General features: G+C 37.6%; 1 protein-coding gene across 1 annotated transcript; it reads left to right on the top strand.

The window, feature by feature from the left end:
- The first annotated feature begins 21317 nt into the window (after positions 1–21317).
- LOC107828480 (putative pectate lyase 18) lies at positions 21318–24193 on the top strand. Its single transcript, XM_016655802.2, has 4 exons — positions 21318–21842; positions 22144–22884; positions 23370–23508; positions 23599–24193. The coding sequence occupies exons 1-4, from the start codon at positions 21724–21726 to the stop codon at positions 23821–23823; spliced, it is 1224 nt and encodes a 407-aa protein (XP_016511288.1). The 5' UTR covers positions 21318–21723; the 3' UTR covers positions 23824–24193.
- Positions 24194–72089: the final 47896 nt, after the last annotated feature.

The raw sequence follows: 72089 nt of genomic DNA on the forward strand, positions 1-72089 counted from the left end.
TATCCCAATTCTCATTCAATTGTAGCATAATGGGATTTTCGACATAATTGCGTTTTTTGCAGAAGATTTATAGAAGTTTTAGTTGTTTTTTATTTGTGAAAACAGAAAATAAAGCATCTACAATTAGAATACACATAATTTACAATTTATCTATAAAATATCTGCAAACTGGGTACATTGAATTTTAATATCTCAATTCCTATTCAATTGTAGCATAATTGGGATTTTTGACATAATTACGTTTTTTTAGAAGATTTGTAGAAGTTTTAGTCGTTTTTTATTTGTAAAAACAGAAAATAAAGCATCTACAATCATAATACAAATAATCTACAATTTATCTACAAAATATCTACAAGCTGGGTACATATTTGAACTCGACATGCTTCCCCCGAAATGTATGTTTCACATTTTAGATACATATTTTTGTCCAAAACAGTACTAAATCATCCACCTTTTTCTTACTAACACGCATCTATAATATTGTTACGTTAGACGTAAGTGTTGACAGCCTAGAACAACTTGTATATTTTTAATTCTTTCAGTTGAGTTCCAAGTAATTAAATATTTTAAATAGATGAGATCGAATCTATTAAAACCAGACAATTAATTAAGGAATTGCCAATATTAGCGCGCCTAAATAAGGACGTCTACAACTACAATGATTCCTTATTTAATGAAATATCTGGAAGAATATTTACTTCTCCAATTTTAGCGCGCCTAAATAAGGAAGCCTACAGCTACAATGATTCCTTATTTAGTGAATTGTCTATTTTTTGTAGAAAAACTATTAACATGGCGGGTAATTTTCATTCTATGAACATATTTGATAATATAATTTCCTATATGGTATATGAACGAAAATTTCCCTTCTATAAATCAATCTCATACCATGCCCATAAAGTTTTAGTTAATCCTTTGCTGAAATCGCGGATTCGCTTGCGTAGCGTGATAGTTGACTAATAATTTTCAAGAATTAATTTTTTGAAATGTAGTAATTTCTCAAAAGTACTACAAATAATTGATTGCCATGATTTCGGATTCGCTTGCGAGGCGCAATTATGATAAGTTAATTAATTTTGTCATTCGATCACGCATTCGCTTGCGTACGTGGTTATGACAATGTAATTTATCCAAATCATTCTTTTAAATAATTCTAATAATCAAATAAAAGTGGACATAGACAAACATGAAATTAAATAAAACACAATTTATCCAAAAATTAATTCAAGCCAATTTTAGTTAATAAAAGCGACTGTGCTAGAACCACGAGACTCGCGGAATGCCTTACACCTTCTTCCCGGTCAACAGAATTTCTTATCCGAACTTTATTTTTGCAGACCAATTATAATAGAGGCAAACCTTCCTTTGACTAGGGATTCAAATAAAAGATGGCTTGGAACACCCAAAAATCAATTCCAAGTGGCGACTCTGAACAATAAACTAATCCCTACTCAAATTTATTACTTTAATTGGAAAAACTATTTAACCCGCAATCCATAACACTTATATCTTTGCGGGGTAGAAAAGGGGTGTGACATATATTACTATTAACTACATCGTTATAAGTGGTATATCCATATTATTCAATAATTTGAACATTAAGTTTTTAGTCATACATTGATTGAGTAGATGAATTTATATACGATATATATTCGACGTATATTAAATTTAATAGTTTGCTTTGACGTATATTTAGTAAATACGTGATGAATAATATTGTTATATGAGCATATTAAAAAATATACAACTTATTTTTGGAGTATATTAAAATTATCGGCCAACATTTCTCTTCAATACGAGTACAAATGATTTTGTTTGTTACAAAACATATATATATAGAGAGAGAGGTGCAGAAGATATTTTCAAAAACTACATCTTGGTAAACAGTAATAATACATAAGATTATAATTTAACTACATCAAATATACATAGTAAAATTTATACAATCGAAGCAAAATTCTTGAACAAAATCTTCAAAGGAATTGAAAAATAACATGGTCGTTTTGGTGCTCGCATGCATCCTTCTATTTGTTGGAACTTTTGAGAATCAAGACTTCTTTTTCTTTTAGTTTTCTTCTCTCTCTAGTTTCGATCTATATCTATTTTTTTGTTTTGTGCGAGGCCTGTTACCGAAAGGCAGCCATGGTTTTCTTGTTTCTTTTGTCTCTTGCGAAGTTGCTGAAATTTAGAATAGGAAATAAAAGGAAAGAGAGTGTGAAAAGATAAATATGGATCCCATGATTTGTGCATTCTATTACTCATTAATTCTGTGCATAATTTTTGCAATATGCTAATATTGTAAAAAAATATGCTATTTATGAAATAAACAAGAAATGGCATCATTTTCTTAAATAGGTTTTTAAAGATGCCTAGCCTTGTATTTTTCTTTACTCTTAATATGGTATGGTGTTGTCCGATTTGGACTAAGGTCCGCACAATTTTTCTCAAAAGGTCTCACACCGTTTAAAGATCCTTATATCTTATATGTATTTATTTTCAGCTACCAATATAGGACTCTGTTCACAAATCCAACAATTGATTAACCGTGCTTTATAATGGATTTCCTTTTTTTGATGTGTGTGTGTTTTGGGGGGGGGGGGGGTGACTTGGTTTTAGCAATATCAAAATGGAGTTATTCTCGATCTCACTTTTAGCTTTGTGTATAAATTAGTGAAAACCAAATTATACGGGCACTTTTGCAGGAGATAGTGATATGGTACCAACACTAAGCAAAAATACAAAAGCTACCAATATACAGTAATCATATGGTGATGGTGCTTAGTCCATCTTAACACAAAGCTCTTTTACAGCGCAACAACTTTGACTATTGAGCTCACAGTTCATTTAGCAGCACTAATTAATCATAGTAAAATTGAGGTTAATATTAGGAGGCAGCTGGAGAAAAGATCAAGAATGATTCACATTAGAACTAAACCATATGACACATAATGATTATTATGTATGCTTGTTTCTTTTTTAATTTCCTCCAAGTGGAGAAAAGATTGTGAAATCTTGTCATTTTATCACTGTTGTCTACCCTTAATTACTCCAGAAAAGTAACTCAAAGTACAATGAGATGATGCATCCAAGAGCTACTAGGCCCGATTCTCTTACTTATACTATATATTTCAAAGGTTTGCTGGAAAATAAGAATCTGATTACGTGAAATATTTAAGATATAAAAAGAATAGTTTAGACAAATATCCTTCTGATTAAGTTTATTAATTATCTTTCTTAAAGAATATATAAAAAATTTAAATGATAAATATTATATCTAATTAGCTTGATATATAATTTCCGTCATCTCAAATTTGCTACCTTGATCAATATAGTAATAGAAACTAGCAATGCTCCCACCATAGGTAAAGCTTTTGTATGGCTATCTAATTATCCAAAATGGATATAGTGGCACTGAAATTATAAATTAGGTCTCCCTGGAGAGTAAACGTTCAAAATAATAAGAATTGTTGGTAAAAAATTATTTACATAATTAGATAATTTGAAAAGTAATTGCAAACAATTCAATTAAGTAATCAATCATTGTTGACCTGCAATAATGATAATTAACTTGTTATAATATATTAAATTATAATAGTAATACTGAAAATAATTACAGTATAAGTGCATATAATTTAAATTCGTATTTATATATATATATATATATATATATATATATATATATATATATATATATATCTACTCTGCCGTAACAGAACTTTATCCCAAAAAAAAAAAAGGAAGTAATAATTTTTAACTTGATTTTGCGGATCCTTCAGACTAATATCTAAAACATGCAGTAGCTGTCAAAATATGCTAGAAACAATCTTTTTGGTTTCTTTTACTCTCTCTTTCGTTATTTAATTTACTAGTTTCTCTCCACGTACGTCTGCACGTGTATACCAAATAATGTAATACTCGTGTGATTTGTGAATACTATATTATTAAAATTAAAATAAAACTTTGATATTGTTTTGACTGAATATTTATTTTTACATGTAAATATATATAGATAGATAATCTATGAATATCATAACAATAAAAGTATTAGAAGAATTATAGATCAAAATGACAAAAGCAAGACTATAAATCAAATTTTGGATATATGTAGTTATGGTAGCACAAGTTACTTTAATTTAAGAAAATACTAAAATTTGATATCTATATTGACACCCAACAATAATAATTTATCATTGACTATCTTCACTTCTTTGGATTTTTTTCATTACCTTACTTGGTATTAGTGCAATTTTTTATTTTCTACCTTTATAGTATATTTCCGTTTATTTTACTTTATTTTTCTCTATGTGAAACTCCCTAAAATTACCAAAGATTGAACACTTAAAAGTTGAGGATTATACAAAATATGAATTACCAAAGATTGGACACTTTATATATATATATATATATATATATATATATATATATATATATATATATATATATAATCTATATCTATATCTATATTATTATAAAAGCATGAATAAAATGTTGGATTACAAAAATAACCTTTTAATATTAAGCATAATAACTCATAATAAAAGGATATAATCGGAATTCTAGACATTAGCCTTGTAATCCTATTACTTTTAGGATATACTTCTTAAAAAATTTCTATTAATAATTTAATTTTTTTAAAAATATAATATATTTCCAAATCTATTTAAAAATAGGAGAGCTCATATATGATTATAAAAGAACGAATATAATACTGATAAATCAAAATATCTAAAATATTAAACAGAGAACTCATAAGGAAATGACATAGATGTAATAACTTATTTTTTGGACTACAATAACTTCTCTGTTAATTTTTTTAATATATAAAATTTTAAAATTAATACAATCTTGTCTATTGAACTCTTATTAAAAATATGTAGGAAGGTTTAATAAAATCAATTTTATAAGAATCCTCCATATTGATAATACATTACCACTCGATAATATTCAATACCAAAAAAAAAAAATTAATGCTAAACGAACTGCATAAAGTATTGAAATTGAGAAAATATTCCCACGATAATATATTATATTATATTATATCTGAACTGCTTTCCTACTCAAATAATATTTTTTTTATTATTAATTTTTTGTTTAGTATAGAAAAATATACCCAATTATTAAAGAACAACTAAATTTTTTTTAAGATTATAAATGTGTGAGAAAAAAAAAAGAAAAACGTTGGTAAGAGCCAATACCATTAATAATTTTGCAAACATAAATATCGAAAAGTGGAATGTTATCGATCTTTTTACTCTTTAAAAATAAAATTTATGGTAGATAAAATTATAATCACGGTTAAATATTCAGAAAATAAGATGAACTAATATTAAGAATCTAAATCAACAGAAAATAAATTATATTTTATGTTAAAACCAAATAATCAAATCTTTCCATTAATAATTTAGCAAGAGAATCCAATTAAATTATTTTTTAAATTCATCTTATGAGTAAAATTATTTTTCAATTAAAAAAATCTAGGGTACATAAATTTTTTCCATAAATAGAGTGTTAGAGATTTTAAAAAAATAGATCACAAAGTAAAAAAGATTAGTATAATATTAAGAAGGTCGTACAAGTGTTTAAAAAAGAACAATCAAAGCTAAATCCTGAACAAGAATAAGCTTTCAAGACTAATTATAAAAAATCGACTCTGGTATAGCGGGATTATCCTTTTTATATGCCTCCGGCGGAATCGAAAAATATTTCTATGTCATGCATTACTTGCAAATATCTAATCAAGGGGCATGATATTGTTAGCAATAAGAACAAGTGGTTTACCAACAATGATTTTATTATGAGGTCGTACAACCCATTTTAAATTTGATATACTTCTTCAAATGACTGAAATAACCATCATAAATATATCAAATCAGAACAATAGTGCTAAATTTATAAGGAAAGCAAAAGTGATATTATGGGATGAATCGCTTTTGGCTAAGCATCAAACGATCGAAACAATCACCTAGAGTTTTAGAGATATGTTGGATATCGATGAACCGTTTGGTGGAAAAGTAATAGTTTGGGAGGTGATTTCTGTCAAGTATGATTAGTAGTTCCAAAATTAACCAAAGCAGAAACTGTAAAAGCTAGATTTCCAAAATTATACTTATGACCTCAAATGAAAAATATTCAAATGACAAGAAATACTATAAAAGTAAGAACAAATCCAACTTCAGTGACTTCTTGCTACGTGTCGGAAACGAATAAGAGCATCGAGTAAAAGATGATTTGGTTCTTCTAGAATACTTGGTTATCAACCCCAATGGTAATAGTAGTGCATTTAATAAGGAAAATATATATTTTCATCATTAGATTAAAACATAATTTATGCAAATTACATGGTAAAAATTAAAGAGCTATCTTAGCTAGCAAAAATTGAATATATTGATCAACTAAATAAAATGTTGATTGATAAGTTTTATGGTAAAAATAAAATATTTTTCAGTTTTGACTCAACTGAAGATGATACCAACAATAACTATTAAGAAGAATACTTAAATACTTTCATACCAAATGGCCTTCTACCGTACAAGTTTGTTGTCAAGTTCATTATTTTTTACCTATGTTAGTGTCGCCATATATATATATATATATATATATATATATATATATATATATATATATATATATATATATATATATATATATATATATATATATATATATAATAGACTAAGTTAAAATTGATCTTCTATTACATATAGGTTAATTTTGAAGAAAAATATGTATGTCATGCTACTGAAAACTTAGATTCGTTGAATAGCTTATGTAATAGTACACATATAGTATATAGAAGTTTTGACAATAACGTCATACATGCAGAACTTATGATACTGTTCAATATGCTTCTAAGTATGTGTTTCCCCGAATTCAACTTTTGTCTTCCGAAACTAAAGAATATCCTTTTAAGTTTGTGTGAAAATAATTTTAAGTATGTTTATATTTTGTAATTATAATAAATAAAGCACAAGGACAAACATCCTAAATATTGAATTGTATTTACCACAATATATTTTCTTACAAATAACTATATGTTGCACTTTCAAGAGAGATATCAATATCGACAACAATAGTTCTGGTATAGCATAGTAACCAAAGCATTAGAAGGAAACATATACAAAAAGACATTGTCTATATAGAAGTATTCGATAAGATACCATCACATTAGATACCTTTAAACTACAATACATAATTATCTACGTAATATGACTAAAATTGATTATTTATGTAAGTTATTATGATATCCTTTAATTTTGAATTCACGTATTATGCTAATGTAATAATATTTTTCAGCATTTAGATGATTGTTGTAATATTATATATAAAATTTCTCTCATTAATTAAATTTATTATTCTTTCATATAAATAAATTTTTAAACCATCATATGTCATTATTAACGTGCAACACACGTTTATAGATACTAGTTATTATAAAAGCACGAATAATTTATGTTAAATGTTGAACGATTAAAATATCCTCTAAACATGTATGTATTAATTATAAAAAGGAGTCTTTATCCTAAGTCCTAAATTTTTCTATCGCATAAAAATTAGAGAGAAAAAAAAAGTACACTTTTCGCACAAGTTTTCTTCGTTCTATTGTTTCTTGCATATCTTCTATCTCCATTCTTTACTTTGCTTAACACCATCTTTTTAAGGGAAAATACTTTTCCTCGTTAGTACAAAAAACTAATAGCTAAACATATAATTAGATGTCACTCCTTCATTTACCTTTAAAAAATAGAAATCAAGTTTCAGTTCTATATATGTGAAAGTAAGCATGAAAAAAGAATGAAATCGGAGAGATTAGAAAGATTATTATCTTCTTGAAATAGTGTCAACCTCTTGGATTCTTCAAGCAAGGTTGAAGATAAAAAATAAAGTTTTAAAATGAATCTACCACCCAATAAAATCACAGATTAAATATGGCATTGTTGGGTTGCTTAGGAATGCACTTGAAGATGCTAATGTATATGCATATTACGGTTGTGATGATTGTTCAGGATTGAAGATAAGTTAATTGCAGTTAGAAAAAAATAAGTTTGTGAATTGAATGATTTTGACTGTTCATGAAAGAGTATGAAGGTTGGCTGGGGAGTGATTTTTTTTTTGATAAGTAGGATATTTATATTATTGAAAGGGATATTTTAGTAATTTAATATTTGACTAAACGGTTTTCCATTTTTAATATAGTATATTTAAAGGGATATTTAAATTATTGAAAGGGATTATGGGTCCGTAAACAGAAACAAGATAAGAGGGAAAAGGCTAATGAAATCTTGGCTTTTAGTTCGGAAATATATAACCTGAAAAGGCTACTCAAATAGAGAAAAGAAAAATACTAACCTACTCAAATATAGCTATAATCTCAAGTAGACCAAGCTTCTCCACTTGCACATTAATTAATTTAAAGCTAACTGTGTCAAGCACATGCGCTACTTAAGACTTTGAAAGGCTCCCATGATTCCACCAAATAGATTTCCAGCCAATGAATGATGACTTCTTGGAATTATGTTTTAAAAATCATGAAACATTAGGACTACAACTCAATTACCTATACTAAAAGCTTATTTGCACCTCTGCGGCGAGTTCAGCCACCACCTCCGGGTCTGAGCTCTGCTCGAGCGTAATCAGCCAGCTTCATGAGTATTTTATATCTAATTAATCGATGTATGATATAAGTTTGCGCATACGCTTCTTTCACTGAACTATAATTGCATATTTTTACTATTTTAATTTATTTAACTAAGCAAAGATAATTTAGTGTAAACACCGATGGTAAATTCATTTTTATAATTGGACTATCCTCATTTCCATAAGTATAGACAACGTATATCTTTGTATTTCAGTTGTTTGATATCTACTTTTCAAACACTCTGTTAAAATTAGCTAAAAAGAAAAAGAAGAAGATAGAGGGTGATATATTTTATAACTATTTGTTCTTTTCGCTCTGTTTCTTTGTTTCTTTTTGTTAGATGCATGCGCATATATATATATATATATATATATATATATATATTGTTTGATTCAAAAGATAGGAACATTTTTGAACAAATCAATTAAAGAAAATGACGGGGTAAATTTTAGTTAAACATAATAAATTCCATTGAAAAAATTGTACATGAGATGAAATAGAGGTAATCAATCTTATTGAAACGCTTCATTGTGGCTCCCATTAATCAATGAGGGAGGTTATTTTACATGTTTTTTCTGGAGATTGCTTCGTTCTTCTTTTCATTATGAAGATTACAGGAGAGAGAACTAAGGAGAGAGGAAGAAGTGAAGAAAAAACCCTCCTTAACCGAAGTTTTTTCCCTACTATATATAGTCATGGGACCTTTGCTATTTACTTGGTCCGACGCACACTATGTCTGCCTTGGTCGTCCTCTGAACATTGTTTCTTCTGACTCGACGGGTATCGAGAGTGCCGGATGGGGAATAGACCATGTCGTCTCTCCCTTCTTCTTCCATGAGTCCGTGACAAAGCAACATCTTTTTCAGTGTACATAATTCTGTTCTCTAACAGATAATAATTAGTTGGTGTGCCGAATTTGGCGGAATTAACAGCGGAAGAAGTCAATTAATTACATCAGATGACTTGGTGGGAAGATAAATCCTGACTTTCTTCCAATAAATTGGAGGAAATCAGGGAAATCTGATTTTTCGTTGAAATTGTGAGAATTAGACAAAAAAAACTCAGACTGAACGAGTAGTATCTGAATTTACACTTATTTTTATTCTGTAGAAAAAAAGAAAAAAAGAAAGAAGAGAAACCATATGTATCAGATTATCCCACATTGATTGAGAGAACTGGCTTCTGTTTTCTCATATGTTTGACAATTCTCGCCTTTTTAGAATTTTTAAGGGTTAAGTTAGACGTAAATTTAAATTTTTATGATATTATCAGGGTAAATGGCGGAGGCAAGATCTCTACGAAGGTTTTGAACCCCCTTGACCACTAAATTACACTTTTAAGTTGTGTCAGGGGGATTCAAAACTTAATATATAAAGGTAAACAATAGATTTTGCCTTATATATAGTATATTTTTTCAGCAAGAGGGGTAGGGTGAATCCTTTCCGCCCTAAATCCGACCCTCATGAGAGTTTGACTATTCCTATTATTGTCACAAATGTCGGGCCTCGTCCGTTGACTATTCCTATTATTGTGTTATCAAATGTCGGGCCTCGTCCGTCATGTTATGTTATCAATTCTCCTTAGATTGTTGGACATGGAGTGAGAGAACGAGTGGTTATCTCCTCGTATGATTTTGAACAATACTCTTGTTATATAGACATGGGCAGATCCAAGATTTTGAAAAATTAGATGCACTATTACGAATAGTTGGATCTAGGAGGAAATTAGATGCAATATTAAATATTCTCTCTATTTCAATTTATGTGAACCTATTTCTTTTTTGATACATTCCAAAAAGAATGACCCCTTTCTAAATTTGATAACAATTTAGTTTAAACTTACAATTCTACCCTTAATGAGAAGCTTTTATAACCACACAAATACTCTGGGCCCCTTTATGACTTATTTAGGACCACAAATTATAAAAGTCTTCATTTTTTCTTAAACTCCGCGCTCAGTCAAACAAGTTCACATAAATTGGAACGGATGGAGTATTTGGTTTAATAATAAAATATTAATATTAAATCCAATTCAGTTATCCAATTTTCAGTTTTCTGTTTTTATAACAGAAAATTAACTACCCTTCAATTTTCCCTCTTTATTGTTGAGTAAATATCCATTTATGTTATGACATTTATTCTTTGGCCGTTTTGCAAAAACAACCATTCTGAAGAGTTGCACCTCTTCAGATTTCAGCCCAACTTTGGCTATAAATACAAGTCCATTCTCTCAGATTTTCCATACGATTTTCTGAGTTTCTCCTCCTTCTTCTGCATACTTTTAACATCAAACAAAGCAACAATAAGTGTGATTTGCTACCAAACTTTGTGTTCGCTGAAACACTGGTATTTGAAGTACCACTACACCAGTGTGTAATTCGCTCTATCATGGGAGGAAATAATCCATAACCTTGGGTACTAGGAGGGAATTAAATTCGTAAAGGAAACAGTGTGAATTCAGTGGGCTCGAATTGGTTTTTTTATTTCATTTACATTTCTGGTTTTGTTATCTTATTTTCTCGAGAATTGTTTTACAAAAATAGATGACTAACATAAACATCCTTGGGAGTTTTCTAGCTTCGCCACTTGCTGGATCTAAGATATAAATTTGGGTTCGATCTTACTATTCTTACCATTGAATCCATTAAGTTTTTGAAATTATAGGTTTAAAATAAACTTATATATATATATATATATATATATATATATATATATATATATATATATATATATATATAATAATTTTTATATACACATTTAATTTAATTATTTAAAATTTTACGATGACAAATGGAGAATAGAGATTTCAATGTAACATATTTGAAAATTTTGAAAACAATAAATCAAATAAAGAAGGAAATGAAAAAGGTACTTAATTAAAACGCAAAAAGGGATACCAAACTTACTCATCCCTATGAATGGACCAAATTCTTAAAAACAATAATAACAATATATCGAGTGGAATCCTACAAGTACGATTTGGGGAAGGTAAAGTGTACCTAGGACTAACCCTATCTTGTGAAGGTAAAGAGGTTGTTTCTGATAGGCCCCCGGCTCAAGAAAAACATAAATGCAACAATCATAAAAAATAAATACAGTCGTGGCGAAACCATGAATAAAAAAGTAGTAACAACAATAACAAAAATAAGATAACCAACTCAAAAAGTAGCAGGTATAATAAAAATTAAGAATAAAGAAATACGAGAGTAATACTAATACTACTGATATGGAGAAACAAAACGTGCAATTACCTACTAAGCTACTATCTCCTCGACCTCTACACTTTCATATCAAGGATTCCTCAGTAACCTAAAGATGTGTCATGTCCTACCTAATCGCCTCTCCCTAATACTACTTTAACCTACCTCTCCCTCTTCTTAGATCCGCCATTGCCAACCTCTTACACCTTCTCACGTAGGGCTGGGCATATACCGGGTAAAACCGATAATCCGAACCGTTAATTATTTATTGAATTATCGGTATTGAGTTATTGGGTTAACGGTTCGATAACGGTTTAGAATTTTTTCCTTATTGGGTTATAGGTTCGGCTTTTGGTTTTCTAATTTTATTAATGGGTTAACCGATAACCCAATAAGAACTAATAAAATTATTGCTTTACCCTTAAGTATATACATATGCTAGGGCTTCACTTCATTCTTTCCTATTCTTTTTCAGTCGCATCCTTCACTCTTCAATTACTTCATCTTCAGTCTTCACTCTTCAACTACTTCATCTTTATTATTCACTCTTCAACTACTTCATCTTCATTATTCACTCTTCAACTACTTCATCTTCATTCTTCATAGACCTTACTAGTTACTTCTAGTGTAAGTCTTTAGAATTATATATTAGGCTTTTCTAGTTCAGGCTGCAGATTTCTCTATTCCCAATTCAATAGGCTTCCTTTATTGATTCAAAAAGCTTCTTTCCTGCGACAATATTTGGACACTAAGGTTAGTTTCCATAGGGCGACCTCTCCCATGACTTTCCGGACCAACTAACCCGGATCTGCCTTCGCAAGTCTCTCTGCATTTTGGGAGCAGAGCATGCAGCAAAATCGAGCAATGGATCTTAGAAGAATTCCACTTTGAAGCACGACTCTTTCTATTTTTGTGCTAGCATTTGAGTTGTCTCCCTTCCTCTTTCAATCGAAACACTCGACGCAGATAGCTCCGGTGGCCTCCGCTTCTGCCTCTAGCAGGCGGCGACAACCCCCCCTCCACACCCTATTCTTAGGTTAACTACACTTTCAGAGCCTTAACGATTGCTCCATTTAAAGAGCGAACTTTTTATCCTATGTAATGTTTGGATTTCAACAGGTTATGTTCAGCACTGATGGCATCGCATTTGCTGAAACCTTTTATTTAGGTTTGTTCTGAATTCTTTTTGTTTTTATTATTTAAATCTTGTATCATTAGAACATGATATGACAAGGAAATACTTACTTCAGAAGTAGCAAGGAAGGCAATTAAACAATTTGTCGAATATATTTAAAAGAAATGAAAATCTTGTTTGATGAGGTGCGGGAAAAAAAACTTAAAGAGGCACATTTATCACCTTGATCAAGGAAATAATTCCTTCAGAAGCTATAAGGAAGGGAAAAAAAGGTTATTGTGAGACAATAATATCCAGCTTGGGTTGCAAGTTGTTATATTGAGTTATCTTATCGGATAAATCGATAATCTAATCGATAATGATCGATAATAGATTAACTGATACTCGATAATCGATATCTTATTGGTTCAGTTATCGGTTTATCAAATTTATAAACCGATAACTAGGGGTGGGCATTCGGTCGGTTCGGTTCGGTTTGAATAAATTCGGTTCAGTTATTCGGTTTTCGGTTTTGTAAATACGATAACCGAAACCGAACTGAAATAAGTTCAGTTCAGTTCGGTTTTTTAAATTTCAGTTCGGTTAATTTTGGGTCGGTTTTCGGTTTGAACATTATCATATTGGGTTGGGCTTATTCTGCTTAATAATTGGACTAATTTGTTGGTTGTTTCCAAAATTTTGGACTTTTTGAATGTGTTAAGTCATAAATATGTTCTTTTCAGTGTAAGCCTGGATTTTTGAACTGTGGATGAGATGACCGAAAAAGGAGCAATTCATCAATTAAACATAACCAAAGGATGCTGCTAATTACACGGTTTACACCTCTACTTGGTCCATACAAGATCCCACAATCATACAAATAAATATAAACTAGGGAGTAGGGATTAGTAGTTACAACCAAAAGAGCACTACATTACAGAACCAAAAAACCAAAATAGCTATGCTGCTTTGCTGCCACTGGTTACAAGTTACAGCCATGGCCCATGAGAGAACAAAAAACTTAGAATCTATGCTACTTTGCTGCCATTGTTTAGTACAAGCATATTACATAACCAAAAGAGTAATCCAAAAGTTAGAAAGTTTTCATGCTGCTGCACAGCTGAAGTCTCAAAACCAGAGAAATAATTACATTAAGTAGCATGAAACAAGTGAAGTCTATTTACTATAGCATCACTTCCATCTAGGCGCCATGATCAAACCTTTGCAACAAAAGACATAATTATAGGTCAAAAACACAATTGATTTATAATAAAGTATATCAATGTTATATCTTCAAATATACAGAAGGCTATCAACTTACCAGTTACCACACATGGTACATGTTGCAACTATATGTCAATAATAGTTGAATCTTTTGCACTATCAGCCAGATCTAAGGAAAATATAGAAGAAAACTTTGTCATGCATCATCAGTGTTAAGTAAACTATTTGTAATATAATAAAGGAAAGACACAAAATAATTACCAAGTTCTAGTTGTTCTAGATACTCCAAGTCTTCCTCAACTTTAATAGGAATAGGTTCACTTCTAAGCCAATCTTGAAGACAAATAAGAGATTGCACCAGTTTAGGCGTCAACGAACTCCTGAACGAGTCAAGAATGCGACCTCCCGTGCTGAATGCACATTCAGATGCAACACTTGAAATAGGAATGACTAATACATCACGAGCCATCTCCGCAAGAATGGGAAATCTAGGCTCATTCATTTTCCACCACTTTAAGATTTTAAAGTCATCTGTTTCAGGCTCAAGATCTTCAGCAAGATATCTTTCTAATTCTGATTTAGTACCTAAACCTCCGGTCACTTCCTTATGTTTCTCAAATTCTAATTTTGTTCTCATTGTTCCTCTTTTTAAAAAGCTACCATAACCACTGACAGTAGTTGTTGTGTTTCCAGATGAAGCAGATGATGTTCCTATTGAATTTTTTTTAACATAATAATCAAACAAAGAATCCATATAATTTTTCACCTCTAAAATCAATTTTTCCCTTTGTTTTCTCCAAACATCCTCACAATTGCAAAAGGAACATATTCAAGCTTGTTACAGGGATCCAAAATTGATGCAATAAAGATCATCTTGTTCATTTTTTCAGGTTCACCCCAATACTTGACAAATTTTTCTTTCATTTTTTTGCCATTTCTTTCAAACTAGTATCTTCATGTTCCATCCACTCTTTCAATATAAGATCAAGCTCACAAATTTCAACAAAATGCACATTGGAAGTGACATAAATAGAACCAGAAACCCTCAAAGTAAGCAAATAAAAAGCTTCAAGAAATTTTACCATTGTTCTCACATTATCCCAGTCAACACTTGTGAGATCACCTGCACTAGTTCCATCTTCACAAACATAGGTACGAAGATGATGCAACAATCCAATATCAAAGAAACTATATTTGTCAAAGGCAAGCTCAAATTGTTGTGTTGTGTCTAACATCATGTATGTAGAGTTCCATCGAGTTGAAACGTCTAAGCATAATGATCTCTTAGAAGTTAACTTTTGAGATTCACAACATTCTTTAAACTTTCTAATCCTAGCGGGAGATTGTCTAATGTATCTCACAGCTTGTCTAACTCTCTTGATAGAAACACCAATTTCTTTCAACCCATCTTGTACAATGAGATTAAGTATGTGAGCCATACATCTAACATGCAGGTGTTTACCATTCATTATATTAGTTCCCCAGGTAGTCAATTGTTTAGACACTTCTCTTACTGTGACATCATTGGAACTAGCATTATCTACAGTTATAGTAAATACATTTTCCAACCCCCAATCAAGCAAACAATTAGTAATTACCGATGCCATATCATCACCCTTATGACTAGAGATAGGACAAAAGTTTATTATCCTTTTATGCAATTTCCAATCTCTGTCAATAAAGTGAGCAGTAAGACACATATGGTTTATTCTTTGTATAGAAGTCCAAGTATCTGTTGTAAGACAGATTTTAGGACGTGCTTCATTGAAGGAATTCTTCAAACTATGTCTTTGTTCACAATAAAGTTCATAACAATCTCTTGTCAATGTTCTACGAGAAGGAATTTGAAATTGAGGCATTGTGACTCCCATAAACTTCTTAAATCCTTCCTTTTCAACAAAACTAAATGGCAGTTCATCCAAAATTATCATTTGAGCTAAAGCTTTCCTACTAAGTGCTTGATCAAATTTCCAAGTGGTAAGCACCCCTTCATTTGCCCCATTTGAAGCTAGTAGAAAACTGATTTGTGTTTGACTATTATCCATGATACGGGGCATTTTGGGACACTTAATGAGATGATTGTTCATTGATGTAGTACCATTACCTTTCGTAGCAGCAGCATAAGTTTTTTGACAGTAGTTACATTTTGCTCTTTTAGCTCCACTAGGATCATCATATTTCTCAAAATGTTTCCAAGCATCAGATCTAGGTTGCATCACTTTCCTTTTCTTTGGAGCTTCATCAGGACTGTCTGGACTGAGACCTTCAGTATTAGGTATGCTATCATTCGAACCCCCACCTTCGCAGGTTTCGCTTACCCTACTTCTATTTTCTTCCATCTACAAAAAAGAATACCAACATAACAATAAAATACTGAGCAGTGATACAAACATAATACATAACAATAAAATACTGAACAATACGATGGTGATGAAATTGATGCAATGTTGCATCAAACACAAGTACACAACTCTCAGTGAGTATGACCCATGTAATGTAATGAGTATGACCTTGCTTAAAAAAAAATTACTGACCAGTGAGCTTTTCTTGTTTTAATAACAAGTTAGAACCTCTCAACTCAACAACACTAAAATCAACAAATATTACAAGAAAATGGACATCACATTCAAGAGTCAAGACTCAAGACTTCTTTCTATGTTGCATGCATCTTTAAGTCTTTAAATACTAACTTTTCATAGGAAAAAAATAAAAAATAAACTGAAACAAGAGAAAGAAGAGAAGATCGGCGAGGGTCGAGGAGTAGAGAACACAAAAAAAGAAGAAATGAGCGAAATATAACAAAAATTAACCTTACCTTCCACAAGAAATTTGACGACAATGATAGATCCCTAGCGTATTTGGGAAAACCACCACTCCACCAGTTTATCAATGGAACCCCTAGCGTATTTGGGGAATTGGGGGGGAGGAACTGCCGAACTGAGAAGTGAGAAGTGAAGTGAGAAGAGAAGGGAGAAATAAAAGCCCTAGCTGCCTAACTGCCTAAGAAAGTAAGAATGGGAAAAGAAAAGGAGATGATCAGCTGATGCCTGATGGGCAATTGGGTATTTGGGTTTGGGATGGGCTGATTTTAATGGAACATAAACTTGGGCCTTAGCCTATATAAGTATGGAAGAGCTGAATTCAGTTGGGACTTGGGCTGATTTCAATGGAACTTAAAATTGGGCTTAGGCCTATATAGCCTATAAAGAAATCCATGTAGTATTAGTTCGGTTTTTCGGTTAACCGAAAAATATAAATCAATAACCGACAACCGAACCGAAAAACTGAATTTTAAAAATTTTAATTTGAAACCGACCGAAAAAACCGAATAACCGAAACCGAAATTTAAAAAAAATTGGTTCGGTCGGTTTTTTCGGTTCAAACTGATATATGCCCACCCCTACCGATAACCGATATTCTAAACCGATAATATTAATAACCGAACCGAACCGACCGATGTCCACCCCTATTCTCACGGGGACATCTATGCATTCCCTATTCATATGCCCGAACCACCTCAACCTCGTTTCTCGCATCATATCTACCACAGAGGCCACTCCACCCTCATTTAAAAAGGTGCACTCATTAATCATCCTATCAATATGATAGTTTGAGCTTGAGTGCATATATGTATATATACTTAAATATTTTAAGACTATGATATTAATTCACATGTTCTAGTGAGAGGAGGGCATGTATTCACGTAAATCCGAAACTCCAAATACGCCACTGCATATGGACCACCCGCATGTGTAAATTTGTGGTATCTGACCAAGATAAGTGCCACATCACGAAATTCAAAGAAGAGGAAGTTACGAAGTACTAATCAACAACGTCACTATACCCATCACCCACCCAACAAGGCAACTTATAGACCTAAAACGAACTAACATGGCTATGCCATTCACTTAAACCCTACCAAACAGAATAAAAATGACACTCACGTTATTGTTGTCCCGAAGGTTTGCCCTATAGTAGTATCCACATTTTCACTCATACAATCCGTTCGATGATTCTGTATCCTCATTTATATCCTTAATCTAAGGCTACAATTCGTCCCAACCGGCGCGAAGAAGAATCAGAATTCGGGTACTTTTTGAGGAAGCAAAAAATGAAACCATGTGAGGATGTGACGATCACTTTGTTTCTTTTCCATTTGGGAAGTTTAAAGCACAAATGCAAGGCCTTTCATTTGAGGGCCAGAGGCATGTGTCGAGTTTGTCATGTGGACGAGTGGCGGTCTACGATTTGGCGTGTCAGCGCGGGTGGATTTTCCTTAGAACGTGTTGTCATCATCTCTTCTAATATTGGTTTGTGGAGTCACGGCGAGGTTTGCGGCCAATAAATATTGTAATATTGAGGAAATTGAGGAAGAGTTTTGATTTGTTAGGCATTTTTAAATTGAGGTAGTTATCACCGATAAGTTGTGGTGAAGTGATAAGTACTTTATTCTTAACAAGAGATATGCAGTTCGAGCTTTAGGTATGAAGTTATCTTTATTAGAGATTGATTTACCTTAACGTGGAATTTTCTAGCACAAAATAAAATTTAATCATGCCTCAATGCAGATACCGGACAAAATACTAAAAGAAGAAGTTGGGGTATAGCTAACCAGAGTTGGGACCCCATTTGGACCATCAAACTTTGAATTATAGAGATCAAAAGCATGTGCTAGCTAGTGTCATGTATGATCATCTAAGGTGTCTTTTTCTTAGCGATTAATGAAGCGAGAATGGATAAGACTTTTAAGTGATTTTATTAGCATTATGGTAACTAACAGCTAACTCGCACTTTGTGGTGATGAGACGTAAAAGTCTCTTTTCTTACTAATGAGGTGGGAATTTAATTCCTAAAAGTTTGAACTAGTTTAAATAAATGGAAATGAATAGGATACATTGTGAATTTTTAAAATTCAAACAAGCCAATGAAGTTTTAATACCCACAGTAGTTTATCAAGTAGGTAGATTTTATTTAAGACTTACAAACCTAACTCAAAATCACCATAACTGTGTTATGAAAGAGAGATAAAAAAGTTGATTTTTTTTCAAGGTTAATTTCTTTAAAATTAATTTGGAGAATTTCGTTTTCTTGGGTCCCCCTTAGAATTTTACAGTGGTGAATGATCTAATACTACCCCTTAAATTATGGAATCATATGCAAACGAAATTTTGGTCTCGTAAGAAATGGAAATCAATTAGTAAATTTAGAACTTCAAAAAATTGGAAGGATATCTTGAATTTTAATTAAATGACTTGATATAACATTCTTTCCCTTCTATTTTATTCCCAGTACTTGGATCCCCTCCCTCCCCCTTCCCTTACTAAAACAATTTTTTAAAAACAAAAGGAGGAACAACTCTACTTTTGCGATTTTGTACTATAATTATAAGATACTAATAAGTAATTAAATAAGAAAAAACCATTCTTGACAGTTTCTTTTAGTTGGAAGTTACAGTGACCTCACTACAAAAATAATAGAGCAACAAATTAAAAGAAAGAAAACAAGCAGACATAAAAGAGAAAAGAGAATAATGCATAGATTGCTTGTTACTAAAGGGTAAAATCAAGACAAATGATAAAGGTCCCATGCAATCTGGTAACTTTATATGCGTGATGCCAATGATTTCTCATAAACAAATATGGTAAAGTCTTCCTTTGGTAGAATCACTATAATATTCGCATATGTGCGTGGACACATAGCATGCCATTCACTAATCATTTCTCCTTTTTCGATATTAAAGGACGCAACCACCTATATAAATGTTTAAATAACAGAAAATAACATCTCAAATTTTAAACTTTGAACGAATTAAAGAGAACAATAAAAGAAAATTGATATGGCAGTTTTCCCACCCAAAATTAAATGGAAACACAATTTTTGCAGCTAAAGCCCCGAGTGACATAATTACGGTCGGTGACATTTGCTATACACCGCTGGTCAATTTCTCTATCATTACTGCTTAGAAACGTCGTGTGCAAAGTAAACAAGAAGCCAAAAAAATGTGCACACAAATTTATAATGGGCGGATTTATAGATAAATATATAAGGCCTGTAAACTTAAGGTCATTTCGTCAAATTAGGTAATTTATATACATATTTTTTAGAATTAGTCTAGTATTCTTTGTCGGCAGTGCACTTAGTTGAATGTGAAGTTATTAACTTAGAGGACCAGGGATAGAATTCACTTAATACTTCTTTTTTTTTTCTTTATTTAGTGGTGCACCCATATTATAAAAATCTTAAACCCTTCTCTACAGACAATAGCTTATTTTCTCTTAGTGTTACACCCCAGAATTGCATCTTTTGCATGTACATATGTAGTTACAAATGGAAATTATTTTCCAATTTCTATCCAAAAAAGAGAGTAATTTCTAGGTAATATAAATTAGATTTAGCTTTTTCTTTCTATTCTTCAGGATTTTACGATCCAATAATAAGCAAAATTTCAGTTCGCATGGATCGGCCTGTTAGAATATCATAATGGAGAACGGGAACGAGTATCTATGTATGCATGCAGCCCTTAATTATTATTCGTACACATTATTCAATGGCATAGAAATCGCAAATGAATTTGATTATAATATATAACTTGCATGCGGGAAAGGAGATATGGGCTCTATATGGCGAACTAGTTTCCTTAATGTGTAATTGTGTATAGATAAATTTCATTTCAAAAATATTAAAGAATATATGAATGTCTAGATTTTCTTTTTTTTTTCTTTCTAAAAGAAGTACACATTGACCATGGCAGTCAAAGCGAAAATTTGCCCTTTAGCTCTTTAGCCCATAAGGGCAAATCGAATCACTTTGGTAATGAAAGGGGTAGAAACGAGACATTCTTTTAATGGATGACAAAGTTGTTCCATTTTGCATAATTTAGAGGTGTATCACACCTGGGTGCGAAGCCACATATCTTAAATGATGGTTTAACTGAAAATTACACTGCATATATAGGTAAAATATTAGGTTTTAGAGGTATAGAACATATATTGAATACTCTTTGCGGGAGAATTTTTTCACTTATTTCAAGTTTGAACACCCTTAAAAAAATTCCTAATTTCGGCACTGATCACACCTTCTCGATTACGGTCCTTTTGGAACCCTACGTAAATACATAATACTCAGCTTTTTTGGATCCTTTGCCTATTGTTTATTTGACAGACTAGACTATCCATCATTATGCTGAGTAAAAAGACAATAAGAGAGAAAAAGACAATAAGAGAGAGAAGAAGAAGAAGATATTGTACTGTTTACATGTCAGGTAGGAATGCTTGCTTAACGGACAAAAACTACCATAGTCCAATCTAGCCTCTATAGGTAAGAGAGGAATCTCCGTAAAACATGTAATCACAAAGATAAAAGTGACCCTACCTCTAACCTCTTTTGTTTAATCAACGCTAATTTCTCCAGCTTTTCTCTCTTTATAAACTCCTTCATTTCCCTCTCTTTTCTTCCCAAGCCCAAATAACTTTATATTTCCTCTGTTCTCTAGATAACCCTCACTGAGTTCGTCTAGAGACAAAGCTAATTACAGACAAACAACAGACAAATATGGGCTCTATTTCTCTTTCTTTCCTCTTCCTCTTGTCTTCACTTCTCCTTCTCCCGTCCCTCATTGCCTCCTCCTCTTCCCTATCTGATCCTCAAGCTGTTGTAGATGAAGTACATAGGTACGTACATTTTGCTTCCTTCACATTAATTTCATTTATTTTAACCCACATTGGCCAAGGGTATGTCGGAAACAACCTCTTTATCTTAGGTTTGTGTACATACTACCCTTCCAAACCCCACTTATGAGATTACACTAGGTTTGCAATTACATTTTAGTCCCACATTATGTATGTCTAGACAAGACTAACGTTATTTTAGCTAGCACATGTTATTATATGTATACATAGCTCGAACACAAAATAATGACTCATATAGTACGTTAACAAGATTTAACAAAATTTTTTTGTTTGGAAAATGCAGGAGCGTAAATGCTTCAAGAAGGAACTTAGGCTATCTATCTTGTGGTACCGGAAATCCTATTGATGATTGCTGGCGTTGTGATCCGAACTGGGAGAAGAACCGCCAACGGTTAGCTGATTGCGCCATTGGCTTTGGCAAAAACGCCGTTGGCGGTAGAGACGGTAAAATTTACGTGGTCACCGACTCAGGTGACGACGATCCTGTCAACCCAAAGCCGGGGACTCTCCGTCATGCTGTAGTCCAAACTGAACCGTTGTGGATAATTTTTGCTAGGGATATGGTTATCCAATTAAAAGAAGAACTTATTATGAACTCATTCAAAACAATTGATGGAAGAGGTGCGAGTGTACATATTGCGGGCGGTCCATGTATAACAATACAGTACGTGACGAATATTATTATACATGGAATTCACATACATGATTGTAAGCAAGGAGGGAATGCTATGGTGCGGAGCTCCCCATCGCATTACGGGTGGAGAACTATTTCTGATGGTGATGGAGTGTCGATATTTGGTGGGAGCCATGTTTGGGTGGACCATTGCTCTTTGTCTAACTGCAAAGACGGCTTGATTGACGCCATTATGGGGTCCACAGCTATTACAATTTCTAATAATTTCATGACTCACCATGATAAAGTTATGCTCTTGGGACACAGTGATTCTTATGTTCAAGACAAGAATATGCAAGTTACCATTGCTTTCAATCACTTTGGGGAAGGCCTTGTCCAAAGAATGCCAAGGTAAAAAATTTTAAAAAGTAAATGATCACTATACACAATATTTCTTTTAACGATTTAAGTTCCATATATCGAAAGTGTAAAAGAAACGGAGGCTTAGCATAACTGATATATTTGCTGTCATATGATTAAGGGGTCACGGTGGGAACAACCTCTTATAAAAATGCATGCTAAGACTAAATAGACCTCGTGCATAGCAAAAACCTATTGCACCGAATTGTCTTTTATATCGAAAGTGTAAAAAAAATTTATACTAACAATGGATTTTAACTTGTAGTCATTTTATTTATCTGCAACTACTTTATGGCATATGATTTTATAAATAACTTTTTAGCTGTTTTTAAGTGGTGCGCGTGTTAAGCAAAGGACACACCAAAATTTGGTTGTGTATTCCAAATGACGAAAAAACAGTAGTTAGATTTAGAGTGGGGTATGTTTGTACAGTGTATGTAGAATTTAAAGAATTGTTGGCTTTTTGGAATATGCAGATGTAGACATGGTTATTTCCATGTGGTGAACAATGACTACACCCATTGGGAAATGTATGCAATTGGTGGAAGTGCTAGTCCCACCATCAATAGTCAAGGCAACAGATTTCTTGCCCCTGATATTAGGTTTAGCAAAGAGGTCAGTATTACTTGTTTTAATAAATTTCTCCAACTTAGGTTTTACACTTTTTTGCTTTAGAAAATATTTACTGGAATAATATATATGTAGGTAACAAAACATGAGGATGCACCAGAGAGTGAATGGAAGAATTGGAATTGGAGAACAGAAGGGGATTTAATGTTAAATGGTGCATATTTCACACAATCAGGAGCTGGAGCCAAATCATCAAGTTATGCTAAGGCTTCAAGTTTAAGTGCAAGACCTTCTTCTTTGGTCAGCAATTTAGTATCTGGTTCTGGCGCTCTCAATTGCCGAAAGGGTTCTCGTTGCTGATTAAGGGAAATTATTTAACTTGGTCTTATTTTTCTAAGGTTTGGTTTTAGAAAAAAAAAATTAAAAATGATATGATTTGAAGAAAAACCATGTAATGAAGGAGGAAAATTAAAGAAAGGGACAGAAAGTGTAGTAAGTCCTAATATATGACTAGGGACGTTGCACTTTTATTGTCTTCTTGCCTCCCTTCATTTTTTTTTACCTTTTTTTTGTTTTTATTTTTACCCTTTTTGACTTGATTGTCAAATACAACCTCGGTCTGCCATTCTCAGCAGTTGGGACTTCATGCGGTTCTGTTGGTTTTAGATTTTAGAGAAAGGCAAGTTCAGAAGTGTTGATATATACATCAATATATGTATTTATTTTTGAATATTGTGTGTCTCTCCCTGCCTCTCACACAATCTATTAGAAATTGCAGAAGACAATACACATTAATAGTGAGCAATGAAAGTAAAAGTAAAGATGAAACACGATTTAAATATTTGTTTATATAATAACCACCCATAATTGCTCATAATAAGTGTTTTGAAAAAATGGAAGAAGTTCAACTACCAATGTTTAAATCCATCAAAGTTGTAATTGAAGAGGCACACTAAAAAGCGACATGTGTATCATTTTAACTCCACAAATTAGGAAACCGATAACTAACTTATGAATTATGCCAAGCAATGTTGCAGACTAGACTATCATATCTGTACCTACTTAATTCTTGTAACTGTTCACTTTTCACTTGTACAGTATTTTAAAAATAAATTTTTATTTTTACTTGTCACTTTTAGTATATAAAGAGAAGATAATTTATTTTTTCCTATTATACCTATAGCATTAATTACTTATTTCCAATCATTTTTGTAAATTTATTAAAAATATGTATCAATTAATATGAGTATCATGATAAATTATGCCTTAATTTATTATTTCTTAAGGGGCATGTGAAATTCATAACGGACGAACAAAAGTAAAGAGTACAATTTTAATCTTCCAATGCTGACATCCAACCAATAGAATAAGACCTAACCTCATAGTCTTTAATTTTGAGCTTCAGTACTGAAACAATTGATGAATTTAGATTTTATCCCAAATGCAATTCCTAATTAGTTTCGTTTCATCAATTCTATTTAATCCTTGTGCCAACCGTCCGGCATCGGTTTTACTTTTGTTGTTGTTTTGGCTTATTTCTTCTGCATTAAGTGGTTGAGTTTTAAATAGAAGTTCGGCTATAAAGCAAAAACGGAAAAATGCACACGCATTGAATCATCTAGTAAAACCAAATATATGAGCACTTATGTGTGGCAACCATTTTTCTTTTGAAAACTAGGCGGACGTTTGAGCTAAGATTTTTACTAAGGGATATTCAAATAAAAGAATTTAAATATATTGTAAAATTAAGCGGAGTCAATGTATAGTAAATATACATAAAATAAAATAAAAAATTCTAACAATATAGTGTAATTTTCCAGAAGATGGGTGTCAATCGATTGGATGTGGTACCGCCACTGTGTTTGGACATAAGAATTGTAAAATTCATTAAAAAAGTAAAATAAAATAAAATATTCAAGTGAAAATTATATTTGCAAAATTAGAGTTGTGTTAATTTGAAGCTATTTTAATTTTTGTGAGTGATTTAAAGTGAAAATTTTGAAAAACTAACTTTTTGGAGTTTTTTTAAATTCCGAAATATTTTGAAATTCAACTTTAAGTGAAATTTGAAATTTTCATGGCCAACAAATATTACGTAGCAAGGAGAATTTTTTTTTACAAAAGTGAAATTTCCAAACGGGTCCTAAGTAATCAACTATTCAAACTTTTTCCAAGACTCGGTTCTGTAGTCTTTTAGAAAATAGTTCAGTAGTAAATAAATTGCCAGGAAATCAGAAAACCCCAAAAGAAGAATAAGAATGAATGAGTGACAAGGAAAAGTTGGGGAATACTTTGACCAGATTCAAAATTAAATTTGACCTGTTTCCAAATTTTATGGAGACAAGAGAAACAGAAAATGTCTGAAGCATAGGTTCAGTATCAGATACGACAATCATATTATGGATAGTAGCTAGTCTTCCAAAATAAAGCTCATTGTCACATGCTTTGGCACGCCTCTTCATACCAATATAGTAGTTTAAAACAGTGAGTGCCTCTCCTAATGACACCATAGCAAAATTCTTCATATAGAAATGGCCAAATTCTTTATTGTTTCAAGAAAAAAAGGGAATTCATTTTCCTTTTGGACTAGCTAGTAGTAACAGTTTGTGTAATACTAAAGAAATAAAGTAACAATCAATATTACTAGGGTTTAGTACACAAACAAAAAGTCAAAAAGAAAAAGGTAAGATAAATAAAAAAAAGAAAAGGAAAAAGAGAAGTGAAAATGGGGTATTCAATTTTCCCACCATGCACCTTAGAGAAGAAACTTTACTTCGAACAAGAAGGTTGATAAATAATATGGTGGAAAATAAAGTTTGAACCACTTGCTTTCTGGCAAAACAGTAAATCAAAGTCTACCATCCGTTTTAATTACAATTTGTTTTGCTTTTCGTGTTTTTCTTTTGCCATCCGTAATTAATGCAACAAATTAAGGTCAACATTATGTACTATGGATTTGGTTTACTTGCTTTCGAAATGTGAAAAAAATAATGGAACCTAATATGATTCAACCATGTGGAAGACAAGAAAGCAAGAAAAATATTCACCTAACTGGAAAACAACTAAGGATTAGATAAACTATTGACGATCATGAAGATATTGCCCGCTAAAAAGCAGAGAGCGTATTGAGTGAGGGGTAATTTAGTGTACTAAGGTGAGGGGTAGTTAAGTAATTTCACGTTTCTCCTCCACTAACAAATACCAGAAGTGGTTATACTAGTTAATACTGTATATTCCTATAGTTAAGCAACACATTAATGAGAATTCCTCCTTCTCTCTACTTTCTCTCTCTATAATCTTCCCTAATTGCATAGTTCATCGATTGCATGCATAATAATATGAGTTCGAGTGAATAGATCTCAGATTCTATCATGGTATCAGAGCGATCGATAGGGATTTAGAACCAAAATTCTACCATTTCAGTAGTAAGCCATTGTCGAGATTGGGCGGCCATGGGAGAAGAAGAAGTTCCTCGAATTGACCACAATCATCCTTTGTACTTGAGGGAATCAGACACACCTCGTGTGGCATTGATCGACATAAAACTCACAGGTCCAGAAAATTATGGTCTACGGAGTCGAGCTATGCGAATGGACACTATCGGTGAAAAATAAATTAGGGTTCATAGAGGGAACCTGCGTAAAAGGTTCATTCAAAGGCGAATTAGCAAATCAGTGGGAAAGATGCAATGCTATGGTGCTGTCATGGATAGGAAAGACAGTGGCGGTGGAGTTGCAACCTAGCATCATTTATGCCTCAAATGCAGCAAAAGTTTAGAGTGAGTTTAAGGAACGATTTGATAAATCAAATTTGACTCAAACATATCGATTGTGGAAGATGATAGGATCGTTGACTCAAGGCACAGATTCAGTCACTGCTTACTACTCCAAGATGAAGATTTTATGTGATGAAATGGACTTGTTAGTGGCAGGGCCAATATGTGATTGTGAGGAAACGAGACCTTTCATCGAACAATTCAGAAATTTGAGACTCTTATAGTTTCTTGTTGGCTTAAATGAAAGATATGGCCATGTGAGGAGCCACGTGTTACTCAAGACACTAGTGTTGACGGTTAATCAAGAATATGCCTTGGTCATACTAGAAGAAAGCCAACGTACTCTTGGAACAAGGGAATTTGACCATGCTAGCTGGAAAAAATCAGACATTCACTCAGAGATTCAAAGCAAAGAAACCAGGGTTGATTTGTGAGTTTTGTGGCCACAAAGGCCATTTAAAGGAAAATTGTTATAAGATCATAGGGTATCCCCCGGATTTCAAAAGTAAGAATAAAGTGCAGGTACAACAATAACAAACCCAGCGCAATTTCACAAGTGGGGTCTAGGCAGGGTAGTGTGTACGCAGACCTTACCCCTACCTTGTGAAGGTAAAAAAACACAGGTACAAAGTGTTAAACCCTATGGTAATGATGTTGCTACTGAGGTAGGAAATTCATCAAACACTCAGCTCACACATGGGAATTTCTTCACAGAAGATTAATACAAACAATAGTTAAGTCTTCTGAACAAACAAGGCACAAGTGACTGTCACTCGCTTATGGCAGGTATAACTGCATTGTTATCAAGTGCCTTTGATTGTGAATGGATATTAGACTCAATTGCTTCACATCACATTACTTTTCATAAGGAGATCATGCATGCCATTAAGTATTGTAGCTTACAGAATAATAGTGGAGTGCAAGTACCAACAGGGAATAAATACAAAATAGTCCATACAGGAATTGTCTCTATACTAGACAATTAAGTTTTAAAGGATGTTTTACATGTTCTTGACTTTAAGTTCAACTTATTGTCTGTTTCAAAACTGACCAAGGAACTAAGCTGCTGTGCAATGTTCTTCCGTGACTTCTGTGTGCTGTAGGGTCTTTACAATAGGAAGGTGATGGGGATTGGTAAGGAATCATGTGGACTACCTTCTACAGAGAGTTCAACACATGCATCAACAATGGTTACCAGTAGTTCAAATAATTTGGCTCTTTGGCACATGAGACTAGGACACCCTGTAATAAAGGCAATGCAGCATATCCACCAATTGAGAAACTCAGTGGACAGTAGAGTACAATATAGATGTGAAGTATGCCCCTTGGCTAAGCAAAGCAGGCTGAAGTTTTCATCTAGTAGTCATAAAGTTGTTAGCATTATTCGGCTTATTCATGTATATGCATGGGGATTTCATAGAATACCTACATATGACACGAAACACTACTTATTACAGTGGTGGATGATTACAGTAGGTTCACTTAGGTATACTTATTGCAATCAAAGAGTGAAATAATAGTTGTATTGAAGAACTTCTTTTCAATGGTTAAAAATCAATTTGGTGTGATTGTTAAAACATTAAAGTCTGATACTGGTGTCACACCTCCTTTTTCGCCCGCGCCGCCCGCAAAGGGGTGCGGAAGGGAGTTTTTTCCAATTAAAGGATAATCGAAACAGGATTTATTTATTTATTCAGAGTCGCCACTTGGGAGATTTAGGGTGTCCCAAGTCGCCAATTTTAATCCCGAATCGAGGAAAAGAATGACTCTGTATTACAGTCCGCGAACCAGAAATCCGGATAAGGAATTCTGTTAACCCGGGAGAAGGTGTTAGGCATTCCCGAGTTCCGTGGTTCTAGCACGGTCGCTCAACTGTTATATTCGGCTTGATTATCTGATATAATACATATTATAAACTTATGTGCAAATTTTATCCTTTATCCGCTTTTATTATTTTTATTTATCGTTATTATTTTACGGAGAATTGCAACATTGTGAAAACGTATTTCAACCACGTCGCAATCAATGCACCCGTGGTTATCGACACATTTCGATTCCGTTGAGATTTGGATTTGGGTTACATAAATGCACACCCATATTTAAGAAAATAATTTGTTAAAGACACGCCTAGAGCGACTAGCGTATTGTTGTTTTGGGAAAGACCGTAAAATTTCACTAGACGGCCAACTTCGATGTTCTAAATAATTAATGCATACATTTGTGAGGGCCCCGCAATCTACATATTTTACTAGGCGAGGCTCGTCTCATTTATTTTATATGGACAAGTCTTAAAGCGACTACATTTTCTATTAAAATTAGTCTCTAAAATAAAGAAAGAAAATCCTAATTAATTACGAGCTTTTATTTATTTATTTATTTAAGAAAGCATGGCATACTAATTGCTAGATTAATACAAATGTTGATGAAAAGGAATTTTACTCAAAAATTCGAAATTATAAAAAAAATAAAAATTCGACAACTAATATTCAAAAGAATCAAATATAGCTAGATTAAAACTCGCATTGTTATAAAAAAAACTATTGAGATTAATTATTCACAACCATTTGAAACTAGATTTAACCATAATTACTAATGCTTATTAGAAAGTTTATTAAACTTAAACGTTCTTCTAATCTTGTTTGAACTCAAATCGTGCCTTAATGCCTAATTCACGAAATTCAGTTTAAATTCATACCTTAGTTAAATTTAGCTACTTGTTCACGATTAACCTACTGTTGATAATCTTAAAACCTTCATAACTAGTGAATTAACCCGTTTTGCCAAACTGATTCATTAAAGACTAACTTATGTTATTTTCTCTTATTCCAATTATTATTCAGTAACACATGAAATAACCTAAATACAATCAATAAAAGGAACAAAGAAAAACGACATTAAAACTTCAAAATTCAATTCTTCATATGTATTCATGCTTCCACATTATTAGCTTGCAATAACTAGTGTTACAGTCGTGTACCTGATATTGGAAGCAAAAGAAAAGGGAGATCAGCAGAAATTCAGTAGCATACAACAACACAACACCCAACAACTAGTAACCAGCAACGATAAACCAGTGACAGATTTTGAAATCAAGATAAAAATCCAGAAACACCGACAACAATCAACGGACAGAAGCCAATGGAATCTTTTCAGATTTAAAAGACTAATTAATTGTTCAACCCTTAATTTCTGAATCTGTATATCAGAATATTTAAATTGTATACTACTCTTTTAATTTCCAGAATGTTTTTATTTGTATTTTTTGAAGTTTTTATATTTTCGGAATTTTTCTCTCTCTTCAATATTTAGCTCTCTCTTTTTATCTCTCTCTCCCTCCTTTTTTCTAAAATCTGATCAAGTCCCCCTATTTATTACCATCTTTCAGCATTTTTAAAAAATTAAAACCCACTATCTTTCACTCATCCCCTTTTAATCCCACTACCTAATGTTTTGTCCTCCACTACAATAAACAAAAACCTCATTATATCTTGTCCCTCATGCTTATATTAAACAATTGCATTATTCCCCACCATTATATCTTGTCCCTCCATTATTGATTATTTTAATATTTTTTTAATCTTAATTGACAGAGCACTCAAAATAAATAATTGTTCAAAATTTTAATTCCAAAAATACCCCTCTGACCTTACTGAAATTACCATTTTGACCCTGAAAACATTGTAATTTACCAATCTACCCCGTCAGCTATAACAAGTTCAACTAATCAATTCTAACCAAAATATAGCAGCTATAACCAATTCCTAATCAGATTTTATGAACAAACTCAAACTATATGATGAACAACAAGAAACAACTGGAATTATTTTGATTGAACAATCTTTTTAAACAACAAATCTATTTTCAGATTCACCAATAATAACAAACAAATATATTCAAAGCATGAGCTCAAATTCAAATCAAACTTAAACAAAAATAAATAAACAGATTCAAATCACTAAACTCAAATAATCAATTGATCTTCAAATTAAATCCAACAAAATACAACAAAGATACATGATTCAAACTAAATCAAAAAATTAAAACCAAAACATAAACTCACATTAAATCACTGAATTAAAAATGAATTTCAAACAAAATGAACACGAATTAAATCTATATTAAACAACAAACAACTGATTCAAGCGATTTAAACTAACACTCTTCTATATTAAAATTAAATCCTTTTAAATTAATAAAACAAACTGAAAAATAATTAATTGAATTTTCAACTTAAATCTAACAACATTATAATTAAACTAATCAATTTCTACCTAAAAATAAACAAGAAAAATGAATGAAACAAACTGAAGAAAGATAAAAAAAATGATGAACATGAAATTAATATCAAACATATTTGATTTCAAATCCGAAAATATCAAACAAATTACGGACGGGAACGAAACTTAAACCAACTAACCGGATCGGAACGATGATGAACTCGAACGAAAACAAATCTGCCCGGAAACAAATATCGCACCAAAACCCTTGGACACCAAAGACGACCACGAACGGACAAACGAAGAACTTGAAGAAGGAAGTGGCGGACAGCAGCAGCAATGGAGGAGGAGAAGACGCAGCAGCAGTGGTGGCGGAGCTGGAAGGAACAGCTGCGTCGGGCAGAAATGGTGGCAGAGCTGGACTTCGGGCAGCAGCACCATGGATGTCGAGCTCAAGCTCGATGAAGAAGATGAAGCAGGCAGCGGCAACACGGACGCAGAGGAGGAAGCAAAAACAACAGCCATGGGGTTCGTTTGGACGTGAACTGAGTGGTCGTTTGGTTGGTTATGGCAACGTGGGGTTCGACGGAGGGTTGGCTGCGTTTTTATTGAAGAAAGAAGATGAAGCAGCTGTGCAGCAGTGAAGGATGAAGAAGACATAGCAGCAGTATGAAGAAGAAGACGACGCAGCAGCAACACGAAGCTAGAAGACGACGCAGAAGGAGGTGGTCGTTTGGAGCTCGTTCGACGGAGAGGGGGGTGGTTTGTTGGTTGAGGATGAAAGGAGAGGGCAGCCAACGAGCTTCGAGCTCGACATGGAGAAGACGAGCCTCGTGGTGGTGTGTGTGTGTGAGTGTGGTGAAGGGGAAGGACTGGAAGAGAAAGGGCAGCCATAGGAGGGGAGTTTGGAAGCTTGAAGAAGAAGAAGGTAAGAGAGGGGCGGGTGGGATTTTTCAACAGTGAAATTTTTTTAGGGTTTTGTTTTTGAAATGAAAGATAGGGAAATAGGGGTGTTAGGTTATGGACTGGGTCGACCCGGTTTGGAATGGACCGGGTCGTAGAGGAAGGTTGGGTATATTTGGGTCTGTGGTTCAAAACTGAAGAAGAGGCCTAATTCCGGTTTTCTTTTATATTCTTGCTCTCTTTTCTTTTACTTCCTAATTAATAAAACTAAAATTTTAAATTAACTTATAAACTAAATTAACTTATAAAAAATACTAATTAAGTCCAAATAACTATTATCGCACATTTAAATAGCAATTAATGTTAAAATCGCACAATTTAGACGTTAAATGCTAAAAATGCAACGTACATTATTTTTTATGATTTTCTCATTTATTGTAAAACAAACTTAAATAAATACTAAATGAAAATGCGACATATTTTATATTTTTATTAATTTAAACAAATAAACATGCATAGACAAAATACAAATAATTATACAAAAAATACCACAAAAATACAAACATTGCACACAAAGGAAAATTGTTTTATTTTGAATTTTTGGGAGTGATTCTCATATAGGGGGAAAATTACGTGCTCATAGCTGCCCCTCTTTGTCCGAAAACACGAAGGGTTTTCGTGCAAAGATAAAGTGAGCGGATACGAGCGATTTTTGCCCGTTCGAGTACTCCGTGTGAAGCATTTTTTTTTTAAAAAGATTTAACCAAACCTTTGCTTCAAAGGTTTCCTACATATCCCTGGCTAGAAGGGAATCAGGTTAATGTAGTTCGGGAAGTTTTGGTAGCTGAGACTACCATGAGACTGCAATGTTACTGGTGTTGTATGCTACTTTTACTGCTTGCTAACCTCCTTATTACACCATGCTTTACAGAAAAATCAAGAAGTTAGGCTAGACTACGGATTACAAGATCTCTTCATTTGTTCTTGATGCCTTGCTTTCTTGTCGGCTTGCGTCGATTCCGGTGCTTCTTTCTTCCGAGAACTGACGGGGATGACACCGGCCTCTTGCTTTCCTGAATCACCAGTTTGCATTATTTTGTTCGGTCCGCTGGTGATATGGCTTCCTTCATTAAGCTTTGTTATGCTGGGCATAATTTAATGTTCACAGGCTGCTTCTTTCAAGACGCGTCTTTTCTTCCTTTTGACTCATGCGCTTGAATTTGTGCTGGGACCTCTTGTTGCAACCTTATGCTTTCCGGTGCTGGGGATTCCCGTTGTAACCTTCTGCCTTCCGGTGGGTTACTGATTTCAAGATCTGCAGTATAAGACTGAAAAGTATTCCTCTCGTTATACAGGTGGGCGCCTAAGACATGAAATGAAAACAGAAATGTATGCCCGTATTATACTGGTGGGCGACCTAGGACATTAAATGAAAAACATAAATGTATTCCCGTATTATACTGGTGGGCGCCTAGGACATGAAATGAAAAATACAAATGTATACCCGCATTATACTGGTGGGCGACCTAGAAATGAAAAACTGAAATGTATACCCGCATTATACTGGTGGGTGACCTAGGACATAAAATGAAAAACAGAAATGTATATCCGCATTATACTGGTGGGCGACCTAGAAACGAAAAACTGAAATGTATACCCGCATTATATTGGTGGGCGACCTAGAAATGAAAAACTGAAATGTATACCTGCATTATACTGGTGGGCGACCTAGGACATAAAATGAAAAGCAGAAATGTATTCCCGCATTATACTGGTGAGCGCCTAATGATAAAGACATGAAATGTATTCCCTTGTTATACATGTGGGCGCCTAATGATAAAGACATGAAATGTATTCCCTTGTCATACAAGTGGGCGCCTAATGGTAAAGAATAACTTGAATTTGTTTCCTCGATTCTCCGAGAAAATTTTCACTTGTGGCAGAAAATTTTCTGCCCCAGTTCTGGGGATATTTCTTATGGCGTGTCTTTCGGCCATCATCAACACTTTATTTTCCTGTTCAAATCAAAGAAAATTTAGTTAGTTTTTTTTTACAATATGGCGAGTGGTCATGTCACTCCTGATGGGGATGATTGGTCCCTTCCCCTTATTCCTGTTTGGCGTTCCCAAAACTTGTTGGTGATAATGTTATTTGCTGGGGATAACATTCTATTGGGGATGATTTTTCCATTTATCTCTTCCCCGTTCTGTATCTCAAAACTTGCTGGGGGTTATTTTGCTGAAGATGGATTTTCCTTTCTTTCTTTACCACTCTGTGTTGTCCGACCACCTCGGAACTTGTTTCGATATTCGGTCGGAGTCCTGCTGGGGATCCTCTTGAAACTTTGCCAACAATTTCCTCAACATGTTTTTTTTTTCGGTTCTTCCCCGTACTTTCCTTGCCATGTTAGATCAATATTATTCGGCCTGGCAACCAACGTCTTTTGTCTTATTGCCTTGTCTCTGGCCTGCCTTCTTCACATTTTACGTTGTACCATTTTGGCAACTGGTAGTAAGCTCTGAAAGACCTTTCTCAAAAATAAATTTCTGGAAAAAGTCTTTTAAACAAAGAAATGAAAAGATAGAAAAAGAGAAAATCTTTCTGAACAAATGATGGGGGAAAGAAAAGAAATGAACTTATCTGGGTGGTATAACCGATTCAAACGATCATGTTGTGCATTCCGGATTAATCAACCCAGTCTATTTGTGTCGATCAATCTTTCTGATGTCTTCACTTGCTGGGGATAAATAGGTGCCCACCTCTTTGCAAAATGCGGATCCTTTCCGCCAATCTATCTTGTCGCCTCATAGTGCCCTTCGCGGGGTTTTTTACTAACAAGACTCTCTCATTTCTCTCAGCTCCCATCGCCTTATGATGCCTGTGAAGGTTTTCACCGATAAGACTCTCTCATTTTGTTTCTCTCAGCTTATGTCGCCTTATGGTGCCTACGAAGGTTTTCACCGATAAGACTCTCTCATTTTGCTTTTCTCAGCTGAGGATTGGAGTGTTGCCGGTAAGATCCTCTCTGCTGGGAATTCTTATGGCTATCAATTCTTTCAGCTCATGATCCTCATTCAGTCGGGGACCGACGTGTTATGCTCGACTTTCATTTGCCTGTCTTGGCACCCCTCAGATACTGATCAGGAGGTCTTTTTTGGACATCAATATGGGTTTTAGAAGAAAAGGATATAAAATTCAAAATAACTTTGATGGGTAAAATATTACAACCCTTGAAATCAAACTTTTTTTTTTCAAAATTTAAAAACATAACTTCTGCCCCAGTTTTCTTGCTTGGGGAATTTATTTATTTTTTTGATTTTTTTGTTACATTATGACCGAGCCGTGAGGCGCCTACGTATCCTCTTTGAGGAATCAGGTCGAACGTAGTTCACTCGATTCCTTTGTTTTTCTTGCGACCTTCCCTTTTTGTTTTTGTTATTATTTTCCTTCTTTTTTTTTTCATTTTTCGTTTTCATTAACGATTCCAAGAGAGGGGTATGAAAGAATAAGTAAGGCACAAAGGGGTAAAGCAAAGGTTAAAAGTGTTTGGATGGAAGAAAGAATTGCCTCCGTCATTTCATTATCCGATAAGCACCAAGTACAAACAAACAAATAAACAACAAAAGAAATTACACGTAATATCTCTCGACTGCATCAGAATTGATAGCCATGTCGATGCATCTTCCTTCGACATCTGTCAGACATAAAGCGCCGTTGGATAATACTCTGGTCACAATATACGGCCCTTGCCAATTCGGGGCGAACTTGCCTTTTGCCTCAATCTGATGTGGGAGGATCCGTTTCAATACTTGCTGCCCTACTTCAAATTTTCTGGGGCGCACCTTCTTATTGTATGCTTTTGCCATTCTCTTCTGATATAACTGGCCATGGCATACTGCTGCCAATCTTTTTTCATCAATTAAGCTCAATTGCTCTAGTCGGGATTTGACCCATTCATCATCATCAATCCCGGCCTCAACGACAATTCGAAGGGATGGAATTTCAACTTCTGCTGGTATTACTGCCTCAGTTCCGTATACCAACAAATAAGGAGTTGCACCTATTGAAGTACGAACAGTAGTGCGGTATCCCAACAATGCAAATGGTAGCTTTTCATGCCATTGTCTGGATCCTTCAACCATTTTCCTCAATATCTTCTTTATGTTTTTGTTGGCTACCTCAACCGCTCCATTCGCCTTGGGCCGATACGGGGTGGAATTACGGTGTGTAATCTTAAACTGTTCGCATACTTCTCTCATCAAGTTGCTGTTAAGATTAGCACCATTGTCCGTGATTATCACTTTCGGGATCCCAAATCTACAGATGATATGGGAATGGACAAAATCCATCACTGCCTTCTTGGTTACTGACTTGAAAGTTTTGGCTTCAACCCACTTAGTGAAATAATCGATGGTTACCAGAATGAACCTGTGACCGTTCGAAGCTGCCGGCTCAATAGGCCCAATGACATCCATGCCCCATGACACAAATGGCCATGGTGCTAACATTGTGTGCAATTCCATTGGTGGAGAATGAATCAGATCTCCGTGTATCTGACACTGATGGCATTTTCGTACAAAACTGATACAATCATGCTCCATAGTGAGCCAATAATATCCCGCTCGCAGAATCTTCTTTGCCAATACATATCCGCTCATATGGGCCCCACAGACTCCAGCATGTACCTTTGTCATCACTGTCGTGGCTTGACCTGCATCAATACATCTCAACAATCCCAGATCTGGGGTTCTTTTGTACAACATTCCTCCACTGAGGAAAAATCCATTTGCCAGTCGTCGAATGGCTCTCTTTTGATCTACGGTTGCCTGCTCCGGATATATCCCCATCTTGAGGTATTCCTTGACATCATAAAACCATGGCTCGCCATCCATTTCTTCCTCTATCATGTTGCAATAAGCATGTTGATCACGAACCTGAATATGCAACGGGTCAACATTGATCTTGTCTGGATGGTGCAACATCGATGCTAAAGTGGCCAAAGCATCAGCAACCTCATTGTGAATTCTCGGGATGTGTCTGAACTCCACTGATCGAAATCGCTTGCTCAGATCGTGCAAACATTGTCGATATGGTATGAGCTTCAAATCCCATGTTTCCCATTCACCCTGGATCTGATGTACCAGAAGGTCCGAGTCTCCCAAGACCAAGACGTCCTGCACATCCATGTCTGCAGCCAATCGTAGGCCCAAAATGCATGCCTCATATTCAACCATGTTGTTGGTACAATAGAAACGTAGCTGAATTGTAACAGGATAGTGATGTCCTGTTTCAGAAATAAGTACCGCTCCTATTCCAACTCCTTTCGCATTCGCAGCCCCATCGAAGAAAAGCTTCCACCCCGGTTCCTCAGTCAGTTCTAACTCCTCTATATGCATCACTTCTTCATCTGGAAAATACGTCCTCAAAGGCTCGTATTCTTCATCAATAGGATTCTCAGCCAAGTGATCGGCCAATGCTTGGGCTTTCATGGCCGTCCTCGTCACATAGACAATGTCGAACTCTGTGAGTAATATCTGCCATTTTGCCAATCTTCCTGTGGGCATAGGCTTCTGGAAAATATACTTCAAAGGATCCAGGCGTGAAATAAGGTAAGTAGTATGTGACGACAGATAATGCTTAAACTTCTGTGCTACCCAAGTTAGAGCACAACATGTCTTCTCAAGTTGAGTGTACTTATTCTCATAGACTGTAAACTTCTTGCTGAGATAATAGATGGCTTGCTCTTTTCTTCCTGTGATGTCGTGTTGCCCCAACACGCAGCCAAACGAATGCTCCAGGACCATTAGATAAAGGATTAATGGCCTCCCCGACTCAGGTGGAACCAACACAGGTGGATTTGATAAATATCTTTTGATTTGGTCGAAAGCTTCCTAACATTCTGTCGTCCATTCTATTGCAGCATCTTTCTTCAGTAGCCGAAAAATGGGTTCACAAGTCGTTGTGAGCTGAGCGATGAACCTGCTGATATAGTTCAACCTTCCCAACAGACTCATTACTTCTGTTTTGTTCCTCGGTGGCGGCAATTCCTGGATGGATTTGATCTTTGACGGGTCCAACTCAATGCCTCGCCGACTAACGATGAATCACAACAGCTTTCCAGATGGTACACCAAATGCACATTTGGCTGGGTTGAGCTTAATGTCGTACCTTCGAAGTCTTTGGAAAAACTTCCTACGGTCTGCTACGTGGTCTTCCTGACGCTTGGATTTGATGATCACATCATCTACGTACACTTCAATCTCTTTGTGCATCATATCATGGAACACAGTAGTCATTGCTCTCATGTACGTTGCCCCAGCGTTCTTCAAACCGAATGGCATTACCCGATAGCAATAAGTCCCCCATGGCATAATGAAAGCCGTTTTCTCTGCATCTTCTTCATCCATCAGAATCTGATGATACCCGGCGTAGCAATCCACAAAGGATCCGATTTCTCGTCCGGCGCAATTGTCGATCAAGATATGGATATTGGGTAATGGAAAATTATCTTTTGGGCTTGCCCTGTTTAGATTGCGGTAGTCGACGCATACCCTGATCTTCCCATCTTTCTTTGGTACTGGCACCACATTAGCCAACCAATCAGGATATCGAGTCACCCGAATAACCTTTGCTTGCAGCTGCTTGGTTACTTCTTCTTTAATCTTCACACTCATATCTGTCTTGAACTTTCTCAATTTCTGCTTGATGGGAGGGCATGCCGGGTCAGTGGGCAATTTGTGAACAACTAGCTTGGTGCTTAAACCCGGCATGTCATCATACGACCATGCAAAAATATCTTTAAACTCAATGAGTGCTTTGATTAGTTCTTCCCTGATGCCAGGCTCAATGTGGATGCTGATTTTGGTTTCCCTGACATCGTGACATCCCCTAAATTGACAGCTTAAGTGTCATTCAAATTGGGCTTAGGTTTCTCTTCGAACTGGCTTAATTCTCTGTTTATCTCTTCAAAGGCATCCTCCTCCTCGTATTCTAATTCATCATCATAATCGATCTCTTGTGCAATTAATTCAGAATCAGATTGATTATTTAGACTGGGTTGAAGATCCGTTGTGCATGCCATATCGTTAGTACCAGTGCAAAGAGAACTGTTCAGAAAGAAAAGAGAAGAAACAGAATTAAAACAAAACAAGAAAAGGAAACTTTCACTTTTTATTAAAATGCGGGATAACAGAGTTTCACACTTTTACTGAATAAAATCAAAACTGGATTACAACTCTGGAATAATCCAGGAAACAAGAAAGAAAATCCAAAGCCTACTACCAAGACTCCCTCCGGGTAGGAAGAGGAGTAGCTGTCCAATTGTTGATCTTGGCCCTAGGCCCCACAAATTGTATATCCACCCTACTGGAACCTTCTCCAGCTTCTACCATGTTGACACCGGCGAACAACCTTTCAAAGCCCTCATCTAAATCTCTATCTGGCCCAATAATTGGTCCAAGAACTTTCAGGACCGACAACTTTCTGGTACCTGCTCTGACAAAGGATCTGGACAGGCACGGGATTGACTTGGGAAGAACCCACACTTTCTTCTTCATCTTGCGGGCATGTCTGACATCTGCTGATGTGGGCTTGAATTCCAGCCCAAAGGTCTCTAAATTCTTGGGCAAAGAGACAGGTTGAATAATACCTTAAAGCTCAGCCCCCAGACCTTTTCCTGGCACGAACCCATTACTCAGCATCTCTGAAACTACCATGACGGTGGCAGAAGCTATTCTGGGGTGTGGAATGCTTTTACCCTCGGGGATCTTGTTTGCTGACACTGCATCAAAAATCTGGTAAACCCAAGGACCTTTGTCATCGTTGGTTTCTATGAATGGAACAATGGCACCTCCCATGGTGCGCGCAATGTCTTCCCCATGCAGCACGACATCTTGTCTGTCCCATTCAAACTTGACCATTTGATGCAATATGGATGGTACTGCTTTGGCCGCGTGGATCCACGGTCGTCCCAACAAAAGGTTATAGGATACCGCGATATCCAATACCTGGAACTCCATAGTAAACTCGACTGGGCCGATGGTCACCTCGAGTATAATATCCCCCACGGTATCTGTTCCACTTCCGTCAAATCCTCAGACGCAAACACTGTTCTTGTGGATTCTATCATGGTCAATCTTCAACTGGTTCAATGTGGATAATGGACAAATATTGGCACTTGAACCGTTATCCACCAACGCTCGAGTAACCATCGAATCTTCACATTTGACAGTCAAGTAAAGAGCTTTATTATGTTCCGTGCCCTCCACTGGCAAGTCGTCATCAGAGAATGTTACCCTGTTTACCTCAAAAATTTTGTTGGCAATTGTTTCAAGGTGGTTCACTGAAATTTCATTGGGCACATGAGCCTCATTTAGTATCTTCATCAGGGCCCGGCGATGCTCGTCCGAATGGATCAATAGTGATAACAACGAGATCTGAGCCGGTGTTTTCTTCAATTGTTCGACAATGGAGTAATCCTGTACTTTCATCTTTTTTAGGAATTCCTCCTCCTCTTCTTTTGACACGAGTTTCTTTGTTACTGCTGGATTGGACCTTCTCAACTCCACGGGAGCAAAACACCGTCCCGATCGAGTTAGTCCCTACGCCTCACAACTATCCTCCTCCACTTGCTTTCCTTTGTACATTACCATTGCCTTTTCATACTTCCAAGGCACGGCCTTGCTATCAATCACTGGTAATTGGACTACTGGCTTTATGATGACCAGTTCCCTGCAGACCCCCTTCACAACAACCGCGGGTGCAGATGATGCTCCCGCTATTACCAATTTGGCTGGTTCTGGTTTCCTTGTAGTGGCAGATGGATTCTTCCGTAATATCACCACTGGCTTGACATCTTCCCCCTTCAACTGTACCCCTGCTTCCTCATCGGTCGATTTTTCTTTCAGAGTGGGACGGATCATCATTACTGTCTGTGAGGGTTTCTTTGGCTCCCCTCCTTCGTGCACAAGCTCGATCATGTGGGCTTCGGGGTGCTTTGGCAATGGGTTTTGGTTAATGTTGGGTGCCTCCGGTGCCTGTACCTCGATCTTCTTGGTATCAATAAGATCTTGTATCGCATGTTTCAGCCTCCAACATTTCTCGGTATCATGTCCGGGAGCTCCTGAACAATATTCACATCTTACCGAGTGATCCATATTTTGGGGTAAGGGATTTGGCAATCTAGGCTCAACAGGATTTAATAAACCCAACTACCTCAATTTGTGCAACAAGGCAGTATAAGTGTCTCCCAACTCAGTAAAGGTTCTTTGCCTCTGCAGTCTTTTATTTCTGGAAGCCGGATTTCCCCTGAAACCCATCCCTGGAGGGTTCCTGTAGGCTCTTGGCGGTGGATAGACATTTTGTGGTGGTGGGTAGGTATTATGTGGAGGTGGGTATGTATTGTGGGGAGCTGGCGCGCGCCATTGTGGGCGAACCGGAGGTTGGGTGTATGTCTGGGCTTGATAGACGGTGAAATGTTGTTCTTGTGGTGGGTAGTAGGGTTGTGGAGGGTAATTTGGAATGTGTGGGTAGTTTAGATGATGGGGTCTAGGTTGGTAATGAGGGGAAGGACCTCTAGATCTGGACCAATTGCTGGCCTCTATTGTCGTGACCTCCTCTCTCCTTTTCTTTTCGAGCGCACCTCCCGTGCCGCTCTGAATGGCCTGAGTTGTTGCCTTAATTGCCGAGTAACTCAGGATCTTATTGGACTTAAGTCCCTCTTCTATCATACCTCCCATTTTCACCACTTCATTGAATGATTTGCCAACTAACGTCACCAAGTGACCGAAGTAAGTTGGAATTAGTTTGATTGAACAATCTTTTTAAACAACAAATCTATTTTCAGATTCACCAATAATAACAAACAAATATATTCAAAGCATGAGCTCAAATTCAAATCAAACTTAAACAAAAATAAATAAACAGATTCAAATCACTAAACTCAAATAATCAATTGATCTTCAAATTAAATCCAACAAAATACAACAAAGATACATGATTCAAACTAAATCAAAAAATTAAAACCAAAACATAAACTCGCATTAAATCACTGAATTAAAAACGAATTTCAAACAAAATGAACACGAATTAAATCTATATTAAACAACAAACAACGGATTCAAGCGATTTAAACTAACACTCTTCTATATTAAAATTAAATCCTTTTAAATTAATAAAACAAACTGAAAAATAATTAATTGAATTTTCAACTTAAATCTAATAACATTATAATTAAACTAATCAATTTCTACCTAAAAATAAACAAGAAAAATGAATGAAACAAACTGAAGAAAGATAAAAAAATGATGAACATGAAATTAATATCAAACATATTTGATTTCAAATCCGAAAATATCAAACAAATTATGGACGGGAACGAAACTTAAACCAACTAACCGGATCGGAACGATGATGAACTCGAACGAAAACAAATCTGCCCGGAAACAAATATCGCACCAAAACCCTTGGACGACGAAGACGACCACGAACGGACAAACGAAGAACTTGAAGAAGAAAGTGGCGGACAACAGCAGCAATGGAGGAGGAGAAGACGCAGCAGCAGTGGTGGCAGAGCTGGAAGGAACAGCTGCGTCGGGCAGCAATGGTGGCGGAGCTGGACTTCGGGCAACAACACCATGGATGTCGAGCTCAAGCTCGATGAAGAAGATGAAGCAGGCAGCGGCAACACGGACGCAGAAGAGGCAGCATAAACAACAGCCATGGGGTTCGTTTGGACGTGAACTGAGTGGTCGTTTGGTTGGTTATGGCGACGTGGGGTTCGACGGAGGGTTGGCTGCGTTTTTATTGAAGAAAGAAGATGAAGAAGCTGTGCAGCAGTGAAGGATGAAGAAGACGCAACAGCAGTATGAAGAAGAAGAAGACGCAGCAGCAGTACGAAGCTAGAAGACGACATAGAAGGAGGTGGTCGTTTGGAGCTCGTTCGACGGAGAGGGGGGGTGGTTCGTTGGTTGAGGATGAAAGGAGAGGGCAGCCATGAACGAGCTTCGAGCTCGACATGGAGAAGACGAGCCTCGTGGTGATGTGTGTGTGTGAGTGTGGTGAAGGGGAAGGGCTGGAAGGGAAAGGGCATCCATGGGAGGGGAGCTTGGAAGCTTGAAGAAGAAGAAGGTAAGAGAGGGGCGGGTGGGATTTTTCAACAGTGAAATTTTTTTAGGGTTTCATTTTTGAAATGAAAGATAGGGAGATAGGGGTGTTGGTTATGGACTGGGTCGACCCGGTTTGGAATGGACCGGGTCGTAGAGGAAGGTTGGGTATATTTGGGCCTGTGGTTCAAAACTGAAGAAGAGGCCTAATTCCGATTTTCTTTTATATTCTTGCTCTCTTTTCTTTTACTTCCTAATTAATAAAACTAAAATTTTAAATTAACTTATAAACTAAATTAACTTATAAAAAATACTAATTAATTCCAAATAACTATTATCGCACATTTAAATAGCAATTAATGATAAAATCGCACAATTTAGACGTTAAATGCTAAAAATGCAACGTACATTATTTTTTATGATTTTCTCATTTTTTGTAAAACAAACTTAAATAAATACTAAATGAAAATGCGACATATTTTATATTTTTATTAATTTAAACAAATAAACATGCATAGACAAAATACAAATAATTATACATAAAATACCACAAAAATACAAACATTGCACACAAAGGAAAATTGTTTTATTTTGAATTTTTGGGAGTGATTCTCATATAGGGCGAAAATCACGTGCTCACAACTGGCACTGAGTTCTTTAATTCTAGCTGCAATGCACTGTTTTCTTCATTAGGAATTGTTCACCAAAGTAGTTGTCCCTACACACCTCAACAGAATGGGGTAGTAGAGAGGACACTAGACATATTGGAAGTAGCTATAGCATTGAAGTTTCAAAGTTCAATTCCTAACAGGTTTTGGGAAAAATGTGTAAAGATTGATGTGTATCTACTTAACAAATATCCCACTTCTATCTTGAAAGGGAAGTCACATCATGAATTCTTATACAATAAACCACCTGACATAGATCACCTTAGGGTATTTGGTTATCTATGTTATTCTAGTAACCTTCCAAAAGGAGATAAGTTTAGTCCAAGAGCAAACAAGAGTATGCTAGTGGCGTACTCAACAACTCAGAAGGGCTATAGACTTTATGATCTAGAAAAAAAAATCTTTCTAGTTAGCAAGGATGTTAGCATTAGGGAGAATGTGTTCCCATTTAAAAATGCTGAATTGGATTCTATTGAATTGTTTCCCAAATAGTCAGAGTTGGTGGAACCAATTATACCACAGCCATCTGAGCTTAATACTTAAGGTGAATCAGCATCTCAACTAGAAGATGATGATGATACTCAACAACAACAAATGGCACATCCTAAAACTTTGCTAGAAGCTTATAAGAATCAGACTACTACATCAACTGATATAGTTTCAACAGAAACATTGACATCGACAGCAGACTCTCCACAAGATAATCTAGGTTACATAGCAATGTCACCACAGATGTCACCATAACCACCAGAATCTTCCACTCAACAACTACAAGTTCATGAGATAGCCCATGATACCAGAAAAGGAGGAAGAATCTCCAAACCACACATTTGGTTAAAGGATTATATGACACCAAAGAGTACTGCTGGTCATTGCTTGTATCATTTGTCCAAGGGGTTATACTATGGGAACCTAACAACAAGGTACAAGTCCTACTTGAAGGCCTTTCCAACTTGCATTGAACCTAGTTCTTTCAAGGAGGCATATCAAGATTACAAATGGAATGAAGCCATACATTAGTAGATATAGGCACTTGAAGACAATGTCACTTGGGAACTGGTTGATTTACCTATAGGAAATCAAGCCATTGGATCTAAATGGGTGTACAAAATCAAATATAAAGTAAATGGAGAAGTAAAAAAAGTTCAAGGCTCGTTTAGTTGCCAAAGGATACAATCAAAAGGAAGGGCTTGATTATCATGATACTTTCTCACCTACGGCCAAGATAGTCATAGTGAGACTTATTATCAGCATAGCCACTTCTAAAGGTTGACCTTTTTTATCAAATAGACGCCAATAATGCCTTTCTATAGGGAGATTTATATGAAGAAGTTTACATGATTTTTGCCCAAGGCTTTACCAAACAGGGGGAGAACAAAGTGTGTAGGCTTCTAAAGGCTTTGTATTGGCTCAAGCAAGCCTCTAGACAATGGAATATCAAACTTACTGAAGTTTTGATACAGAGTGGATATAATCAAAGTGTTTTTGATCATTATTTATTTATCAAGAGACAAGGATAGTTTAGTTGTCATCCTCATCTATGTGGATGATTTGCTGATTACAGGCAGTCATCCAACACTGATAGAAGATGCCAAAATGACTCTGCACAATCGATTTAAAGTTAAAGACCTTGGTGAGTTGAGGTACTTTCTTAGAATTGAAGTGCTGAGATAAAAAAGGGGATATTGATTAACCAGAGAAAGTATGATCTGGAGCTTATTTCTCAAGTTGACTTGAGTGGAAGTAAACCTTCTTATATACCTCTGAAACTTAATCAAAAATTGATAACTGTTGATTAAGATGTTCATGTAGGAAAGACTGATAATTTAGAGCTTGAAGACATCATAGCCTACTAGCAATTGATTGGGAAGCTCACGTATCTCACCATCACTAGGCCAGACATTAGCTTTGCAGTTCAGAGTTTAAGCCAGTTCATGCAGAGGCCTAAACAATCACACTTGGAGGTAGCCTTCAGAGTGGTAAAATACCTCAAAGGCTCTCCTGGTTTAGGGGTGTAACTACCTGCTAGTCCTATCACTAATTTGTCTGCATATTGTGACTCAGACTGGGCCTTGCGTCCTTACACAAGGAGGTCAATCACATGGTATGTTGTCAAACTAGGAGAAGCTCTCATTTCATGGAAGTCTAAGAAGCAGCAGACTATCAGCAGAAGCTCTGCTGAGGCTGAATACATGAGCATGGAAGCAACGGTAGCTGAAGTTACTTGGGTAGTTGGTATGTTACAGGAGTTAGGACTCCCTGTCTCTCAGCTTGTGCCCCTGTTCTGCGACAACAAGGCAGCAATCCCATTTTCCATGAGCGCACAAAGCACATTAAACTTGATTGTCATTTTGTGCGAGAAAAGATCAAGTTTGGCTTATTCTTCCTCACCATGTTCCCTCCTCTCAACAGCTTGCAGACTTATTAACCAAAGGATTACCTGCTACTCAACACCAACTTCTCTTATGCAAGCTTGGTGTGTTCGATGTCTTTCACCCACCAGCTTAAGAGGGAGTATTTAGTGAGGGGTAGTTTAGTGTACTAAGGTGAGGGGTAGTTTAGTAATTTCGCACTGCTCCTGCGCTAACTAATACGAGAAGTGGTTATATTAGTTAATACTGTGTATTCCTATAGTTAGTTAACACAATAATGAGAACTCCTCTTTCTTCTCTCTACTTTCTCTCTCTACGATCTTCCCCAATTATATAGTTCATCGATTGCATGCATAATAATCTGAGTTCATGTGAATAGATCTCAGATTTTATCAGAGCCCTTTTTTATTAATTGATTTTACATGACATGGATTCAAATTGATCGAAGTTTCATTGCGGATATCGAATATCAGACGAGGGATCTTAAACAAGGAGTCTTACCGCTTTCTATAGTATAGTCTGTGAGCAGATTTTTATGTACAATATTAAATAAATAATGTTCCAACCTATCACTCGGTGAATATCAACTTGTTTGGTGCTTTCACTAATGAGGTTTTTCTTACTTCCATCGGTTAGATTTATTACAGCTTCATTGAAATGAAAGCTTTTGTTCTCACGTCCACATCAAATGAAAATAATGATACCGCTAATTTCTTTGTTCGGTGACTGACCTCAGAACTAAGCACAAATAGTTACTCTGTTCGTTTTAAATTAAACTATGTCGAATGGTTCAAATTTGACTTAACCGAATATGTTAGAATCTGAAATAACCCATTAAACTATTGAATGGCCGGGTTAAAATTGTTATCTATATGGGCCAAAATTCAACGTCCCAAACTCAAACATACAAAATCCAGTTTGGCGATTTATGTAAATTTGTAAGAATTTAAGTTAATAATTTATCCATTGTGTTCTTTTTGTCAAAAAGTAAAGGATATGAGCAGAAATATTTTAAGTTTATGGATTTGAAATTAATTATTTATATATATTAAATATTTCTTTAATACAAACACAATGTTTGGAAAAAATAGGAGATGGAAAAAAAATAGTCAAGACTGTTGAAGTCTTCCCTATAGAGCAATTGTATTCCCACCAACCCCGACGACAAAATAATGTAGTAGTACATTTTAATTTGAGAAACGCCTCATTTTTTCCTTTTTTTTCATTAATAGGGATATTTTGTCTCCATAAAATAGCAGAAGTAATAGAGATCCGATCTGTTAAAATCGATGATATTCAATCAATTTTATAACATCTCGAAAAATTAAAAGGAAAACATTGGAGTTGTGAAATTTTTGTAATGTAGGTTGAGGTAAAGTTATTCCGTTTATAGAAGTAGCATTTCTTGAGAGTAGTAGCTCCAACTCTTACTTGAACCTTTCACCTTTATCGTGATCATTCCAGAAAGGGGTTCGACGGAAGCCATTAGATTTTGCTCAAACAGTATATTCGTATATGAAAATTTATTAAATGTATATAAATATCAAATTTAAAACCCAATTATTAATATTTAAAGTCGACATTCTAAATTTCAGAACCCATAAAATTAAAATTCCGACTCCACCTCTAATTTAGTACCAACTACTCTACTCCTATGTCACTTAAAATTGACCTTTTATTATCGGAGAATTGACATTGTATAACAATGGATTAATATAATTGGCATTTTTTTGCCTTAAATTTAGTTTGACAGTAGAGGCCCAAAAACTTTGGCATTGTATAGCCAAATTTAAAAAAAAACTACTTCCTATTTATTTTCTATTTATAACCCCCCCTCTCTCTATAACCTACGTATCTTTTTTCCCTCTCTCTTTCTCCCCTTATATTTCTTCTTCTATCTCTCTCAAGGGTTTACGAAAATTATTGCAAATTATGCAAAAAAAGGTCAGTAGGATGAATAGGTAAAGTTGATCTCATATCAGAGAAAATCAGAAGCAAAAAATGAGAGAAAAATAGGAAAAATAGAGTTCAACTTGTTTTTCTTCTCTCTTTTTTTTACTGGACTGAACGAGTGGGTGTGATTGAAATTGGTTGAAAACACCTAGACGGGGTTATATACAAGATTTGTGGAAGATTAGAAGTGATTTAGACTGGTTTAAGGAAAAAAACCAGACCTAAAAATCCAACTGCGACATGTGTATATTGATAAGTGGGGATTTTGACTACTTATTAGGGCCTTTTTGCTTTTGTTTTAGTCCAAAAGTGGTTTAATTGTATTCCCGAAAAATGATGAAATATGCTTAATTGTAGGATTATTGGAAGATGAACTCCCGAGATGAAATCCAACTCAAGTAGGAGTAATATGAACTCAAGAACATAAAAGGCACAGAAGCTCAGAAGTGCGGACCACAGAATATCATCTACGGTCGCAGAGGTAAAAGTGCGGACCACAAAAGATACAAGATGCGGTCGCAGTTACAAATCTGTGGATCGCAGAAAGAGTGCCTTGCGGCTGCAGATCAGAATTACGCGGTCGAAACTTCCAGTCCTGACAAGTTGAAGAATTCTGCGGATCACACATGGAATTTTGCGGCCGTAAAACCTCCTGAACAACATTTTTGTCCGAAATTTCTAGCCCTGTATAAATAGACGAGTTTCACAATTTTAAGTTAATTTTTGACATCAGCAACTATACTAGTTGTTTCTCTTCGCTTCTTTTAATAGTTTTTCATATTTTGGGATATTTTAACATAAATTTTATCATTTTGATTTTACAATATTAGTTTAATTAGATCTCTTCTTCTATTTCTTCAATTTCAAGCATGAGTAGCTAGATTTTTACTGCGGTTGTGACCTAACCCTCGTGTATGAACCTTATGTGTGTCTAATTTAGTGCTTGTTTATGGTTGGGTGTTTATTATTTAACCTTGTTCATGCTTTAATTTGTGAAATTAATGGTTTCAAATATTTGTTCATGCCTATTAGTCTCTACTTGAGAAAGAGAGACTTAGTCTAGGACAAAACTTGGCTGAAAAGAAATTGGGTCAACCGAGAGATTGATAACCCAATTAAAGGGTTCAACCTAAAGATAGTAATAACCCAACTTGAGCTTTTATCAACCATTTTGTGCAATACCTATTTGGACTTGAGAAAGCCAAATGGGCATAATCACTCTCTGACTGAGAGGTATTGAGTGTGTACTTGAAGATTGATAGCTATAATACACCCCGATCAACAAAACAAACATTAAGGTTTATATCTCATTAGGTAAACACCTAGGTGATGTTCATAGTCGTATGCTTTTTACAAAACTTGAAAAACAACAAAAACAATTTCCTAGTTTCATTTCTTCACTTTGCAATCTTAGTTTCAAAATAGACATATAAACAACGCCAATTTGTGAAAGTGTAAATTGAGATAGTTCAAACTCATACACTATAATATATACTCTTAACTCTCATATATAACTCCCTGTGGAATTCGACCCCGACTCCTTATTGAGTATTACTATTGCAATCGACCGTTTCATAACCTTGATTTGAAATGTGAATTAGACGAGATCATATATCACATTGTATATTGTGTACATCAGTGTATATCATACACAGGTTTTTATGGACGTCTATGTATATCACTTCGTATATCGTGTATATTACACAAAATTCTTATGGACGCCTATGTATATCACATTGTATATTATGTATATAACACAAATTTTTATTATACATGAATTCACATGGATATACACAGATACAATTTGTGTATATTATATTTTGTGTCGTGTATATAACAAATTTTTCATGGATATACATAAATATACATAATATACATGAGATACCACTGATGTACATGAAAATATACACGGGATACAATGGGGGATAAACACGCGGAGTCGTCTCTTGATATAGAGAAATACTTGAGAAAAAGATTAAGAAAAAACCATAATAGAGTATTTATCAGAGAAGAAGAGAGAGATTTGGGGGATTTGGAAAATGAAGTAAAATTTGGGGAAGATAGAGAAGAATATTGTTAAAGAGGGAGACAGGGGAATGTGTTGCACGTTAATTTTGATTTTGAATAAAAATAATTTTGGCGAAAACCTTAAAGTTGGGCTATAGGGTGACAATATCTAAAACTATGGCTTTTTTATATCAATTATCTTCGCCGACTCTTATATCATGTCATTTTCTTTATTGTATGAGAGTCTAATATATAATGTGCTTTACTGCTATTACTATTTTATATTTTGGAATTTTTTCGTTCCTATACAAAATTTGAAACTTATTTACTAAAATTATTCTAATTTTGTATATTACCCGCCCTAAACAAGGATTACTTACAAATTATATACATTCCGCCTTAAAAGACTCCCAATCCATTATTAGTGCCTTCAATCAAGGGATTTAGTTACACCCTTTTTCTTTTTTCTCTCCTCTCTTCCCTTTCTCTCCAGAATATTAGGACCAAAGATACTCCCAACAGTCAATATTTTCCACAAAATAAATCAAGTAACTAAATTTTCCACGAAGAATATCGTATTCAACTAAAACACCAGTTCCATTTCTTAAACTACGTACTACGAAGCTGATAGTCATGCTCTAAAATGCAATGCAGTTGAAAATCAATTGCTAAATAATCTTATTCCACACTTACTAGAAGCATCAGTTAGTTTCATGGATAGTTCCCAAGAATTCCTCTCTAAAGTAGACTCAAAAGTCAAAACCAAAAAAATGGAAAAATGTAACTGTATTCTATTTGATTTCATATGTTAAACCAATCGTAAACCTGCTTAAAAGTGATCAAAGAGTGAAGCCTCAGCTATTAGAAGTTGGTAATCTCTTTTATTTTTCATTCCACTCTGCCTTTCTAATCTACACAGTTATAATTTAAAATTGGCGGTCTCACTGTACTTGCAACCCATAAATGTATACAATATTGCCAATTTATTTTCTACTTGAATTATGTGCTGCCGTTTTTGCTAATAGAAATGTTAGAACCTCGAGAATATATATTGGTCGTAAACAAGCCATCGATTTCTGTGGCTAGAAAATCATGTTATTGGAGATAAATAGAGAAGTTTAAAATTAAATTATTTTCAAAAATAGAAAGCTGACATTCTTTTTAAAAATGATTAATAAGGAAATAATCCCATATAAAAAGAAACAAAGTGAGTACTAAGAAATCTATTGCTCAATCAGTTATCATGACCCAAAACTCAATCAGTCGTGATGGCGCCTATCGTGGAACTAGGCCAGCATCAACTCAACAAAATCAAAAACCACAATACTAAAATTTAGAACATTTGCGGAAATACTTTTATCGTTTAAGTAAACTGTTTAAAAAATAAGGAAAAATTCATAATACGATACAACCAGCCAAAAACCAGGGTATCACGGAGTACATGAGCGTCTAGAGAAATAGCATAGTCTATTACAATGTTTACTGAATACAACTGAAACACAACTAGAATAGAGAAGGAGGGTCAAAACCTGCGATCGACATGCAGATACCTCAACAATCTCCCAAGCCTGCAACCTCGATCAATGACTGCCACTGGGATCGAAAGTGCCTGAATCTGCACACAAGGTGAAGGGATTAACGTGAGTATACCAACTCGGTAAGTAATAAGTCCAAGCTATAGACTGACAGGTAGTGACGAACGTAACCCCAACAGGAAATATAAATAAATTGTGCAATAAAGTAGGCATGCTATCCGCTCAGAAATATAGCTTAAGCAGTAAAATAAATGCAGATCTGAACAATGTGAGATATAAAGCTCAGCTAACTTTACATGCCAATGCACAGAATGTATGCAATGCACCATGTGTTACCACTCTCAAGTGCTCAACCACTCGGTACTGCATATGGCCATCCGACCACATATCACAATGTAACACAGATATAGAACACAATCAAGAACAGTCATAACATGTTTTCTCCGTTGCGGCGCACAACCCGATCCATATATATATATATATACACACACACACACACACACATACACATACACACACAAATATCGTTGCGACATGTAATCCATCCCGGAACATATGCAACACTGACTATAAGTCACCAGTACCGAGGAAAAAGGGCAATCCAACCCTGTGGAGAAATCCATCTCCAGGTATCAAGTACTTTGGACAAATCCATGTCGAGGGAAATCCATCCCTCAATAATATCATCTGCGCTCACTAGGGGTGTGTTACAGACTCCAGAGGGGCTCCTACAGCCCAAGCACTATCATAACCATCAACATAACCGCTGCGGTGTGCAGCCCGATCCCATAAATGTCACTCATAATCAGGCTCTCGGCCTCACTCAGTCATCACTCTCCAGTCTCTCACACACGGGCTCACGATGCAATGAAACTAGCCTGAAACAATGATATGATGTACCAAATAATAACAACTGAGAATGTGAATCTAATGAAATGATAGCAAGGAACGACCACTCGGGTCTCAACAGTATCAGCGTGAAGCACTAACAGGATAGCTAGCATGATATACAACACATTTACTTAATCACATGATAGAAACAAGGATATCAGCAAGAAAGAGTCAATAAGCGGTACCATGGAATGAAATAGGCCACAAATTCTCATGATGCATGCCCTTCACTTGGCATGTGAGTCACCTCAATACAATCAAATAGCATATAGTTCGGGGTCTTGAACCCTCAAAACCAAGTTTGGAAGCGTTCCTTACCTAAACCAAGCCAAAATCCTACTCCGTGATGCCTTTGCCCATCAAATAGACCTCCGGATGCTCTGAATCTAGCCATAAACAATTTGATACAATCAACACGAGCTAAAGGACTCAATCCCATAAGAAAATACTAAGCTTTAAGCAAAATTCAATAAGTCAACTCAAAAGATGGGCCCCGGACCCACGTCTCAAAATCCGACCAAAGTCACAAAATCCATCAAACCATTCGATTACGAGACTAACCATACTAGTTTCACTCAATTCCGACTTTGAATCGACTTTCAAATTCCAAAAGTTCATTTTATGAAACTCCACAATTTTTTCCCAAATTCCATCCAAAATCACTAATAAAATTATGAAATCAATGATATATTCATGATTATTAGCCAAAACCGAGTTAGAATTATTTACCCATTGATTTCCTTGAAAAACTCCCAAAATATTGCCTCAAAATGAGCTCCCAAAGTCCAAGATGTGAAATAAAACCCTAAGCCTCGCTTATATAGTGCCCTCTGAACTTCCATTCTGCGGTCCGCATATTTCTTATCGCATCCACACACTCCCCACCGCGGTTCATATAATTCCATCGCGGCCACGGACTCTGAGCCTTACCTTCCACGGTCCGCATAAAATCCACTACGACTGCCTACCTGACCCCTTTTCCTTTCCGCGGTCCGCGAACTTCTATCGTGGCTGCATAATGCCTCCGTGGTCCGCGAAATCCACACCATGGCCGCACTCCCAAATGATCTGAGACCTGCAACTTTCCAACACCAGATATCAGGTATTTTCAACTTCTAAGGCCAAATAGTGATCAGATAACTACCCGTAACTCACCCGAGACCCTCGGAACCTCGACCAAACATACCAACACACCCTATAACATCATCCGAACTAAGTCAAACTTTCGAATCATTCAAAACAACATCGAAATACCCAATCACCCTCGGATTCATTCCATGAATGACGTCGAAACCGACCAAATCACCTCCGAATGACCTGAAATTTTGCACACACGTCACAAATGACACTACGAACCTACTCCAACTACCGGAATTCCATTCCGATCCTGATATCAGATTTTCCACTGTCGGCCCAAAATCGCCAAATTTCCAACTTTCACCAATTCATGCCTAATTCTACCACAGACCTCCAAATCACATTCCGGACGCGCTCCTAAGTCTAAAATCACCTAACGGAGCTAACAAAATCATCAACATTCAAGTCCTCATGTCGTTTACTCATAAGTCAACATCCGGTCAACTTTCCCAACTTAAGCCTTCTCAATAGAGACTAAGTGTCTCAATTCTCCCCAAAGCCACTCCGAATCTGGACCAACTAACAAAATACAGTTGAAAAACACAAAAAATGAAGCAGAAGATGGGGAACGAGGCTATAACTCTAGAAAATACCGGCTGAGACGTTACATCCCCCCTCTTAAACAAACGTTCGTCCTCGAACGTGTCTAAAAACATACCTGAAGCCTCAAATAGGTGTGGATATTCCGCTCTGCATCTCCCACTCGGTCTTCCAAGTAGCCTCCTCTATGGGCCGACCTCTCCACTGCACCTTCACGGAAGCTATATCCTTTGATCTCAACTTTTGGACCTGCCACTCCAAAATAGCCATTGGCTCCACATCATAAGTCAAATCACTGTCTAAGTGAACTGTTCTTAAATCCAAAACATGAGACAGATCGCCGATATACTTCTGGAGCATAGAAACATGAAATACCGGATGCACCCTCGACAAGCTAGGGGCAAAGCAAGCTCATAAGCCATCTTCCCAATCCTCCGAAGCACCTCAAAATGCCCAATGAACCGAGGGCTCAACTTGCCCTTCTTCCTAAATCACATAATGCCCTTCATGGATGAAACCTTCAATAGAATCTTCTCCCCAACTATATAAGACACATCACAAACCTTTCTATCAGTATAAATCTTTTGCCTTGACTGTGCTATACGAAGCCGCTCTTGGATCACTTTCATCTTGTCCAAAGGTTCCCGCACTAAGTCTGTACCCAAAAGCCTAGCCTCGCCCGGATCAAACCATCCCACTAGAAATCTATACTGCCTCCCAAACAAAGCCTCATATGGAGCCATCTGAATACTCGACTGATAACTGTTGTTGTTAGCAAACTCCGCGAGCGGTAGAAACTGGTCCCATGAACCTCCAAAATCAATGACATAAGCGCGAAACATGTCCTCCAATATCTGAATAGTGCGCTCGGACTGTCCGTCCATTTGAGGGTGAAAAGTTGTGCTCAACTCAACCTAAGTACCCAGCTCTCGTTGCACGACCCTCCAAAACTACGATGTAAATTGAGTACCTCTATCTGAAATGATGGAAACTGGGACACCATGCAGGCGAACAATCTCTCGGATATAAATCTCAGCCAACTGCTCTGAGGAATAGGTAGTACACACAAGAATGAAGTACGCAGACTTGGTCAGCCGATCCACAATCACCCAAATAGCATCGAACTTCCTCAAAGTCCATGGGAGTCCAACTACGAAATCCATGGTGATCCGCTCCCACTTCTACTCCGGAATTTCTGTCTGCTGAAGCAAGCCACCCGGTCTCTGATGCTCATATTTCACCTGCTGACAATTGAGGCACCGAGCTACAAACCCAACTATATCTTTCTTCATCCTCCTCCACCAATAATGCTGCCTCAAATCTTGATACACTTTGAGGCACCCAGATGGATGGAATACCGCGAGCTATGGGCCTTCTCCACAATTAACTCCCGAAGCCCATCTACATTAGGCATGCATATCCGGCCCTGCATCCTCAATATCCCGTCTTCATCAATAGTCACATCTCTGGCATCATCATGCAGAACCTTGTCCTTGAGGACAAGCAAATGAGGGTCATCATACTGGTGCTCTTTAATACGATCAAACAAGGAAGACCGAGAAACCACATAAGCTAGGATCCGACTGGGCTCCAAAATATCCAACCTCACAAACCGATTGGCCAAGGCTTGAACATCAACCGCCAGAGGTCTCTCCCCAATAGGAATAAATGCAAGACTGCCCATACTCATCGCCTTCCTACTCAAGGCATCGACCACCACATTGGCTTTCCCTGGATGATACAGAATAGTAATATCATAGTCCTTTAGTATCTCTAACCATCTCCACTGCCTCAAATTGAGATCCTTCTGTTTGAACAAGTGCTGGAGGCTGCCATGATCAGTAAACACCTCACAAGACACACCATAGAGATAATGCCTCTAAATTTTCAATGCGTGAATAATGGCAGCCAACTCCAAATCATGGACAAGGTAGTTCTTCTCATGGGGCTTTAATTGACGAGAAGCATAAGCAATCACTCTACCCTCCTGCATCAACACACACCCATTGCCGACCCGAGAAGCATCACAATATACTGCATAAGAACCTAAAGCTGATGGTAGAACTAACACTGGAGCTATGGTCAAGGCGGTCTTGAGCTTCTGAAAGCTCGCCTCACACTCATCCGACCACCTGAAGGGAGCACCCTTTTGGGTCAATTTGGTCAAAGGTGATGCAATAGATCCCTGAACGATCTGACGGTAATAACACGCCAAACCAAGAAAGCTACAAATCTCTGTGGCTGAGGACGGTCTGGGCCAACTCTGGACTACCTCTATCTTCTTCGGATCAACCTAAATAACCTCACTGGACACCACGTGCTGAAAGAACGCCACTGAAATGAGCCAAAACTCACACTTGGATAACTTTGTATAAAGTTTCTCCTCTCGCAACCGCTGCAATGCCACTCTCAAATGCTCAGCGTGATCCTCCTGACGATGCGAGTACACCAGAATATCATCAATAAATACAATAACAAACGAGTCGAGATAAGGTCAAAACATGTTGTTCATCAAATGCATGAACGCTGCTGGGGCATTGGTTAGCCCAAAAGACATCACAAGGAACTCATAATGACCATATTAGGCCTTGAAAGCTATCTTAAGAATGTCTGAGTCCCTAATATTCAACTGATGATACCCTGATTTGAGATTAATCTTGGAGAACACTCTCACTCCCTGGAGCTGGTCAAATAAATCATCAATACAAGGCAAAGGATACTTGTTCTTGATTGTGGCTTTATTTAACTTCCCATAATCAATGCACATCCTCATCGTGCTATCGTTCTTCTTCACAAATAGAACAAGCGCACCCCAAAGCGACACACTAGGCCGAATAAACCCCTTATCAAGGAGTTCCTAAAGCTGCTCCTTCAATTCCTTTAGCTCCTCTAGTGCCATACGATATGGTAGAATAGAAATAGGCTGAATTCCCGGTACCAAATCAATACCGAAGTCAATATCGCTGTCCGACGGCATGCCCGGTAGGTTTGCAGGAAATACATCCGGAAAATCTCTCACCACTGGAACTGAATTAATACTAAGACTCTCTGTACTGACATCCCTCACCAAGGCCAAATAAGAAAGACAACCCTTCTCAACTATTCGTTGGGCCTTCAAGTATGAAACCACTCTACTAGGAACATAATTCGACGAACCTCACCACTCTATCCCTGGCACCCCTAGAATAGCCAATCTTACCGTCTTAGCATGACAGTCCAGAATAGCGTGGCACGGAGACAACTAATCCATGCCTAGTATCACATCAAAATCAACCATGCCAAGCAGTAGAAGGTCTACTCGGGTTTCCAAACCCCCAATGGTCACCACACAAGACCGGTATACGCGGTCCACAACAATAGTATCACCTACATGAGTGTATACACGAACGGATGAAATAAGAGACTCGCGGGGTGTGTCCAGATAATGAGCAAAATATGATGACACATATGAAAAAGTGGAACCAGGAGCAAATAATACAAAGGCATCCCTGTGGAAAACTGAGATAATACATGTGATCACAATATCTGAAGCAATAACATTTGGTATGGCAGGGAGTGCATAGAAACGGGCCTGACCGCCACCTGATCGGCCTCCCCCTCTAGGGCGACCCCTAGCTGACTGACCTCCACCCCGAGCTGGATGAGCGAGTGGGGAAATAAATGGTGCTGAAGCCAAAGGCTGACTCCTCTGCTGGGATGAACCTCCCGTAATGCAGGGACAAAACCTCTTGATATGACCCAAATTTCCACACTCAAAGCAACCTCTACCGACCACTGGCAATGAGGACTGAAGGGAACCCCGAGCACCGGGATACCCACTAGAAGAACTAGTCATAGATGAACCCTGAATTGATGGTGCATGAGTCGAACTCTAAGCTGGAAGGGCATTGAGAGATGAGTAGCCCTAATGTGAACTGTGAGAACCATGGCCAGATGATCCACCACTATGTCCCGGATGAGTTGACTGAGCATGCCTGAATGGACTGCCTCTACCGTGCTGGAATTGACCTCCAGAAGGAACACCACCAAAACTATCAGATCCCCGAGGCCTCTTGGCCTTCCTCTCATCTCGCTCTTGGCAGCAGACTGACTCTATCTCCCGAGCAATGTCAACCACTTCCTCAAAAGAAGCACCAGACACCCTCTCTCTGGTCATAAGAATACGTAGCTGATAAGTGAGGCCATCCACGAACCTCCTGATCCTCTCCCTATATGTAGGAACCAACTAGATAGCATGACGGGCTAACTCAGAAAACCTCATCCCATACTGCATCATAGTCATATCATCCTGACGTAACTGCTCGGACTGTCTGCGCAGCTCCTCTCTAGGGGACTGCAGCATATACTTCTCCAGGAAGAGAATAGAGAACTGCTGCCAGGTGAGGGGCGCTACACCAATAGGCCTACACCTCTCATAAGCCTCCCACCAAGTAACGGCAGCTCTAGAGAACTCAAAGGTAGTAAACGAGACCCCACTGGTCTCCAGAATACCCGTTGTACGAAGAATCCTCTAACACTTGTCCAAGAATCCCTGGGCATCCTCGCCTTCTCTACTACTAAAAGTCGGAGGCTGAAGTCTGCCAAATCTCTCCAATCTACGATGCTCATCATCAGGCATGACTGGAACCACATAGTCCTGAGCAGGCGCAATCGGCTGGGCTGGTGGTTCCCCCGGTGTTTGATGTCCCTGAACAACCTACTCGGGTGTGCGGGCGGCGGGAGTCTAAGTGCCTCCCCCGGCTTGCGAAGTAGCTGCTGTAGTAGAAACAGGAATCGCCTGAGCAAGAATGGTGCACACGGTCAGAATCTAAGCTAAAGTCTCCTGAAGACCTGGAATAACCATAGGCACAGTTGGTGCCTGAGCTGGTCTCGCTGTGGCATCTACACCCGGAACCTGATCATGAACTAGGGCAACTGGTGGATCTGCTGGTGCTGCCCTAGCTGCGCTGTGAGCTGCACCTCTACCTCTGCCATGGCCTTTATCGTGACCTCGTCCTCTCGCGGCCTCAGTTGGTGGTATTGGCGGCTGTTCGTCCTAACCGATAGTACGTGTCCTTACTATCTGTGAGAGAGTAGAATAATAGAAGTTTAGTTGCCCATATCAACAGATTTGCATGACAAGAATTCAAGAATGAGAAATTTTCCTAAAGGTTCTGTAGCCTCTCGAATATAAGTACAGACGTCTCCGTACCGATCCGCAAGATTCTACTAAACCCGCTCATAACTCGTGAGACCTATGTAACCTAAGCTCTGATGCTAACTTGTCACGACCCAAAACTCAATATATCGTGATGGCGCCTATCGTGGAACTAGGACAGCCTCAACTAAACGAAATCCAAAACCACAATACTAAAATTTAGAACATTTGCAGAAACACTTTTATGGTTTAAGTAAACTGTTTAAAACATAAGGCAAAATTCATAATACAATACAACCAGCCCAAAACCAGGGTGTCACGGAGTACATGAGCGTCTATAGAAATAGTATAGTCTACTACAATGTTTATTGAATACAATTGAAACACAACTAGAATAGAGAAGGACGGTCAAGGCCTGCGATCGCCATGTAGATACCTTAACAATCTGCCTAGCCTGCAACCTCGATCAATGACTGCCACTAGGACCGAATGTGCCCGGATCTTCACACAAGTTGCAGGGAGTAACGTGAGTACACCAACTTAGTAAGTAACAAGTCTAAGCTATGGACTGACAGGTAGTGACGAACATAACCTCAACATGAAATAGAAATAAATTGTTTAGTAAAGTAGGCATGCTATTCGCTCAAGAATACAGCTAAAATAGTAAAATAAATACAGATCTGAACAATGTGAGATATAAAGCTCATCTAACTCTACATGCCAATGCACTGAATGTATGAAATGCACCATGTGCTCCCACTCTCAAGTGTTCAACCACTTGGTACTGCATATGGCCATGTGGCCTAGAGAAATCCATCCTGAAACATATACAATGTTAACTACAAGTCATTCAGTACCGAGGAATATGTATGTATGTATGTATGTATGTATGTATGTATGTATATATATATATATATATATATATATATATATATATATATATATATATATATATATACACTCAACCACTCGGTACCACATATGGCCATCCGACCCAAGGAAATACATCCTGGAACATACTCATCACTGACTATAAGTCACTCGGTACCGAGGAAATAGGGTAATCCAACCCTATGGAGAAACCCATCTCCAAATATTAAGGCTTCGGACAAATCCATGTCTTGGGAAATCCATCCCTCAAAATAACAACTGCCCCCTAATGGGTCTCCTACAGCCCAAGCGCTATCATAATCATTAATATAACCGCTACGGCGTGTAGCCCGATTTTATAACTGTCACTCATAATCAGGCTCTCGGCCTCACCCAGTCATCATTCTCCAGTCTCACACACACGAGCTCACAATGCCATGAAACTAGCTCGAAACAATGATATGATGTGCCAAATAATAACAACTGAGATGAGACATGATATGATATGCATGAATAAGACTGGGTACAAAATATCAATGAATCTAATGAAATGACAGCAAGGAACGACCACTTGTGTCTCAACAGTATCCACATGAAGCCCTAACAGGATAGCCAGCATAATATATAATGCATTCACTTAATCATATGATAGAAACAAGGATATCAGCAAGAAAGAGTCAATAAGTGGTGCCATGGAATGAACTAGGCCACAAATTCTCACTGTGCACGCCCGCACGCCCGTCACTTGGCATGTGCGGCACCTCAATACAATCATATAGCACATAGTTCGGGGTCTCGAACCCTCAGAACCAAGTTTGAAAGCATTACTTACCTCAACCAAGCCAAAATCCTATTCCGCGATGCCTTTTCCCCTCAAATCGACCTCTGAATGCTCCGAATCTAGCCATAAACAATTCGATATAATCAAAACGAGCTAAAGGACTCAATCCATAAGAAAATACTATCCTTTAGAACAAAAGTCAAAAAGTCAACTCAAAAGATAGGCCCACGCCTTGAAATTCGACCAAACTTACAAAATTCGTCAAACCATTCGATTATAAGATTAACCATATTAGTTTCACTCAATTCTGACTTCGAATCGACTTTCAAATCCCAAAAGTTCATTTTATGAAACTTCACAAATTTTCCCCAAATTCCATCCCAAATTACTAATCAAATGATGAAATCAATGATATATTCATGATTATTAGCCAAAACCGAGTTAGAACTACTTACCCCAATGATTTCCTTGAAAAACTTCTGAAAATTTGCCTAAAAACGAGCTCCCAAAGTCCAAGATGTGAAATAAGACCCTAAACCTCGCTTATATAGTGCCTTCTGAACTTCCATTCTGCAGTCCTGTCACGACCCTAAAATCGACCCGACCATGATGGCGCCTATCGTGAAACTAGGCAAGCCGACATAATTCCTGAATTTACCATTATTCAATAAAATTCATTTTTAAGCCTTTAATTAATCAAATAGCTCATAATGTAAGTCTAAATGAACAGTGCGGAATAAATACACAAGTCCGACATCGGGGTGTCACAAGTCACGAGCATCTACTAAGGTCTAAATATAATGAAGAGTCTGAAAATATACTAAAAACAATCTAAGGAAGACAAGAGGGAGAAGAGCAGGACTGCGAACGTCGGGCAATTACCTTGCTAACTCAGATGACTCTGTCACTGAGCAATCAACACCCGCTACCGGGTTCAGAAATACCTGAATCTGCACACAAGGTGTAGGAAGTAATGTGATTATGCCAACTTAGTAAGTAATAAAAGTAAATAAAAGTTGAGCAGTAGAAAAACACGTAAACCACGTCATAACGCTACAGCAAATGCAGTACATTTCCAAAATAGTACAGAAATCATTTACTTCGTAAATCAAGCTCAATTTCAGTAAAACCGTTTAAAACAACTTTCAATAGTTTCAAACGAGTGATAAAATAGTGAGTAAAAATGATAGAAACGTAAACAGCCCCTCGGGCAAAACATGCACCATACATCGCCCCTCGGGCTACCTCACAATCACTCGTAATTAGCCCCTAGGGCATAACATGAATCAAGAACCGCCCATCGGGCAAAACATAGATCAAGGACAGCCCCCCGGGCAATATCACATCTCACAATGGGTACCCGTACTCACTGGGAGTGTGCAGTCTCCGGAGAGGCTCCTACAGCCCAAGCGCTATAACAAGCCATCTTGTGGCATAATCAAACTGGACCTCGGCCTCATAACAAGCCATCTCGTGGCGTGACAAATCAGGCCCTCAGCCTCATAATCATGAATCAATAACAACCTGCTGCAGCGCGTAGCCCGATCCTATAGTATCCTCACAACATAGGCCCTCGGCTTTACTCAGTCAGAAATCTCTCAAGCCACTCGAGCAATAGTAAAACATGATGTTCAGCCAAAAATATCATTTACAATATCAAAACGGAGTAAATGTGGCAGAGTTATAAAAATAGTAGAATATAGCATGACTGAGTACAAATATGAAGTCAAAACAGTGAGGAATAGCAATAAAAAGCCCATAAGAGTCCAAAACAGTATGCACGAGGCTCAAATATGACGTTCATCCCAAAACATGGTAAAAAGTTCCTAAACAAAATGATATCAAACAAGTTTTAACCAAATACGCGACTTAACAGTCGTACGAGACGGACCAAGTCATAATCCCCAACGGTGCATGGCCCCACGCTCCTCATCTAACGTGTGCGACACCTCAAAGTAGCACAACGATGTGAAATCTGGGGTTTCATACCCTGAAAACAACATTTACAATCATTACTTACCTCAATCCGGTCCAAACTCTAGCCCGCGATGCTTTTGCATCTCGACTCGGCCTCCGAATGCTCCAAATCTAACCAAAAATAGATTCATACCATCAAAATATGCCAAGGAAAAAAAGCCCACTCGAAAATAACCAATTTACACCAAGAATTCTGAAATTGGCCAAACCCAACCCCCGGGCTCACTTCTCGGAATCTGATAAAAATAATATCAATAGAATCCTTATCCTCCCATGAGTCCATACATACCAAGAACATCAAAATCTGGCACGACCCTAAATCTAGACCCGGTCGTGATGGCGCCTCTCATGAAGACAAGGCCAGCCGACACTTCCCATTTCGGTATTTAACAGTTAAACAGTAAGAAACAGTCTAAGCATGATAAAATAATGCAAAGGTTAAGCAGATAACAACATAATTTGCGGAATACAACCCAACACAGCCCGATACCGAAGTGTCACTAGTCATGAGCATCTTAACAATCCGGAATACTGAGAGAAATCTACAGAGTTTAATACAGTAACTAAGAACATGGAGAATAAGATAGGAAAGAAGCTCCGGGCTACGAACGCCGACAGCTACCTAGAGACTCCTCGGATCCGCCTGAGCTGGAAAGATTAGCACTCGGGAGCGGGACCAGATGCGCCTGAATTTACACACGGGGTGCAGGGAGTAAAGTGAGTACTCCAACTCAGTGAGTAATAACCATAAATAAGGACTGAAAGCAGAAATCACGTAAAGCACATTTGCATACTATAATGAAGCAGTAAAACCAGTGAAAGATATGTGAAAGTCATTTAACTCGAATTAAACTTCACGAAAACCTTTTTCAACAATTTAAGCAGGTAAATGACATGCTATTAAGGAAAATAAACACATAAAGGTTCGCCCCTTGGGCATAGTATCAATAAATCCGCCCCTCGCGCAATATCTCAGAACAATACCAGCCCCTCGAGCTATATCTCATATCATAATGGGTACCCGCACTCATTGGGGGTGTGCAGACTCCTGGAGGGTCCCCTTACGGCCCAAGCGCAATATCAAGCCATCTCGTGGCATCATCACTAGGCCCTCGGCCTCATATCAACAAGCCACCTCGTGGCGTATATATCTCAGACCCTCGGCCTCATAATTAATATCAAATGTTTCCTCACAACATAGGTGCTCGGCCTTACTCAGTCAAAATCCTTACAAGCCACTCGGGCAATAGTAAAACATGATTCTCAGCCCAAAATATCATTTAAAGAGCATTTAAGTGTTAAAACAGAGTAAACATGGCTGAGTACGAAAACTGTGAATATAACATGACTGAGTTCAAGTATAAAGTCAAAATAGTGAGGAAATATCAATAAAAGTCCCTTAAGGTTCAAATAGTTGGCACGAAGCCCAAATATGACATTCCGCCCAAATAATGATGATAGCAAATAGATTTCAGTCAAATACGCGGCAAAATGGTCATTCAGGACGGACTAAGTCACAATCCCCGATAGTGCACGACCCCATGCTCGTCATCTAGCGTGTGCGTCATATCAATATAGCACAACGATGTGCAATCCGGGGTTTCATACCCTCAGAACATCACTTACAATCATTATTCACCTCAATCCGGTCAAATCTCTAGCCCGCAACGCTTTTCCCCTCGAATCGGCCTCCACTCGCGTCGAATCTATCCAAAATCAGAATCACACCGTCAAAATATGCTAAGGGAATGAAGCCCAAATGAAGATAATCAATGTACAACACAAATCCATCCTCATCTCGCCACGAGTTCATACATACCAAAAGCATCAAAATCCATCCACAAATGACCCCTCAAATCCCAATTTCTTGGTCTCCAATTTCAAGCCCTAGTTCTTCAATTTTAGGCTTAGATTCCATGATTTATTAGGTAGATTTCACACTAGAATCGAGTTTTAAGTCCAAGAATCTCACCTCCAAGTGATTCCCCTTGAATCTCTCTTCAATCCTCTTCAAAAAGCTCCAAAAATGACCATCAATGGAAGAAATAAACCTCAAAATCACGGACGAGACGACTATTTAAACCTTCTGCCCAGACCTGAAATCGTTCATCGCGATCGCAGGACACCCTTCGCGATCGCGAAACACAAATTCTCAGAACCCAAAATTAACCCTATGCGAACGCGTAAAGTTCCACGCGAACACGATGCTCAGGCATCCTACTCTACGCGATCAAGGACAGAGGACCGTGTTCGCAAAGAACAAACTCCAAGTCAAAACCCCTGGTCCACTTAACTCTACTAGAACGCGACCTTATCCACGCGTTCGCGATTAACAAACTCGCCACCTTATGCGATTGCAACTCTACCTTCGCGAACACATAGAACAAACTGGGCTGCCCCCTCAAAAGCTCCACGCGATCTCAAGAACTCCTCCGCGATCGCGAAGAAGAAAACTCTGCAACAGCTGAAGCTCCAAAATCTGCAACTCTCCAAAGCATGAAATGGTCCGATTGACCACCCGAAACTCACCCGAGGCCCCCGGGACCTCAACCAAACACACCAACATATCACATAACCTTATTCAAACTTGTACCAATCTTCAAAATACCTCAAATCACAACGAATCAACCAAAACACATCGGATTCAAACCTAAGTTTCCAAAATCTTCGGAATTTCGCTTTTGATAAAAAACCCAACCAAAACACGTCCGAATGACCTAAAATTTTGCACACACATCCCAAATGACACAACGGAACTACTGCAACTCTCGAAATTCCATTCTGATCCCTATATCAAAATCTCACCTACCAACCGAAAATTGCCAAAATCTCAACTTCTCCAATTCAAGCCTAAATCTATTCTGAACCTCCAAAACTCATTCCAATCACGCTCTTAAGTCCCAAATCACCTTCCGAAGCTAACCGAACCATCGAAACTCATATCCGATCCCTCTAGCACATAAGTCAACATCCGATTGACTTTTTCAACTTAAGCTTCTTCAAAAGAGACTAAGTGTCTCAAACCTTACCAAATCCTTTCCGAACCCGAGCCAACCAACCCGATCACACATAGAACCGATTGACAAAGCAATAAGAAGCAGAAATGGGGGAAATAGAGTAGTAACTCATGAGACGACCGACCGGATCGTTATATCCTCCCCAACTTAAACAAACGTTTGTCCTCGAACAAGTCAAGAAACATACCTGAAGCCTCAAACAGGTGAGGGTATCTGGTCCGCATCTCCTGCTCGGTCTCCCCGGTAGCCTCCTCCACGGGCCGACCTCTCCACTGCACTTTCACTGAAGCTATATCTTTTGACCTAAACTTTAGAACCTGATGACCCAAAATAGCTACTGGCTCAACATCATAAGTCAAATCATCATCCAACTGAACCGTGCTGAAATCCAAAACATGAGACGGATCCCCAATATACTTCCGGAGCATAGAGACATGAAATACTGGATGCACACTCGACAAGCTGGGCGGAAAAGCAAGCTCATACGCCACTTCCCCAATCCTCCAAAGCACCTCAAAAGGCCCAATGAACCGCGGACTCAATTTACCTTTCTTCCCAAATCACATAACACCCTTCATGGTGAAACCTTCAACAGAACCTTTTGCCTCGACTGCACTGTACGAAACCTCTCCTGAATCACCTTCACCTTTTCTAAAGCATCCTGCACCAAGTCTGTCCCCAATAGCCTAGCCTCACCCGGCTCGAACTAACCAACTGGAGATCTACACCGCCTCCCATACAAAGCCTCATATGGAGCCATCTGAATACTCGACTGGTAGCTGTTGTTATAAGCAAACTCTACAAGCGGTAAAAACTGATCCCATAACCCTCCGAAATCAATGCACAAGCACGCAACATATCCTCCAATATCTAAATAGTGCGCTCAGACTGCCCGTCCGTCTGAGGGTGAAAAGTTGTGCTCAACTCAACCTGAGTAACCAACTCTCGCTGCACAGACCTCCAAAACTGCAAAGTAAACTGAGTGCCCCTATCTGAAATGATGGAAACTAGGACACCATGCAAATGAACAATCTCCCGGATATAGATCTCTGCCAACCGCTCTGAATAATAGGTAGTACACACAGGAATGAAGTGCGCAGACTTGGTAAGCCGATCCACAATCACCCAAATAGCATCGAACTTCTTCAAAGTCTGTGGAAGTCCAACTACAAAGTCCATAGTGATCCTCTCCCACTTCCACTCTGGAATATCTATCTGCTGAAGCAACCCACCCGGTCTCTGATACTCATATTTTACCTGCTGACAATTGAGACACTGAGCTATAAATCCCACAATGTCTTTCTTCATTCTCCTCCACCAATAGTGCTGCCTCAAATCCTGATACATCTTCGCGGCACCCGGATGAATGGAATACCGCGAGCTATGGGTCTCCTCCAGAATAATTTGCCGAAGCCCATTGACATTGGGCACATAAATCCGGCCCTGCATCCTTAACACCCCATCATCACCAATGGTCATATTCTAGCATTATCGTGCTGAACTCTGTCATTAAGGACAAGTAAATACGGATCATCATACTGGCGCTCTCTGATGCGATCATGTAAAGAAGACCGAGAAACCACACAAGCCAATACCTGACTGTGCTCTGAAATATCTAACCTCACAAACTGATTGGCCAAGGCCTAAACATAAACTACAAGAGGTCTCTCCCCAACTGGGTCATATGCCAAACTCCCCATACTCACTGCCTTTCGGCTCAAGGCATCGGCCGCCACATTTGCCTTTCCCGGATGGTATAATATAGTGATATCATAATCGTTAAGCAACTCCAACCACCTCCGCTGCCTCAAATTGAGATCCTTCTGTTTGAACAATTACTGGAGGCTATGATGATCAGTAAACACCTCACAAGACACACCATACAAGTAATGCCTCCAAATCTTCAACGCGTGAGCTATGGCAGCCAACTCCAAATAATGAACGAGGTAGTTCTTCTCATGGGGCTTTAACTGACGGGAAACATAAGCAATAACTCTACCCTCATGCATCAAAACACAACCAATACCAATCCTCGAAGCATTACAATACACGGTATATGAACTTGAAGCTGATGGCAGAACCAACACTAGAGCTGTGGTCAAGGCTATCTTGAGCTTCTGAAAGCTCTCCTCACTCTCGTCCGACCATACAAATGAAGCACCCTTCTGAGTCAACTTGGTCAAGGGCGATGCGATAGATGAAAATCCCTGAACAAACCGACGATAATAGCCTGCCAAACTAAGAAAGCTGCGAATCTCTGTGGCTGAGGAAGGTCTGGGCCAACTCTGAACTGCCTCTATCTTCTTTGGATCAACCTGAATACCCTCGCTGGACACCACGTGCCCCAAGAAAGCCACTGAACTAAGCCAAAACTCACACTTGGAGAATTTTGCATAAAGCTTCTCCTCCTTCAATCTCTGCAACACAACTCTCAAATGCTCCGCGTGCTCCTCCTGACTATACGAATACACCAGAATATCATCAATGAAAACTATGACAAACGAGTCAAGATAAGGCTAGAACACGTTGTTCATCAGATGCATGAACGCTGCTGGGGCATTGGTCAGCCCAAAAGACATCACCAAGAACTCATAATGACCATATCGGGTCCTAAAAGCTGTCGTAAGAATATCTGAGTCCCTGATCTTCAACTGGTGATAACCTGAACGGAGATCAGTTTTGGAGAACACTCTCGCTCCCTGAAGCTGGTCAAATAAATTATCAATGCGAGGCAAATGATACTTATTCTTAATTGTTACCTTGTTCAATTGCCTATAATCAATGCACATCCTCATAGTGACATCCTTCTTCTTCACAAATAGAACTGGCGCACCCCAAGGTGACACACTAGGCCGAATGAACCCTTTATCAAGGAGTTCCTAAAGCTACTCCTTTAATTCCTTCAACTCCGTTGGTGCCATACGATACATTGAAATAGAAATGGGTTGAGTGCCCAACACCAGGTCAATACCAAAATCAATATCCCTATATGGTGGCATGCCCGACAGGTCTACAAGAAACACATCGGGAAAATCCCTCACAACTGGAACAGAATCAATACTGGGAGTCTCAGTACTGACATCCCTCATAAAGGCTAGATATGAAAGACAACCCTTCCCAACTATACACTGGGCTTTCAAGAATAAGATCATTCTACTGGGAACATAATCAATCAAACCTCACCACTTAATCTGTGGCACACCCGGTATAGCCAATGTCACTGTCTTGGCATGACAGTCCAGAATAGTACGACATGAAAATAAGTAATCCATGCCCAAAATGCCATCGAAATACACCATACACAATATTAAAAGATCCACCCGGGTCTCCAGACCCCCAATAGTCACCACACACGATCGGTACACACGGTCTACAATAACAGTATCGCCCACCGGGGTAGATACATGAATAGGTGAAACAAAAAACTAACGGGGCTTACCCAAATAACGAGCAAAGTATAATGACACATAAGAAAAGGTGGAACCGGGATCAAATAATAAGAGGCAACTCTGTGGCAGATTGAAACAATACCTGTAATGATAACATCTGAAGCAATAACATCGGGTGTGCCTGGAAGTATATAGAAATGGGCCTAACCACCACCTGATCGACCTCCCCCTCTGGGGCGACCCCTAGCTGACTGACCTCCACCCCTAGCTGGCTGGACGGGTGGTGGTGAAGTAATTGGCGCTGAAGCCGATGACTGACCCCTCTACTAAAATGAAGTCGCAAGACGATGAGGGCACTGCCTCCACATATGACCTATCTCACCACACTCATAACAACTCTCAGGTGCTGGAGAAGGGGACTGAAGGGAACCCCTCGCACCAGAGTGACTAGTAGATGCACCAGGTATAGAATAGCCCTGAACTAATAGAGCATGGGACAAACTCTGAGCTGGAAGGGCACTAAGTGATGACTGACCCTGATGAGAACTGTGAGAACCATGACCCGATGATGCCCCACGATAACCTGGGTGAGCTGGCTGAGCATGCCTGAATGGACGACCTCTACCGCGCTGAAACTAACCTCTCGAAGGGGTACCACTATAACTACCAGATCCTCGAGGCCTCTTCACCTTCCTCTCCTCGCGCTCCTAGCGACGAATAGACTCAATCTCCCGAGCAATGTCTACAGCCTCCTCAAAGGTAGCACCAATCACCCTCTCCCTGATCATGAGAAAACGAAGCTGATAAGTAAGGCCATCAACAAACCTCCTAATCCTCTCTCTATCTGTCGGAACCAACCAAATAGCATGACGAGCTAACTCGGAGAACCTCATCTCATACTGCGTCACAGTCATCTCTCCCTGACGCAACCTCTCAAACTCCCTATGCAACTCCTCTTTGTGAGACTGCGGCACATACTTCTCCAGAAAGAGAACGGAGAACTGCTGCCAAGTAAGGGGTGGTGTACCAACAGGCCTACGCCTCTCAAAAGCCTCCCACCAAGTGAAGGTAGCTCCAGAAAACTGATAAGTAGTGAAAGTGACCCTGCTGGTCTCCGGAATACCCGTTGTACGAAGCATCCTTTGATACTTATCCAAGAAGCCCTGGGCATCCTCGCCCTCTACACCACTGAAGGTCGGAGGCTGAAGTCTGCCAAACCTCTCCAACCTACGTTGCTCGTCCTCTGGACTAGCAGGAACTACATAGTCCTGAGAAGCTGCAACAGGCTGGACTGGATGTGCCCCAGGCGTCTGAAGTCCCTGCACGACCTGCTCAGGTTTGTGGGCGGCGGTAATCTGATTGCCTCCCCCAGCCTGAGAAATAGTTGCGGCTGTAGTGACTGACACCGCCTAAGCTAGGCAAGTGCAAACTGATAGAATCTGAGCCAAGGCCTACTGAAGACCCGGAATCACAATGGGCACAACTGGTGCTGCTAGAGCGTCCATAGCTGGGACCTGATCCTGAACTGGGGCGGCTGGTAGATCTGCAGGTGCTACCCTAGCTGCTGTGCGGGCCACACCTCTGCCCCTACCGCGACTACGACCACATCCTCGGCCTCTAGTAGCCACAGCTGGTGGTACTAGTGGTTGTCAATCCTGGCGGGTAGTGCGTGTCCTCACCATCTATGAGAGAATAGAATAACATAAGTTTAATCGGATTGACAAAGTCGCACAACAAGAATTTCAAAAATATAAAAAAAAATTCTAAGTTTCTGCAGCCTCTCGAGGATAAATACATACGTCTCTGTACCGATCCGCGAGACTCTACTAAGCCTGCTCATGACTCGTGAAACCTAAGTAACCTAGGCTCTGATACCAACTTGTCACGACCCTAAACCAGGACCCGGTCGTGATGGCGCCTCTCGTGAAGACAAGGCCAGCCGACACTTCCCATTTCGGTATTTAACAGTTAAACAATAAGAAACAGTCTAAGCATGATAAAATAATCCAAAGTTTAAGCAGATAACAACATAATTTGCGGAATACAACCCAACACAGCCCGATACCGCGGTGTTACTAGTCATGAGCATCTAAAGAATCCGGAATACTCAGAGAAATCTATAGAGTTTAATACAGTAACTAAGAACATAAAGAATAAGATAGGGAAGAAGCTCCGGGCTGCGAACGCCGACAACTACCTAGAGATTCCTCGGATCCGCCTGAGCTGGAAAGATCAACACTCGGGAGCGGGACCATATGCGCCTGAATCTGCACACGGGGTGCAGGGAGTAAAGTGAGTACTCCAACTTAGTGAGTAATAATCATAAATAAGGACTGAAAGCAGGAAATCATGTAA

This window comes from Nicotiana tabacum, chromosome 6, assembly GCF_000715075.1.
Source record: "Nicotiana tabacum cultivar K326 chromosome 6, ASM71507v2, whole genome shotgun sequence".
NCBI classification, from domain to species: Eukaryota; Viridiplantae; Streptophyta; class Magnoliopsida; order Solanales; family Solanaceae; genus Nicotiana; species Nicotiana tabacum.

Bases quoted from the DNA above. Each gene is read 5' to 3' on its own strand.
- LOC107828480 (XM_016655802.2), top strand. From the start codon at position 21,724: ATGGGCTCTATTTCTCTTTCTTTCCTCTTCCTCTTGTCTTCACTTCTC. The intron at 21,843-22,143 runs GTACGTACATTT...TGGAAAATGCAG, and splicing joins GTTGTAGATGAAGTACATAG to GAGCGTAAATGCTTCAAGAA. The intron at 22,885-23,369 runs GTAAAAAATTTT...TGGAATATGCAG, and splicing joins CTTGTCCAAAGAATGCCAAG to ATGTAGACATGGTTATTTCC.